Source organism: Uloborus diversus, unplaced genomic scaffold, assembly GCF_026930045.1.
Source record: "Uloborus diversus isolate 005 unplaced genomic scaffold, Udiv.v.3.1 scaffold_110, whole genome shotgun sequence".
In the NCBI taxonomy this organism is placed as follows: domain Eukaryota; kingdom Metazoa; phylum Arthropoda; class Arachnida; order Araneae; family Uloboridae; genus Uloborus; species Uloborus diversus.
Window position 1 is genome coordinate 204,562 of NW_026557766.1, and position 72,089 is coordinate 276,650.

At 33.5% G+C, this 72,089-nt stretch overlaps 1 protein-coding gene across 1 annotated transcript; it reads right to left on the bottom strand.

The window, feature by feature from the left end:
* Positions 1-21,929: 21,929 nt before the first annotated feature.
* On the bottom strand, positions 21,930-34,567 carry LOC129232226 (piggyBac transposable element-derived protein 4-like). The gene is made up of 2 exons (XM_054866440.1): positions 33,806-34,567; positions 21,930-22,139 (listed from the first exon to the last, which is right to left on the bottom strand). The coding sequence occupies exons 1-2, from the start codon at positions 34,565-34,567 to the stop codon at positions 21,930-21,932; spliced, it is 972 nt and encodes a 323-aa protein (XP_054722415.1).
* Positions 34,568-72,089: the final 37,522 nt, after the last annotated feature.

The following is a 72,089-nucleotide window of genomic DNA, read 5'->3' on the forward strand; positions in this document are numbered from 1 at the left end:
AAGCTTATAAAATACAAAAGAAATTAAGCGACTGTTTTTCATGCTACAGAATGTGCTAACACCATGCGCACCGATGGGAATCGAATACAGAACCTGCTTGACTGCGCTCAGGCAGCTGTAAGAGTAAGCGCTTTCTGTCGCTTGGCCCGTAACAAAGGACATTTCTGGCTGCAGGAATGGTAGATACATTTGATCGTATTCTATTCGATCGAATTTTGTCACTGTTGAATAAACTCCAAAATCTTCGCTAATTACGAAAGGTTCACTCGTAGTAACGTTGTGAAAAAAGAAAGGAAGAGATAAGGATCAAAAATTATAAAATTGTTATGGTTTAATCTGAAGGAGTTTCTTTAAAGAAATTTCCTTTAGCAGTTTAAGACTTCAGGCCCGATCAATTGCCCTCGTCTTAAACTCCCTAAATAACGGGTCAGTTTAGAAACACCCTGCTATCATAATGACAATTTAAAAATTCTATGACCTATCAGCAGCGAAAGCACCTTCTTGATTTTCAGTCCTTATGCTAATGAGCTCCCAGCATTGAAACCACTCAGCAACTGAATTGCGACGTTTCCAACTTAAGATTGTGGGAACGAATCCTCATTCCGCTTCCTAGAAGACGCTCTATTTGTTGCAAGTTTCGAAAGTGTTTTGCCGTTATCGAACTTTTGATTATCATTCAAGAATGGCTGTAAATATGGGTAAGCAAATCGGTTTCAACAGTTCCTATTTCTTATCGTATTGCTGCACAAAAGCGTTGCTATGAATTTTGTTTTTTAAATTGACATTCTTAAACTCGTTCTAAAGTATGCATGTCTCAAACGTGTAGAAAAGTTCAGTAAAGCTTTCTAATAATGGAAAGATAATTCTTGATATAAAGTGCCACATCTAAATAAATAGCGATGAAATTCATCAACAACCCTGCATACTCTTTGGAAACTGAACGATTGTTTAGAGTATGAAGGACATTTATAAGAACTAGCTAGAAATAAGTTTATTCCTTGTTAATGATGAAATGCTCATATTTTTGCAGTAAATCTTAAAAGTACCGAATTTAATCATTCACAATAATGTTAGGTGAATGTCAGCTATGAGGATTATTTTTCAGTATTAAATCCAGTTTTTATGGACTGTTTGTTTTGTATTTTTTTTTCATACTACATATTGTACTTATGTTGCAGAAAATATAATTCATGCATAGTTAATAAATTTTTGAATCGGTTTCTTGCTAAAGAAAAGAAATTCCATTTAAAAAATATTTTTTCCTCTGGTTGTTATGCAAAATAAGGTCGGTTCCAAACAAAATGAAATGATTGTTTTTTGCAATCCAGTTTAAAAATGCGGGAATTTAATTATAAATTTATTGTTAACAAATTTATTAAATCATTAATATCTTCAAGGTAGATCTAAAGAAAATTAAATGTTTATCCATCAAATAATCGGCTAAGTGGTCTATTTATCGGCACTGCTAATTAATAGGCGCATTCTTACTACAAATGTTCACTAATTTTAGTAACAGGTAGAACTTTTACGTTACGAGATATCAACTGTAAGGAAATTTAGTGTTCAAACTTCAAAAGGGTCAAGTCATGGTCATGTGGCAGACTTTTCGGCAATGCCAATAAATTGGTTCATTCTTACTACAAATTTTTAACTAATTTTAGTTTCAGGTTGTATTTTTGAGTTCGAGGATATCAACTGTAAGGAGATTTGGTGTTAAACCTCAATGTCAATTAAGTCATGGTCATTTACAAAACTGACCGTTTACCCTAATTAAGCTTATAATCAAAGTATCAAAAATAAAAAGTTTATTATACTGAATTTACACTCCATTTCAAGCACCACTGGAGGCATTATTTTCTCTCTTCAAGAACACTTGACTGACCTCTAGAGATTTGAATATCAAATTTTATCGCAGTTGACCTTTCGCATTTGGCAAAGTTATAAAATTTTTACAGTAGCTAATTGACTCAACAATTCTGTTTCTGCTCAAAATTTTCAAGTTTTGAAGTTGTACTTCTCACAGAAGATATTATTGGTCTTGATAAGTTTTTTAATCCGTAATGTCCATAAGGATTGGCCTTTTCTGGCGGGTATTACATTTTGCTAAAAAAACCCTCAAAACCAAGTCCCCTAATGCGTATCAAGGCATTTCAGAATTAGAGTACTGCTCCGTATTTGTGTTTGTATAAACGAAAATAATTCTAGTTTGTTTACTGAAGTTGCTGCAATTGCAGCAACCAATTCATGAAAAACTTCTTATTAATTCATATTTTCACACTGGTACAGTTGAATGTGGTTTTGGTTTACTTGAATCTTTTGTTTTAATTTTTTTCTGTTTAGAACACCTATAATTTCTATAGGTTAAGTTTCTGTCATTTAAAAAAAAAAGCTTTGTAACAAGTTGCAAAACCACTCCTTAAGTAGAATGGTGCGAAATTAGTCGAAAAACATTTTTATGCAGTCACGATTGCTTATTTATTTCACTTTGCGGTAGTTTTGCATTAATTTGATTCGTTTTATGATTGGTAATAACTAGTCGCATGCATTGTTGCCATTGAAAGGGAACAAATAGTTTCTGAAAATAAAATCCTTGAAGAAAAATAAAATCAACTTTTTAGTAAAAAAAAATATCTACGGCAAGTTACATTGCTCTTTTAAGTTATCTCGTTTTTCTATTCTAAAATTTTAATGGGATTGGACAGTTCTTGAATTGGTAATTTATTTAATCTGAAACTCTGAGATACTTTAATGGTGGAATATTCTTGAAATCCTTTCTATGTAACGAACTTCTTATAACAAAGACATTGAAATTAATTTATTTAGAATCTGTTTTTCATCTCAGTTTTGTCTAATTTAAAATCAAGTTTTTTAGAATTAAAAATTTTGTCTTTGTCATATATTGCGGGCATTTCTCTCTGCGTTGTTCATGTTTTTTTGATTACAGCGTGTGTTATGATCTTTTAAGATATGGAGATTTGTAGTGCAGTGGGCGCCAAAAGAGCAGTAACTGCAAATTTTAATTTGCAGTATTTTGCATTTTTGTCATGTATTGCACTTTAGTTTGATGTACTAGCATGCTTATTTGGTTGCCTTTACAGGAAAAAAAGGCCAATTATGTCATTTCCATGTTAGCACTAAATCCGAAACGCGTTTCTTCAAATGTCTCGAAAACTTATTTCTGCAGGTACTGCCGTTTACCTGCCCACGGGAGTATTATCAGTTTGCAAGCAAGAGGCAAATTACTCTTTTTTTTTTTTTTTTTTTGTCCTTTGAGGCTGTGAGAAGCAAAGGGTGTAAGTGGCAAAGTAAAAAATTTAGAGATAACCAGTAAACATGGAAGGTGAACCTCTCCTCTGTCTTGGGGCAAGAGATAGTACTAGTAGCCCTGGTAGTTGCTGCTGTACAGCATGATTTTGAAAAAAATCAATGAAAGCCTACCTAGAAAGTTTGTCTTTAAACGCGTTTTACTCAAAACTTCAAAATGTCCACTTACATTCCTTTGCTTCTCACTGTCTCATTTGTATGTAGAAATGTAAAAAACAGTTTTTGAGCAACGGGAATAACTACAGTAATTTTGAGGAATCAACCCAGAACTTTAGGGAATTTTGGGAGTAAATTTTAAGTGTTTCACGTTGATTCAAGGCTTAAAACAAGATTATGCAAGATTCTTTCGAAGATATCATTGCTAAAAAATTATTCTGTGTTCTAAGTATTGGACATGCTATTTAAAATTGAAATTAAAATTTTTGATTTATGTCCAAATGACTACAGCGCAATTCCGTGAAAAAGTGGACATGAGTGCTGAAATTTAAAATTTTTTATTGTTACAAGTAATAAATACATCAAATTAAAGCTAATAACATGAGGTTAATGGAATTATAAAGTGGATTTTGAGAAAAGTAACCTTATTAATTTTTTGAGAATAAAGTTAACGTAAGGTAACAAACTTGTATTTAGGAAAAACATAGTACTTTCATTTTCCCAAAATTACTATTTAAAGCAAGAGAATTTTTTTGTTTGTACATGTTACGGTAAATGTGATAAATTGATGCTTGTACATAATTACCTGTGGTTATTCACAATCACCAATAAACTTGGTAAATGTGATCAATTATTCAATATTTATCATACTTACCAGTTTATTTATACAATCCCCGACTCGTGTTGGGGATTGTAATACAATTGAATAATTCGGTAGGGTAACAAGGGTTTAATTCCAAAAAAATATTGTCAACGCTAAAAAATACTTTTACAATTAAAACAAGGTTTGATATCTATCAAAGCTCACAAAAATATTTAAATAAATATCATGAAACTGGTTTTGCTTCACTTTAATTAAGTATCTTAGAACAAACAAATTAGATTATATATCATAATGTAATCGGAAGCGTCACTACAGGAGGGGAAGGAGGGAGCTGTCTACTAAAGAGTACACCTTTCTGGGAGGGGAGGGGAGGTGAAACTCAAAATAGTCAGTTGATAAGAATATTCAAATATTGCAATTCTGATAAATTTCCCACAAAAAATCTTACATTGCTTAATTTATTGAATTTTAAAGAAAATTGATCACAATATTGCGTGGGGCAATTTTATAAAATGCGTTCATAATTTTACTGGTCTTTTAATGTGAGTTTTCAATTAACCACAAAAATAAAATTTATTTCTGACATTTGTATGAATTTCATGTTTGCATGAACTTTTTTTCCCGAGCGTTGAGGCAGGGGGGGGGACTACAAATTGCCGCCCCAGAAGACATAAAAAACCATTAAACCAAAAGTGTTAAAATTTACTGATTTTTTTTTCCCACAATTAGATTCGTTTTGGGAATATGATGAATTTTTCGAATAGGTTCTTAATTCCAAAGAAGGGAAAATTTTTAAACTTTTCTGAAAATGGGTAGTTAATTATAAAGACGTTGTGATGGCTGTTAAACATACAGTAATGTTTCAAACTAAATAAATGAGTAAAAATAACTTTTTCTTTATTTTCATTAGATATTTCATGAAACACTTTCTTGCGTACAATATGTATTGTAAATTACATTGAAAAATGTAAACCGCTTTGGTATTATTACTTATGTACCTCTTAAGGGCTCGTTTAATATTCTGTTTTTGCCACCATGGCCGACTGACCAATGTGTTTCAGGAATTACGGTAAACAGTTCTCCAAATTGCACGTAAATTTTAACATTGTAGCCGTCTTGTTTACGGGATAGATAACTCCTTAAACATTGTCAGAACTGTCGTTACGTATATTTTGTCTACCATACCCTTCGGAATTTTTTCCACTAATTTTGTTTTTACTAACTTTCACATTTATTAACGAATCGTCATAGTTTTCTTTCGTCAACAAAGACCTGTGTATTTTTTTTTCAGTACATGACAGTTACTAAAACTTGAAATTGAAACGCTGAAGCATATCGGCCATTATTAGAAACCCTATAAAAAGGAGAAAGCAAAGATCCCGTAAAAATGATTTTGCCAGCGCATCATAAATACAGTGAAACATCATTAATCTGTGCAAACAGGGGAGTCAGGTTGTGCAAATTAATGAAAGTACGGTTAAACAAAATAACCGAAAAATTGAGCCAATGTACATAAACGAACTACTGTACACAGTAAAAATTGTGTTTTGAATTCAAGAGAACAAAACAAAACGGAAAAGAATTTTAAAAATGCATACCAAAAATATTATGGCCTGCAAAGGTTCATTATTACGTTAAATTGCGTTTTATTTATAGTGTACATTTAAATGACTATCCGGATTAATCAAAATCCAGTTTAATAGGGTTTGTATTAGTGAGGGGTTAAATTATTGAATTGAAATTAAAATCCAGCTAACCCATGGTCGATAAATGCGCGAACAAGTGCATCCGACAAAAAGACCTCGTCGTGTAGAGATACTATACGCCATAAGAAAAAGCAAAGTAGCTGAGCAAATTGAAAAAAAAAGGCTGAGTATCAACTTTTATGTTCCCCATAACGTGTCGGGGATTGTATAAATTAGCCAGTAAATGTCATAAATATGGCCAAATATTCAATAATTTATCACATTTACCAATTTTAGTGGGGATTGTATAAAATCAACGGATTTGTCACATTTACCGTAACAAATATATTACCATTTGGGACATTTGTCGATCCTTTAGAACACTCAAAACAAATTATTTAACAGGATTTTTAGTATAAATTAAGGTCTCGCTGTCACACCCGTCACAAAAGATGCTTAAGTTACCATAGCAAATGTATTCATCCATGGAAAAACGTGAAACTTATGAAAGTTCTAATGTTTGCAGGTCTGAATAGGAGTATAATGTTCAAATATGATTAAATATTTATTCTGCGGGAAAACTTGGCGTGACGGGTGTGACAAAATCATTGGGATAGGTGTGACAGCATTTAAAATAGCTTTTAAAAACTTTCTAAATGAAATGGAAGATTAAAAAATTTTTATTTCTTAACAAATTCGCATTGTAGTTTAAGATTTTCAGATTTTTTTTAAAGCATGAGATTTGAATTAGGTTGCATTTCAATTTTTTGGTTATTGAGTTTTTTAATTCTTCAAACACTTCAAAGGACAGCTTTAAAGGAAGAAAAAATCAGTTGCACATTTCCATAACTATTCTGTTTTTTTGAAAATGCCTAAGTAATTTTTTTTCACGAGATAAAAAGTAATATCGGAGACACTGGAATTATACAACAAGTAAACTTTGGCCAACATTATGGCACTGGGTCTCAGAATGCAATATCAAGTCTCATTAACCAATTATCACATTTACAAGTTGTACATGATTAAAAGATAATACAATTTGCTCCCTTATGGAAGTAAGTTACTGCATCATGACGAATACGCTCCATGGGACATTTTAAAATGCTAGCATAACTGATCTGAAAACTGAATTGTCTTTAACATAAAAAGCGAAAAAATGTTCTGATTGCTGTAGAGCATAATTAAAAATGATGAATGTAACAATCAAACTAATGCTTTTTTCCAGGACAGGGGATTTTCAACTGCCATGAGATTAGCTTTTTTACTTTGTATAAAATGTGACAGTAGTCGTATTTGTGGGGGGGCTAAATGCAGTAAACATTGTCAAGTTGAGATAAATGAAACTGATTTTCATTTATTTTAATTGCGCAGTGAAGATGACAAGGATTGATTTGTATATTGAAGCAAACACTGAGTGAATATCGTCTGCAAGTTGGAATTAATAATGAAGTTCAGAGAAGTGACAACTTTTGGAAAAGCAGATCTGATGTTTAAGCTGAACAGACTGCAAAATTAACATTGTAAAGTATAGCTATCACATGGAACTCAAATGCTATATCATACTCCCAGTCAGATTATATTATCACCTGATGTAGCTTTTATTTTTCTTTTCACTAACCACCAAAGGCAATGTAGTACAATATACTACATTATTAGTGTTATGTTACTGTTTTACATGTTAACACTAAAAGAAAAATGAGTAAAGATATGCAAAATAATGTATTACCCTGTTAATTTTTCACCCGCAAAAGATATTTAGAAAAATAAATTGTTTGTGATTACCAAAAAAAGGTACACTTGACCTAATTTCGTTAACAGCCATTCAAGACACCCAGTACTAGTTTTTTTCCTTATGAAGTATAATTTACATTCATTGTTGTCAAGGTTGTCATATGTACTGATCACTATTTTAGAAATTGCTCAGCCAAGAAGCAGATTTGCACAATGTCACACCCGTCATCAATTTTGTCACACCCGTCACAGCACAAAAAATTCCTGTTTATTAAAAAAATTAAATTTATCACAAATATCATGTGTTAAGTTTCATTTGAATGTCTTTTAATGGAAAAAAATGCTATAGTCATGAAACATTAATTTATTCACAGGAATTTCTAGAAATATGAGTGCAGGTGAAAACTAGTCTCGCAAGCATCACACCCGTCACAAGATTAAAAAAAAAATCTTTGAAAAAAAAGAATAGTCCTACAGTTTTGCTTAAACTCAATCAAGCAAACGCATTGTTAAACATGATAAAAATACTTTGTTAGTATTTGGAAACCGATTTAGTTCTCAAAATGTTGGTTTAACCAGGAAAAATAATGTCTAAATGTCACACGTCACAATGGAATTGCCCTACAATAAACTTCCGATTATGTGCGGATTAGAGTGTCATGGTAACGACGGATAATCTAATTTGCGGATAGTCCGCAAAAGTAAAAAACAATACTAGTACCACAATAGCTTTAGGAAGTTTAATAACTCTCCCATCCATTTAAACAATAGCAAAAATGACAAAATTTCATAAAAATGTATTAAATGAGGAGTAACTTATCAAAAGGGAACATAGTATAAACATTTTAGATCAAATTATTTCTCTAAAGAAGTCTAAACGGAGACAATCCTGTTTTACTTCAGGGTAAAGTGTGGCTTTTTGATCAAAAGGTAACAAATCCGTTCGCTGCACGTTTTGTTTTGAACAAAAGGGCACATATCCTGAAAGAATTCATAGTACGAAGAGTTTTAGATTCAAAGAAACGTATGTCCAAAGTCCTCAAATTTTAATCCCCTACTTTTAGGGTCATTTACTTCGATAAGAGAATATTCGAAGGTGAAATATTATTTGGATTGGAATTTTCAACATTCAGGTTTTCGTTCAAAAAGGCACATATCCAAAATTAAGATGGCGATATCTCCTTGTTTTTTTTGCTCAGATATTTCTTACTTTGGGTCATGACTCGCTGTGCTTTCGTGCTCAATTCTGTACACAGAAGTTGATAAAGCTATTTTGCTATTACCCTAATTAGTTTTTCTCACCTTGATCATTTTTTGGAAAATTGATATGTTCCCTTTTGATAAATTAGTCCTCAAATGTTATAAAAATCTTTATTGCAAATGGATCACACATACGTAAAGGTTTGATGTCATGGGAAGGAAAGAAATTGGAATGTCTAGAAATTGATTTTGCACTTGTTTGATGAAAATGTGTGCACTTACCTAGATTCAGCTAATCATCGCCGAAAAAAGAATTGAACATGTGTTTCGCGGATAATCCGCCCGTTGATAATAGGGAGTTTACTGCACGTAAGCAAACCTTGCTGGCGCGATAGGTATTATAAATGATATGACTATCTCAGTGCTATTATTAAAGGGTGCTAAAGAAACAAATAATTATTTTAAATGTTTATTTACAGATTAGAAGTGTTTATAAACGTATTAAACATTGAAAGCAATCAGAATTGTTGAACATTGAAAAAAATCATCAGTAAAGTGTAGCCATAAGCAGTCTATTTGGCATAGTTTTGCTAGTAAAACGTTATTTAATCTACAGTATTAACAGTACAAATTTTAATTTTGAAATCTTGTATTAAAAGGGTTAACATATAAACAAAGTTTTCCTGTCTTTAAATTCTTGAATTCCCGGGAATTTATTAACTATTTTTCCCTAAAACAATAGTTTTCGTTTCATTTGCAACACTATTGTCAGTTTTTACGAGAAGGCACTTCGCCACGCCTCCTCGAACGCAGAATTCCATTTTACGCGTGGAAGGTCGGTAAATAATCCACGCGCTTCTAAAGGAGACAAAACCAGACATCCTTAACTTGAGCGTGCATTTTAATGTGTAAAAAATGTCTTAGTGTCCTGTACATCACTTGCTTCACTTGTCTATTGTCATTTTAGTTATTTTTACAATTTAAAAACTGCTGCTTTTACAACAAAATGCTGTAATATAAATATACCTTCTGCCGAAAACGGCGAAATAGGATCATCGGATGCCAAGTGACGAGGGAAGAGTCAAGTGTCTTCTCCTGAAAAACGGACAATAGTTGTACGTATTTATTGTACAAGCTTGCTTATTTAGCTTATTGCACGGTAGTGGGCCGAAAAAATCGAAATTATGCAAAGCACTTAGCCTTAGTGCGAACAATTCGCAAATCCCTAAAATTATTGTAAAAAATTTCGTGACTCTGAGTTGCATGAAAACATAGCGTAAAAATGAGGGCCGTGGTGTGTCTTCTGCCGTGGCAAAATACTTGAATTTGAGATTTTTAGAAAAATACCGTATAATGAGTATTTATAAAATATTTTAAATTCCTCTGAATTTTAAGCATTAGTGCGGTAATTTTATAACTTCCTACACAAGTTACAGCGTATAATTTAAAGCTTGCTATTTATTTATTTATTTTTATTTATTTATTTATTTTTTTTTTTTTTGATCTGGCAAGAGGCCTGAGTTTTGAAAATTTTACATAAAATTCCTTAAATACAAGTGACACATTACAAAGTGGCAACAAACGTAATACACTGCAATAGTTCGAATTTTTAACGAATGCATGTATGTGAGCTTTATGAATTTCATATGAGCTTTAGAACGGCTCATTTTTTTTCCTTGGAAGCACTTTAACCACTTAGGGCATGTACCCATGTTTGACACGGGCGTTCACATACCACATGATTTTATTTCTAATGCCCGTCTTATTTCCGTTCTGGTAAATAGACGGGCAAGATTGTTGTTGGACTTGCATATCATAGACAGGGAGACCCCGATGGGAGGTCACTCTGTACTTCCAAAAATATCTTTATTCGGCAAATTTTGTCTGACGATTCGGCCAACTTTTAACATTCGGCGATATTTTGGAGCTCCATTCGGCGAGACTATCATTCGGAAAAATTTTTAGTTCCATTCGTCAGGTTGAGAATTTCCGTTCTTCCAAACACTTAACTTCGGGGGCGTCCCTGGACCATGAATGGTACAGCTATGAAGGATTTCGCAGAGTAAATTACGTTATCAACTTTTGTTGCCAACTTTTGTTCTTAACAAATATTATGCTTGTTAAGTGTGTTCATTTGATTTTAACATCTTAATGGGACCGTGGACCTTCCAAATAGCTCAAATCGGTCAAAAATAAGATTTTTTTTATTCCGTGGAAGTAACAATATATGTAGTGTGCTGAATCGGATGAAAAAAAAACCTCTTGTTGATCTGATGTTTTATCGCGAAGTTACATGCGTTTAAAAAAAAGTAAACAGAGCGTGTTTTCGATTAAAATGGCTGTAAAACATGTAAACGAAGTCGAAAAACTATGTGTCAAACATGTAAACTAAGTTTCAACAAATTCTTACATTGGTGCTAATGTCAACTATTTAGTCATCGTGAAAATATCTTTCGGGAGGTATTAAAATACGAAGATCATGAAATGTAGGTGAAATTAGACTTTGACGTCATTTATCTCGGACTGGAAAATTCGATGCTGACACAAATTGAAAAAAGCTCCATGCGACTTAATGTATGTTCAATATGCTTCAAATTTCACAGTATGCTACTTTGGTAGTAATTTGATAAAACTGGCTGTGCATTAAGTTTCAAGAGAATGTTATGTTGCTTAAAAATATTAAAATTTTGATTCTATTGTAATATTCGCAACAAACTATTGCTTTACGCGAAAAAAAAAATACTGTGCAGTTGATAATGGACCAATCCTTAAATGGATACCCAAAGTTCTTGGCAGTGTTATGTTCTCTGATAAAATGCAAAATGTTTGAGAATAAAGCAAAAATTTTTATTTAAAATTTCAAAATTTTTAATTTTAATTAAATTTTTATTGTTGCATTTTTTTTGCTTGAAATTTTTCATGCTAATAAACTTACTAACTTTTATGCCCAGTTTCATAATTCAAAATTAATAAATAAAAGAAAAAGCTTTCAAGGTCCACCATCCCCTTAAAGTTCAGAATAGACATATAATGAAATCGTTTAAGTTTGTTTGTATGCACTTGGTAGGTAATACTCTCTTCACCCCCAAATAATCCCCTTCTCACAACTGGAAGCGTAAAAAAATTTACACTACCTAAGCATTTTTTTTTGTCGAAGAAAATTCGATCATTTTTCCTGTTTTTCCCCAAAAAAACTTTTAAGGAGTTCAACTCGTTTATTGTATTTAGAGTCGACAATTGTTTGAATAATTTTTTGCTTTTACTGAAACGTTGCCCTTGGTGTTTTTTAAGTGTTCATTCACCCAATGTCTTTAAAAATGTTTTTTAAAGACATTTTTTTTTAAATCTTAAGCGTTTATATTTCAATTTGTTAAAATGTTTACTCACATGTTCTCCATTTTAATGAGTCCTGTTTCCCCCTTTCCACAGCTGATTACGTGAAGAAGCAATATTTGGGCGAATGTTTGGAGATTGTAAATAGAGAATTCACTGATAAAATAAACAGTTTAGGTGAGTCATTTTCAAAATACTAATAATACATATGTCCCACGATTTTTCCTGTATCTTAAATACGGAAAATGAAAAGTTATTTTAGTTAACCTGTATGGCAACACCGTGTAGACTAGCCTCTATAATATTTTATCTTGTAGAAGAGTTGTCTAAAAAAATTCAAGTACCAAAACATAAACTAAATATTTTTGCCGAGAGCAATTCCATTCTGACAAACGAGCCAAAAATTTAGGTTTAAGTATTTTTTAAAGTACAACACCGACACCATTTAAGAAGTTAGTGTTTACGCACATTATGTCAAAGTGTATTGCTTGAACAAATTCAGTGTGAATTCAGTGACATTGCATTCTTTCAGTAAAATATGTGTAGCATTAGTTGCCCTCTCTGAAGCTCTAGCAGTCAGTTTTATGCTCCTTGTTAAAATAATACAACACCCAGACAAGGGTTCTGAGTTTCGTTTTTTTTTTTCTTTTTTTTAACTTAATTGTACACCTAATATCAATTGAATGTCTGGTAACTGACTTGAAAAATTGACCCACAATTTTTGATATTATTTCATAGAAAGTGCAATAAAAGAAAGTGCTTAATTGATAATACTTTCGAATATTAATAACATATTACATGAGCAGTTATTTTACTTTTAGTAGTATATTTAAAATAAGAAATCATTCCTGTGTTCCGATGTTTGTTTCTTGAAAATACCCCAGGAGCCCGTATTGTTGATCTAGAGGCCGACAAAAAGGAAAAGGATGGACGTTTGATGAACCTCGAAGGGGAAAACTTGGCCCTTCGAAATGAGAATAAAGAAATCAAGAGGGACATGAAGGAGGTAAAAAGGAGGAACACTGTCCTGGAGAAAAAAGTGAAGAAGTCGGACCAAAGTACTACTTCTAAAAGCTATTTCATTTTTTTTATTGCATTTAATTGTATACTATATTTTATGCTTTAAGTAAAATAGTGTTTATTAATATTAAGAAAACGATGCAAAATTTTTGCTACTTTTCCAAAGAGTACTATCAGTTCATACAAAATGCGGCAGAAATGTTGTTCTCTTTTCGCCAAAAAGTTATAACAAATGAGAAATTTTCGTCTATGGCGATATATTTTGTAAGAAAAAGCTGAGATTTATTTAAATGAACAATTTTATAGCTCATCTAAAGCTTTCGGAGCTTTGCCTACTTTTAGCAAGTTGGTAATTATTCTCCGTGCTGACGTTTACGTCGATTTGTTTTCCAAACTTTTCACAGGACCTCTGATGCTCAGAGATTTACAAATTGTAGTTTTAGTTTCTTCATGTGGGAGGAAGAGACATAGGTGGGCTGAGACACAATTTTTACAAATTCCCTTATCTGGAGGTAGAGTACTTGCATATTTAGCACTAGCCGTCTGCGGCGACTAGCTGGTCCGCCTTTTTACGCAATTCGCCTTTTTGCGCCAGGGTTGCCGCCTTCGGCGGCTGATTAGACAATTTAGCGACGGTATTAATGTTTTTCTCTATATATCAATATTATCATTCGTCTTTTTACGCCAACGTTGACTTCTTCGGCTGCTGCTTAAATAAATTTTGTGTTGAATAAAGTATTTTCTAGATCTATCTCCCGTTATGTCCTTTGTAATATTTTTAAAGGGGGGAGGAAGGCACAAAGGGACTCTTCATGCGAAATTTGTCGGAAAATAACGAAAAGCACTTTCACTTTTATGTGAAAGCATTGTTTTTTCAAAGTCATGGTGTGGGTTTGTGTGTGTGGGGGGGGGGGGGGTCATTGATCCCCCGTTGAAATTCCTCTATTTCTTACTGTCCATCTACTGTAACCACCTCTATAATTGTCCACATATAGTCCCTCTTTCTCTCTATCTATACGATCCATTCATATCTACCTCTGATAGTAATTAACAATCCTTTTCTATGTAAAAAATAAAAAAAACATTTTTTGCTCACTTAATATCATCTCTCTATCTACCAAACCTAACCACCAATCCCTACAAAAATCATGCAAAATATCGCGGGCTTTATTTACTTAAAATTGCACGCAAAAAATGACTCTAAGTACCCATAAATATAGCAAAACGTCCAGAAAAAAAAAAAAAGTTGGGAAAATAAAAATATGAAATCTTTGAACGTTGGAAAAAAAGTGAAGAGAAAGCAACCGATTTCAGTTAGGTCACGTGATTAGGAAGTGCGGAACTCAGCCGGCAATGCTTACAGGTCGCGTCGTGTTCTGCATTAAAAATATTGTAAAAAAAAACTTTTGCGTATTTTTAAAAACTTTTTTCTTCAAAAGGGGGCGGAATGTTTTTACTATTACCAACTAAAATTTTGGAATTGAGGGCTCAATACTTCTTGCATTATGGGTTTCGAAAAAAACTAAACCCAGAAAGAAATGTGAATTAAAGGTTTTTTCAAAAATTCATAAAAAATACAAAAATTGCTCTATCTTCAAAATTTTTTCATTCATCCTATTTAAAATTACATTTCCTACACTATAGTACAAAAAATATTTGTGTGGTGTGATTGGTTCGGGGTCTGTGGGGTAAAAAGTGCAAAAAAAAAACGCATAAAACATTAAATAACTTTTTCTAATTAAGATATCAAAAATCGAAGCCCGAGGTGCACAACTTCAGCAAAAACTACACCTGTATACCAAATTTCATCTTTCTAGGCCTTACCGTTTTCCCGGGATGCGCGCCACACACACACACACACATCTTATTTTATTATATGTGTAGATTACCAGAGGCATTGAGATGCAAAGGGATGCAAGTGCCAAAATAAAAAATGGAGATAACCAATCGGAAATGGTAGATGAACCTCTCTTGGGGCAAGAGATAGTACTAGTGATCCTGACAGGTGTTGCTATACAGCCTGATTTAGAAAAAAAAATCAATGAAAACATACCTTGAATCCCGTAGCTTTTAATGCGTTTTACTCAAAACTTGAAAATGTCCACTTACGCCCCTTTGCTTCTCACTGCCTCATATGATCATCGGAAGCGCTAATTTTTCTGTTGAAGATGGCATCTGTTCGAAATTTCTAAGTTGAAAAAATCCTTATAAATAAAATAGAGAATAATATGTGTATGCTTCCTATATAAATCCAGTTTACGTCGGATCTCGACCAAATTCAACAGGAAGGCACACTGTTATAACCAGGGGTTCCAGACGAGTGAAAATATTCCCTCTAATGTGAAAGCATAGTGCCTGAAGGTGCAATGCAGGCTAGAAAATAGAGCAGAGGATCCGAAACAACATCGCAAAAAGACTCACTGCGCATGCGCTTTTGCCTCAGACATACATTCAAAAACCACCTCCATATGGCGGACAAATGATGATTGCGTTCGTGTGTCTTTCACATTGAATGAAGTACACTATTGGATTAAAACACAACTTTTCCAGGATTAATCATCCGAAATTACAAGTCAGTACAGCTTTTGATCACTTTGTAGCTTTTAGGGCTTTCAAACATTGTTAAGTGTTTAAAAGTGCATTTATTGCTTTTCAGTTATCGTTACCGTCTTTTAGTTAGTTAACCTTTACTATCATGAAATTTCTATCATTCAAAACGCTACTCAAAATATCTGTCATTATTTTCTTGAGTACTCGATATGCAGCTTTTATTAATAACCAAAAAAAACACACCTACTATAAAATCAATAATCAACAAGTGAGAATCTTAATGAAAATGATTCTTGTGCTTCGTAGATTATAACAGAAAGCTAGCGAAAAAAAAAATTTCAGTCTAGCTGTTTTTTTCTTTTGCTTTTTCATTCAAGTGTTAGAATCATTTCCTGTTAGCGGTTAATGTCTCGATAGCGTTAGAAATTTCTTTTGGTTTTTTAACTGTCGAAAAACTTCATGTGCATTTTATTTTGTTACTCTTGATTAACGTTTATGAAACGAATTTGTTTTTCCGTAATTGTGATATCCCTTAATATTTTTGGCTCTTCATATAAGTAATCAATAAGTACAGATATACTTCATTTTCGGAATGCGTCATGTTTCAGTAAATGTATAATTCTCACGTTATTTAAATAATTACTCGTCTTTAAATTATAACGATTTGTGACAGATCATTGATACTAAGTAAAGGGGTAGATATTTATTGTTTTAATAATTCTTAACATTACTTTTTGTAAAGAAAAAACTCATCAGAACTCTGAATTTTTCACATGTTTTTAACGGCCCCAGAGTTATTAATATTAATTTTATGAATTTTTAAGAAAACGATAAAGATTTCAATGGTCCGCGAAGTTTTTTTCATTTGTTTTTACCGCGCCCGTGGGTCAAAAGAGGTTCAGAGACACTGAGTTAGACAATAAGCACTTCTTAACTATGTTGAAAACTCTGAAATATGATCAAATGCTGTGATTACATGTTTTAATCATCTCCAGTATCGAGTTCAATGTGAAAAATGTCCAAAACGTAGAATATCATCAACCAAAACAAAACTTAAAAAAAAAAAAACACACACACACACACAACTGTATTCAAAAACGCCCAAAATACGGGGGAGGGGGGAAGGATCTATAGTAAGGGTGCCATTTCTCTCTCCGAAGGTTCCTTTCTTTCACTCCGGCTGTCTATTTTTTAAAAGGTTCCTGTTTTTCACCATATTTAGAGGTGCGATTTCGGCTCCGTATTGGGTGTCGCTGGTGAACAAGCGTTTCTCCCTTGAAAGGTGCCGAATGCATCCTGTAGTTTTAAGTGTACGTGAGCACCCGAGAAGGAACGTAGGTGGTTTTCAAACAACAAAAAAGAACCGAATTGTTAGAATTTTAATTTTAAGGCCCGAAAATGGCATTAAATGACTCTTTCTACCCGAAATGATTATCCGATCAGTTCAATTGTGACGCCATTCGAAAGCTCGCGAGAAATACCCATAGCGTTCCTTAATTTCCTTCGAAACAAAATCTGTAAAATCACCGGGAAATTCAAAAGCACTTTTAAACATAATGGAACTCTATTTTCATATCGGGAAAACTATCGTGCGCGATCTCATTTTAAATTAGCTTTCAGAAGGTTGCCACATTTATTTCTCGGCTGTGACAAATTAAAATTTTGTTTTTGTTTTGAGGTAAAAATTTCACCTTTTGTTTAGCGGGGGGGGGGATGTTTCTTTTTTTTTTAGGATTTTATTTGTATTTATGGAGGGCTGCGTTTCATTTGTTCGGACTGATTACTTTCGTGGTAAATGATTTTTTCTCATTGAAGCATGATTGGTCAACATGCGTAAATTGACGCAACTTTTATTTTCGAGGTAGACCGTGCAAAGCCGAGCGATGCAGCTAGTAAATTACGAATTATAAGCTGTTTAGTTCCTTGTTTAAAGGCTTTTATCAACCCATTTCACTATTTAGTGTATCATCTCAACTCCCTGTCGATGGCTAAAATTGCGTAGGGCATTTTTGCTTTTCGTCTGACTGTCAAGTGGCGTCTCCAGCCAAATCTTAAAGTAAAATTTTCTCCACTTCATAAGTGCTTTTAAAAATGTTTTGTGCTTTAAACGGTATAATAGCTTATTCCTATTTGCAAGTACATTAATATTTCCTAAGCGACCTTTTTTGTTCACTCTTTTTTAAAAACAAGTTTTGTGCGGCAGGCAAAGAATTTTTATAGAATATTTTTATCTCTGCTTTATTTCCGCAAGTTTGGTAAATGTTTCAGAGCTACGGTAACGTAGACGCTCGAGAAGTTTTGCAAATAATATATGGATTTGGGTCTTGAATGCAATGGAATTTTAAATGTCTAACTTTTTTTAATGGAACTTTAATGCAATTTAATAGCTTTGGACAATTATTATCCAATCGACCAGAAATCTCGTCAAATGTTTGGCAAAAATATTTTAATGGCTGAAGCCCTTCAGTTTTTTTCCATCTGTCTGTTTATGAAGCAAAGGACTGCAAAAAATAGTTTCTCGGCTTTCACGGTCAGAACTTACATTGACTGGTCATTTTGCACAATTTCAAACATTCTCCAAATTTTTACTACTTACCTCGGAAACATTTCGGAGGAAAACTTTTAGCATCATTTTATAGCCACCAAAAGTATCTTAGCATTTGGAGACAATCTCTTATTCAAAAATTAGTGACAGACTATTTTTCAAAGGGACGGGGAGCATTATCCGAGATATCCCAAAACGATTATCACTAACTTGGTAACATTTGAAATCACAGCAAGAAGTCACAAATAAGTGTCTGAATATAAATAACGCAAGTATAAAATGATTACGGGGCGGCTGCCTTTTTTTGGCTAGTTTGTAGTTAAATAGCCATACAGAGGTTTTAGACGTTATATTCAAAAGAAAAGTTCGAAGCTTTTTTAAACAAGTGTAACATTAGTAAGGGAAGTTGATATTTTCTTTCGCTCATGTTTACAAAATTCATTCATTTGATTCTATGAGATGTGGCATTAATAAGCACTCGCGTAACGCTGAGTAGTAAGTGAAATATATCTGGCGGCAGGTCGTTAATAAAATTTGAACCAATTACAGTGACGATTTTTTAAACACAGTTCACGTTTATTACAGTAACGATTTAAATTACAAACACGTAAGCTGCTTCACACTGTTTGGGACACCTTTTTCGCCGCATGTGCATATGACGGGTTGAAAAAATATAATTAGCAATATAATTAGCATACCTTTGCTTACTTATTGCCTCTTCACAATAAGTCACTTAAACTTTCACTCCCACGTAGTAATCCTCTGAATTCTTACAGTACTAACCAGAGAGCTACACGATTAATGTAAGAATGAAAAAAGTTTAAATAGGTAGCAATTGAAAATGCATATTCATAGATACATTTTTCGATGCAAAAATTACTTGCTCTTGGGCTCCCATTACCGAGGGAAAAAGTCTTGAATATCCTCCGAACTGCTAAAAAAGCGACAAATTTAAAGAATTGGGCGATAAATTGAAAGTACCAGACTTCACCGTCTGCATGTGGCAGAACATCCATCTGCAAAACGCGTAAAGGATGTCTTTTAATGCTCATCGAAACTCGCTCAATTTGGAAGCTTTTCTTAAACTTTCGACAGCCTTTGAATTCATGTTTCAACTACGGGGACTCGCGGGAAAAAAATTCATCCGTCCAGAAACATGTTTTACATGCTTTTAATTGTTTCTTAGTTATTTGTTTTCATCATTGCACTATCGTATGATTTCCTGGTAAACACATCTCCGAAACCAGCTTCCTTTGGTTGATGACAATGTGACGTAGAAAGTTTATGCAGTTGCTGTAAACAGTTCCATGACTGTGCACTGTACTGATTTGGCACGCCCGCGATCAAAGGAAGACATTATTGTTTGTATGCAATTGTCTTCTCCACCATGGTACACCAAAACCTAATATTTAGTTGAGAGTAATTTTCTGCTATGTCAAAACATGGTGCTGTTTATTTTCAGGCTATAATATGACTTTTACAAGGAAAAAATTGAAACTAGCTGCAATAAAATTTTTTATATGGTTTCACCCTGATTGTAACTGAGGAACAGCATAAATATTTTAAATCTTCCTCTGTGTTTACGGATAACTTTCCAATACATTTCATTTCGTAATTAGTGGACAGAAAACTGACTACTACTTACAAAAGCGTTTGTAAGATACATTATAAATTGCATGCGAAGAGAGTATTTTTTATTCAAGCATTTCTGATTTTTTTTCGCATCCCGTGCATAGAATTGACAGTCGTTAATATTTTTTCAAACTTACCTTAGGTACAGAGATAGAGAACGGGTATTGCTTTTGCCTAAAAAGCGAGTAAAATGTAAGTACGAGTATTGATCTTAGCACTATTACTTTTAGCGTAACTAAAACATAGTAACTAGTGAAATCGAGAAACAATTTAAATTACAGCTGGTACACAATTGCACTGAGTTGTATACAAGGGGAATGGAGAGGGTTCTTGGGATTCAACCTCACCCCCCCTGCTGCAAATTTCGGTTCGACATTAAAATGTTCATTTATATTTAAAAATTTCCAAAGAATATTGTTCCAAAACTCAAATGTCTTTCATATGTATATTAATTGCATAAAACGCTTTCATAATAGATATCCCGACGACTTGAACATCTGCACAAATAGCGCAAAGCTCCGCATGAAAGTTTTTCGACCCTCCTCGAAATTATTTTCTGGTTACGGCCCTGCAATGGCATCTTTATTTTATGTTTTATGACTAAAACTTCTTGGAAGAAAAAGGGTTGTAATTTGAAAATCTGCTTCTTAAAACTTCGAATTTATAGTTCCAACTTATCTCACTACCCTGGAGAAGAAACATAATCTTGCAGTGGTAAGAGTAATTATTCGATACATCTGTTAAATGTTTACACAAATAGTTCTCATTTTGAATAATTATCAAGGAAAGTTCAAAATATAGATAAAACTATGACTTTATATTTAAGTACATTTTTCTTATTCCAGCTATTGAGTCCCTTAAAGCTCTGTGGACTGCAAAATTCGGCGCAAGTAAGTAACGTCCTTGTTTATAGCATTCATATTATAACTTGTCAAAAATTACAAAATAGTGTAGAGGGTTTTTATCATAACTTTAACTTTGCTAGTGAGTAGAATGGCAGAAAATAAGTTCCTAGAATATCATATGTTTTCAAAAATAAGTGTCAAAATTAAAAATTGTCATGAGCTAGGGTGGAGGTGCAAACTACTATTTCTCTACTTAAGGTTAAAAAAAGCGAACTGAAATTGGTGTTTGAAATTGGATGATTTTTCAAAGCTCCGTTAGTCTTTTGTATACAGGCACCCTGCATTTATTTGGGAGATTATTTTGTACTTTGAATCTTTTAATTTACTTTAATTTAGTTGACGGAAATTTTTCAAATTTTAATGGAATTTAAAATCTTGTATGATGGCATTTTAAAAAACTTAGCTGTGTATTAGATGGACTATTTTTAAGGGGAGTCTGTTTCTGGGGAATACACTAAATTGAAAATCAAGATCCTTGCTGCCCTTTTACGCACATCATTTTTTGATACATGACGTTTTTTCGTTGATTGCCTTACTTTAACAATTCTAACAAATAAGTAAAGAAATAAAAAATAAATTGAAAGATATATATATAAAAATATCTACTTTTGGGTAAGATTTTTCTCGTATGAACTACTTCATGCGAAAAGATGGTGAAACACACCGAATATCCAAAGAAACTCTATTTTTGACCGAAACTAGTGGCATATTTAAAGTGGAAATTAACATTTAATTATATTTTTTAAATTGCCGAATAAAAATTAAAGCTTATATATTTGGGCATAATGTTTTGAAAAAAAAGTGAAAAATGATCAAGAATATTTCGAGTTGTAGCAATTTAAGACTTTATCGATTAAATAGATTGTGAATCAGTGCAAAAGATTTAAATTTCTTTACTATTTAATAACATTTTTTTTTTCAAAATGTGTCACGTAACCTCTTTGAATGAGTTATTTTTACCAGTTTGTATACAAATGCTCCATAGAAAGAGATTTATAGGGGATAGCAAAGTAAATGTTAGTGGAAAATGAAGAGATTGTCAATCTTGCGCATCTTTAGCGAATAATATCGTCAAATATTTAAGAAAGTTCGCCATCAACAAATTCACGCAAAAGATTGGGATTTTTTTCATCGTTTCATTTATTAGACCATGCACCAAGTGGCAATCTTCGACATAAGTTAAGTGCGCTCAAAGTTTTGACACGATATTTTATTTACCACAAAAGTCATAATGTAGTTCCAACTTACTTTTTCAGTTGCTGATGGCAAAGACAACCAGTCTCCTGTTCCATCGAGCTCCCAATCATCAGCCCAGCTCCCACCTGTGGCTTCTCCTGTGGCGTCTCCTGCCAACCCACAGGACCCACTGCAAGTTCAAGGGCAGTCACCGAGAAGATCTCCCCGATCACGCCAAGCGCCCTCCCGATTAAGCTACGACTCGTCCGACTCGAGCACTAAAAAAAAGAGGAAAAGTCCTAGCAAGAAATTTTGGAACCAATACAAGAAATTAATTGCAAAAGGGGAAAAGGTGTCCGCTCAGTGCATCAAAATCGGGAATGAACTGGGAGCAGAAACAGAGAAAGCAAAGCGATATTACAACGCAAAAGTGAGACGCGCTCATTCTATTTCATCTTCAGGAAGCAGTTCATCTTCCTCTCCATCTACGTCAAGAAGGCCACCAACATCTTCTCCTCGTCAAACTCCTTCTCCAAAATCTCCCCGGTCAACTTCTTCACCCAAGTCCACCAGGCGCGTCTCACCAAAAGATCCGGCCCGCCGAAAAAAACCCTCCTCCACAAGCTCATCGTTCCAAAATTTTTCATCATTTCAAGCATCCCCGATTAATGACGATGTATCTGCTCAAGGTTCTCCTCCACAAAGCCCCATCGTCTCTCCTGCACAATCATCCTTTTTGTTGCCCGGTGCTGCACGTGCTGTGCCTGGTACAGGTCCAAGGTGGTCATCTGTTCAAAGGAGGCTATCTTTCTCCAACACGGATGCTGCCGCTGCCCGTAAGTCGGGTCGCTTTTCTTGGTTTTATCATTTTTAAGCCATTATTTTGAAGTTCAGACAAGGTGTGGCAGTGACCATTTTTGATTTTTATAAGTTTTTTATATGTCAAAGTAGGTCATGAGAAGTGAACATTCTGAAATTTTTAGCCTTCCAAAAAATTTTTTTTCGCTCGTTAAAAATTCCCAAAGTTTGACGTTTTGCAGCGCTTTTTAGAAAAATTCTAAAAGTCGCGTTTCAGTGCGCTTTAGCTCTTTACAGAAACACCACCCCACGGTAATGTTTATATTTATTGGTTGAACTGTATCTAGTGATGATGACTTCATAGTTATTTTGGTTGGGGGTTGTTGCTTTCTTCAGATAAGGGGTCGCAAAGTATGGATTTTATCCGTTTTCGCGCAAGTTGAACCTGCGTTATTTCCCCAAAAAAGCCACCCCCCGAAAAAAATGTAACATATACTGAAAGTTTATACTATGAAGAGAGTAAATGGCACAAAATTTGTTTCAGGTTTATTTTTTTTAGGAGAAAAATACCCTGATATTTTTCAAATTATCAAAAATTGTGCTTTTTTGATCGCAATTAACTCAAAACAGCATCACTAGGAAAGAAGACCTTTTATATATTATGGTACCTGGCTATGTGTAAAACATCATGAAAAAGAAAGCAGCATGGGATCTCTTCTTGTTTTCCAGAAAATAATATTTTTTGTAGCTCATTTTATGCGTTTTCTCGTACGTAAAACATGTGTCCAGTATGCAGATTAGATCTTCTAAAACTTTAAGGATGTAGTAAGAATGTATATATGTGTGTATAGAGAAAGAAAAAGACTTGTAATACTTTATTTTTCTGATTTTTACAAATTGATGGTATTTTAATTGCAGGTAATTCAGAAAACGATAAATCCATATCATATATATATATATATATATATATATATATATATATATATATATATATATATATATATATATATATATATATATATATATATATATCATGAACAATATCTGCTTCACTTTCCTCTAAATGTCTATTTTCTATGTTATCTTCAAATACCTCTAAAAGGCTGTCAGTTCTTGATAAATCAGTATTATTCGCGTTTTCTTGCTTGGGATATCAGCTAAAAACAGTTTGAATTTGACTTTTAGTCAGATTCGTTCGGTTGGGATATTTTTATGTCTTCAATCATCTCTGTTCTCATTGCATGTTCTACTTGGTCGGACGTCTGTTTTCTGCCGGTTTTTTACCATAAAGGAACTTTTCATAAAGAAATTGTATTTGTTTCAATGAAAATTGTGTACTTTTACGAGTTGGGAGAGCCCACCCTTCACATGAGATTTCCAAAATGTTTTCTTCCTTGTTTTCTCTTTTGTTGCAGAACATGCAATGAGAATAAAGATGATTGAAGACATAAAAATATTCCAACCGAACGAATATCTGACAAAAAGTCAAATTGAAGCTGCTTTTAACCGATGTACAAAGGAAAAAAAAAGCGGATAATACTGATTTATCAAGAACCGACAGCCTTTTAGAGGTATTTGAAGATGACATAGAAAAAGGGCATGTAGAGGAAAGTGAAACAGATATTGTTCATGATATTTCTTCCATTGCTACGGACATAAATAAGAAAAAATTATTTTTGGATTGATACGATATATATATATATATATATATATATATATATATATATATATATATATATATATATATATATATATATATATATATATATATATATTATAACGATTTATCGTTTTTCTGAATTACCTGCAATTAAAATAACATCAATTTGTAAAAATCAGAAAAATAAAGTATTACTAGTCTTTTTCTTTCTCTATACACACATATATACATTCTTACTACATCCTTAAAGTTTTAGAAGATCTAATCTGCATACTGGACACATGTTTTACGTACGAGAAAACGCATAAAATGAGCTACAAAAAAAATTATTTTCTGGAAAACAAGAGATCCCATGCTGCTTTCTTTTTCATGATGTTTTACACATAGCCAGGTACCATAATATATAAAAGGGTTTTTTCCCTAGTGATGATGTTTTGAGTTAATTGCGATCAAAAAAGCACAATTTTTGATAATTTGAAAAATATCAGGGCATTTTTCTCCTAAAAAAAATTAAACCTCAAACAAATTTTGTGTTATTTACTCTCTTCATAGTATAAACTTTCAGTATATGTTACATTTTTTTCGGGGGGTATCTTTTTGGGAGAAATAACGCAGGTTCAACTTGCGCGAAAACGGATAAAATCCATACTTTGCGACCCCATATCTGAAGAAAGCAACAACCCCCAACCAAAATAACTATGAAGTCGTCATCACTAGATACCAGTACAACCAATAAATATAAACATAACCGTGGGGTGGTGTTTCTGTAAAGAGCTAAAGCGCACTGAAATGCGACTTTTAGAATTTTTCTAAAAAGCGCTGCAAAACGTCAAACTTTGGGAATTTTTAACGAGCGAAAAAATTTTTTTGGAAAGCTAAAAATTTCAGAATGTTTACTTCTTATGGCCTACTTTGAGATGTAAAAAAATTAGGAAAATCAAAAATGGTCACTGCCAAAATTTCCGTTTTTTGTCTGAATTTCAAAATAATGCCTCTTAACAAGTAAAGTGTAAATGTTCAAAATGTTTTTTGCACAGTTTTGGGAACATATTTAAGAAATTGAGTGAGGTTGTCAATCAGTGTTTTAATACCATAATATTTGATTCAATTCATTATATTTCAATCGAGGTAATATTTTTTTTTTACAAAAAATGCGTTTCACAAGTAAAATAACAGGAAAGAAATTACAAACAGAAGTATATTTCACCCTGTCTGATTGAAAATTCCTGATTGAGTAGATGGGAGTGAAGGCTATAACAATAGCCTGACTAGTTCCCACCACTCAGAAAAGAACTTAATAAAATTGATTTGATTAAAGTTCAAACACATAGATGTCTTAAATTCGGAAGAAATATAGGGAAACGAGCATGCAACGCTTTTTCTCCCGAAAGACAACGCTTATCTTCCGTAATGGACTCTTTAATCGGTATGGGCGCTGTAATCAGATGAGCGCTTTCTGCTGCTTCCCTTAAGGCGCACAATGAAGCTAGAGTTGATTACGACTTTTGCCACCACGGAATTTTCAGCTGTTGTTAGCCTTTCTCGATTGCTTGTAGAACAGCCATATCAGAACACCACACGGTAGTATAATAAAGAAAAAGAAGTAGGAAGTGGAAGCGCTTCGAGGGCATCGGAACCAGTCGGGATAGATAAGTGCAGTGGGCGTTGTCATGAATGTAGGGATGAGTTCGGGCTCGTTTTAGAAGCCCGAACCCAAAAAGTTTGAACGAAGTCCCCCGAGCCCCGGTGATATTTCTTGTGCCAAAAATTCGAGCCGAATAAAAGTTTCTTGAAACAGAAACCAAACCCAATCGAGTTCGACATCATTGAATGAAATTATTTTACATCAACTAAATGTGGGTACTTACATTGCAGATGCCAATTGGTTCATTTTTTAAATTATTTCTATTAAACAGTTTAGTTCTTTTTCAAAATGAACTACATTAAATGCAGTATTATGTGCTATAATGTAATAGCAATTGGACGAAGATTATTATAAATAACTGTAGATTTATTGTTTTATTACTTTTTATTTTTCACGTGAGGCAGTGGCAGAGCAAAGGGGGGTGGATTCAGGGTGAAAACATCCTTCAGAGGTCATAGGTGAAGAAATTTTGCTATCCCAATACAGTAGTTAATACACATTTAAGAACCGTTTCGATAAAAATAATAATAATAATAACAGGCGTTTCTGATTGCGTTAAAGATGCGAGGCAAGTATCAAATGTAACATTTTGTTTATAAAGTCATTTAAAGAGGCTATTTTCACATTCTTCATATGACAACTGATTTAATTTTTTTTTCCAAAACATGTCAGTTTACTTAGTATTTGCATGCAGATTACGAATTGAATATTTTACTAAGAGTCGTACCCTAAATCCTATGTTAAGTTCAACCTCTCGTCTCCTGTCAAATGAGTAGCCCTAAGTGATTCTTATGGAAAAGAATTGGTGCTTAAATTGATTGCCTACTAAGCAGTTATCTCTTGCTCTATTCGATCAAACACAATGCTGTTAGGTCAGTAATCGATTAATAAAGTTCCTTGTGCTATAGGTCGAGTCGACTTCGTTTTTACAGAGCAGGTCTTTAAAATGGTCTGCGAGGGCCTCTATTTTGGTGATTAAAAAAAAAAAATCTGGATGTCATTAGGAAGAATGTTATTTTAATGCAGATGAATATGGTCTCAGTTTTAAAATACAGTCATAGTTTGAAATATTTAAGTTAATTTGGGTTTGAAATTGCATGTTTGTCTTAAGATAGTCGTTATTTTAGAAAAGATTGAGCTCAATTTTTCTCACCTCCCGCATAAAGAAATAATTGGTCAGAAATGGTTTATTTTGCTATCAAAGCTTAACGGTGTAACATCAAGATATATTTATACAAAATGTTTGAATCATTTCATGTTGAATACAATGTTAATCAATTTTTACTTAATTTGCCTAAATGATTTAATATAAAAACTACTTTAGCTAATATTTTCAGAATTGCAAAGAGTGCAAGAATTCGTACGGGCACGTGTGTCAATGCGTAACAGCGCACGGACCCGAGGACCTATTGACCGTGGGGCTACTCCGCCCCTTATTAAAGAGCTAACGTGCTGGGCATGGAAATGAAATGCAATTAAAATTAATAGCTATTTGGGTTGAAATTAATCACTTAACTCTTTTTGTATTAAGTCCAACACTACAATAGCGCCATGAGGTCAATCTTTCAATTTTGGCGGTATATAATGAGATGCACAATTTGTCCACTGTAGGGTTATAAGCATGGGCTTCTTTATCTGCAAATAACTCCTTCTCATTTAGTTCCGAGCATTCATAAAGGGAAATAACTACTTTCATGTTAGATATATTTTACTTACAAACACTTAATGTATCTTCTGGTTCTCATTACAGTGGATTCTAGTGACGTGTAGGCGTCAAACAGATCGCCAGGCCCTGAAATCCTTGATGATCGTGGCTTTTTCACTTCATCTGATTAAGTAGGTAACAATGATTGTTATTCTCATTTTTATAAATGTAGTAAATGTATTTTTACTCGGATTCTAATAAAATTAATGCGTAAATGAGGCAGGTAGAAGCAAAGGGATCTAACTGTACATTTTTTAAGTTTTGAGTACAATTAGTTTAAAGTTGCGCTCCTAAAGAGGTTTGCATTAAAAATCTTTTTTAAATATCTTGCTGCGTAGCAGTACCTACCAGGACTACTAGTACTCTCTTGTCTCAAAACAAATGTTTAACTACTCTTTTGTACCGGATGTCTCCATTTTTAATGTTGGCACTTGCATTCCTTTGCTTCTGACTGCCTGAAATAGTACTTTGCGTAATTGAAAGAAAACGCATTTTGGATGAACACAAATATTCCCAAAGGAGTTGAATGTAGTGTTTTCACTTTTTCTTTAATTACTCGGTGATATTAGGTACGAAAGGAACATTTTAAGCAAGAATTCATTGAAGTGAATGTAAAATCGCCAATTCCAAAACTCCAGTTATGAAGCATTATTAATTTATACTCGACATCGCCATAAAAATGACAAAAAAAAAAACGGATTTAAAAGATTTCGTTCACTTTAATGTTAAATTGTATCTGTATAATTGGTTTACTTCCTGAAGTAACTAATTGTTTAAGTCTACCAAGTTGCAGTGTTTTATCAAATCTCTTTTCTTTGAACTTATTGACTTTTGCTAAAAAATAGACAAATGTTATGTAAGAAAAATTAATAAGGTACAAATAAAGCACAATAAGAAGTATACCAGTTATTTATCTGAAAATAAGCAATCTTCGAGTTGAAGGGAATGTAAGTGGTTGTATAAGTGTGAAACAGCTGCTTTTTTTTTTTTTTTTTTGAACATTGCATTTTTTAGAACTTAAACAGATTTTGTTTGTAGTTTTACGCTCTCTAAAAAAACATGCGATTTATACCACCTCTGATCTAAATATCAATCATTTATTTTGACGAGGGGGGTCCCCGATGAAAGGTTTCGGTTGATCACTGTCCTTCAAGCAATTCTTTATTCGGCAAGTTTTGTCCGACGAGTTGGAAAAATGATCATCATTCTGTAAAATTTGAAGTTCTATTCGGCGAAGTTTCGTGTTTTGCTCAAGAAAATTTCCAATTCCATTCGATAAATTGAGAACGTTCGCCATCCCAAAAATTCTAGTTAGGGACCTGACACCAACAACATTCCATTTGTGACCCTTAGGTCACTTGCTACCAGCTGAATCCTCTAAGTATAATCGAAATTCATTTAAGAAAAGTCTTTAAAGCAAATTCATCATGCCCTGAATCTACGTAAAATACAAGCATATGTAACTGACATCGAGGTTTGAAGTTCAAAAAGAATATGAGTATAAATACTATAAAGTTTCCATATACCTCGGATTACAGCATTTATAAGGTAACTAGTATCCTCAACTGCGCATTATTTCTGAAAAGGTGAAATTTATAAAGATATATATTTAATAACAATCCCCGTGACAAGCAAATCTGGTCGAAACGAGTTTCTCATTTGTAGACCTGCTGGAAAATGAGATCAAAAAATTTAAAGTTGTTTCAAGTCGTTATGACGACTCATGCGCAATTGTTAGGAAACGCGTGGAATCTTCTGTGTTACCTAAACTTCACTCTCTATCATTTTACTTTTAAAAACAACCCCGAGTAAAGTAATAGTTTGTTTACACTTACTGGAATATATATGTGTAGAATGGAATATAACTGGAAGATATATATGTGTGGATTTTTATAGTATGGTAATAGTTGTTACCACAAGTTTTCTTAAGGAGGTTCGGGACATATTTTGAAAAACAAAATGTTAAACAGTTTAGATTTTTGAAATATTTTGCACTGATTCTTCATCGATTTAATAAGCAAAATCATGAAATAACTATTAAATTTTTTTTAAATTTAAGTCTAATTTTTTTAATGGGATCGCTTTAAATTGCTAAAACTCTAAATACTCTAGGTCAATTTTCAATATTTTTTCAAAAATTATGCAAAAATATCTAAGTTTTTATTCTGAGATTTAAAAAACATTAATTCAATGAAAAATTGAGTATTTGAAGAAAAAATTCGAAGATATATATTTTAAAATCATTTTTTGCTGCAAACTTTTGTTTTCAGAAAATTGCCGATTAGAAATTCAACTCTTTGAAAAAGATAGGCTCCACGTTTCATCACTTTATCTTTATCAGTTCTTGACTTATGACATTGAATGCAAAAAGTGAGGAAAAATTGCATCATAGGGTAAAACGTTTAAAATTTTCGAGTTAAAAATATTAGTTATATGCACGCAACAAAAAAATATTTTTCGTCCTAATTAAGATATAAACAAGATTCAAACGTCCATTGAAGTGGAAAAAAAAAAAGATTCTTAAATGGTAAAAAAAAGCTGAAAATTTGAAGATTCTTGTGTCCCGGAGCTCTTAAAAGATACCTATTTGCTGATAATTCTTGTTGTCTCTAATGTCCAAGAGGAAGCCAATTGACGGTCTTTTAGCAGTATGAGCTGTGTAAATCGCAAGGACAGATGGTAATTTACAGCGTAGAAGTTCGCACGTTCCCGACTTTTTCTTTTGGGCTGACTGCACACTCGACGCAGAAGACAGTTCTAGTTTATATTCTGCTTGCTTGTGCATAACGCTTTTGTACGTAACTGATCGATCATTTCTTGCAGGACTCATTTACACTTTCATATTATGTTTTTTTTTTTTTTATAAACTTAAAAATGTTAAACATTGCCTTATACTAACTGGGTCAAATGTATAGGATGGGGAAAAATATTTAATCATAGGAGTTACTTGAAGACTTTGTTTTAGGTTCTAAAATAAAATTACGTATAACTATACAAGGTGTCGGAGATAGATCTTTACCATTTTTAATTTAATAACAATACTAACCTTTAGGCTACGGCAACTATAGAATTATCTTTTCCCTCTCCCTACGGCTCAAAGTTTTCTTAGTTCCTTCCCCCCCGAATAGGATAGCATAAAGGGGGCGATGTCCACTTCTACCGCTTAGCTCTCCGCAATACAGGGTTACCATAGTGGGACACTATACTTGGCTAGTCATCACTTATTCAATGGTTTGAAAATAATTTTTTTCCCTCCTTGTTCCTTATGGGGTTCTCTAAAAAAACACTGCTGTAAACACGTTTTTCAAAAGCATGTCGACATACTTAAAACGTAACTAGTACAATAAAATATCAGAAAATATTAACTAACTTACATTCAATATGATCAGCAGTTAATAGTTTTATCACAATAATGTTTCAACCATATTAGTTGATAAAATACATGATCATATTCCCTTTTTAATTACGCGAATAACGAGATATACAGGTTTTCAGGAAATTTCATTCGAGACAAACATGGGGGAAAACATTGAATTAATACTTTATGTGCAGGGAAAATGAAAACTTTGACATAGAGAGGTTTTCGAGATAAACAGTTTCGACTGTATTAGTGAATATGCTAAAATATGCTTAAAGGCAGTCTTACTCATTACAAATAAGCCCGTCTAATGGAATTTTCCATTAAGCTAGAGATTCTTTTATCCGAGATCACAGAAGCAATTTTCAATGGTTTAAAACATTAAAATATTATTACATAAAAAGGGTTCAACTGTAATTCATCAATAATGTTGTATATGTACACTGGAAAAAAATTAAAACATTTTAAGTTTATTGTGCAGACTTACTAAGTTATTCTGTGTAATCTCTCTTTTCTCATTTTTTTATATAATATTATTGACATTAATAGTATGAATTTTTTAAGTTGAGATACAAGTAAAAGTGTTTCTACTGTATGTGCTCCTCTCACATAAAATTGAGCCTGTGAAAAATCAACCACAAAAATGCGTTTATTTTTTGACACATATGTATGCTTAAGACAGAGAGAGAAAGAAATATATTTCTATAAATTACACATTTTATTAACGTTCAATTCTAATACAGGAAATTATTACAGCTTAAGGCGATACGGGGGTTTCAATTTTTTTTAAAGTAATTTTCAATGAATTTCTTTAAAATTTTCAGCATAGTTACATGATGCTAATACCAGCTCAAATATGAAATTTCATTGAATTATTTTAAAATTTAATTTATTTTTAAATTTAAATTTAGATTTTATAACGCTTTTGTCATATTACTCCTTGCAAACGAAAATTCATCAAATTTATAAAATACTAGCTAAATACGATATGTAAAACAACCGAAATTGGGATGTTGGAATTACTTTTTCAAAATTTTGTAATAAAGATAAATAATGAAAAAAAACCCCAAAAACTAGACGTTTTCGATAAAATATGTTCATATTTCAATAAAATATAGCAAATAAACTCCACAAAACTAATTAAACAGAAAAATCTTTCACAACAAAATGTTAACAAACCACTTAAATACTTGGCATAAAATTTTCAGCAGATTTAAATAATAATTCGTTTAAAAGGAGCAGTTTGAGTTTTGTAATTATGTCGAAAATTAGGTTTTGAGGAAATCAGCATTTTCTGTTTTACTATTGCAAATTTCGTTATTGAATAAATAATTTAGTTTTTAATACTAATTCACCACAAATAAGTGCTTATGATTCATTAGAAATGGTATTAGTATTAAAAATTTAAATATTATATGCTTTTTTTTTACTCATGCATTTTATATCCATTTCTTATATGCATTTTGTATGCATTTTTTAGTAAAAAAAGGGGGCGTGGCTCCCACAAAAAGTGTCACAACTTCGCGAGTTTTCCACCGATTCAGTTTTTTTTTTTTTTTAAACGGTTCAGCTAAAGGTGTCGTTTTTAGAAATATGATGAATGAAAATACGTTTGTTTGACCAATTTTTACTCATCTGAAAGCCCCCTTATCGCCTTAACAGAATTTAAAGAGCACTAAGTTCGTATTCAGGTACAAACGAATAAACATAAACATAAACACAAATATTCATACACACATATATATTATAGCCCCCCCCCCCGTTCCGTTTTTTTTCCCCCAACTCGAAATTTGACCTGGTGGACGCATCTGCAAAGCTCTGCATAACTTCCTAAGCGTCCGTTGAATTTTCGTGAAAAATTTCAAAACAATTAATATCAACGCATAGAGCAACATTGCATTTTTTGCATATGATGGTTGAGCGCCTTTGCACATTTTTTTTAGAACAGACAATGCATCTTCGTCGATTTTTAATTGCTTGTGGCCAATGTCCTTCGTTAGAATTTCTTATACAAATATTTTTTCTATGTGGTGATTGAATGGATATATTACTGGTTGAAGGGCTTGTTGTAATGCTTGTTGAGATAGTTAGAAGTTGTCTGATGAGGTTCTTGCGAAATGTTTTGTGGGTGCTTTTCGGAAATTTTAATTTAAACAAATAATGACAGTTAAGTACTGTTAGATCAAGGAGATGGAAAAATAACTTCTTAGTCCACTTCATTGTTCTTCTCCCAAAGGTATACGAATTGGCCATCCTATCACTTACATCCACATATCCCATGTGCTGATTATAATCTTCTACAATTTCTGGTTTTTTATTATCTTTGCTAGTTTTCAAATCCGGACAATGTATGTTACTGAGCATATAAACATCGCGTTTATCTTTCCAGCGTAATGCTGTAAGCCCTGTTGCATTATATTTTAATTTTACTTCCCCCTGCTGCAGTTTACATTTAGTTTTTGACAATTCTTTTGGGTAATATTTTCGATTTGATCGTATGGTTCCACAACTGTTAATTTTATAGTTGAAGAAAAGATCTGAGAAGAGCAATGGGGAAGAAAAGAAGTTGTCCATGTAAAGCTTGTGCCCTTTGTTCTTGAAATGTTCACACATTTTTACTACCACATTGTGCGATGATAAATTAGTGCTACTTCCTTGTGAGTTATCTTTACCAAGATAAACTTGCATATGACAAGTATAACCAGTTTTATCACAAATTTTAAAAATTTTTATACCCCATCGCTTGTGTTTTTTTGGAATATATTGTTTGAAAATAACACGACCTTTGAATTTCACAATAACTTCATCAATGGACAGTTCTTCTGTGGGATCATACAGGCTTCTAAAATATAAATTTATATGATCAAATACTTCTCTAATTTTCCACAGTCTGTCGTAATTTGGATCGTTTCGGTCTGGCGAGTTTTCGTTGTTGGCAAAGTGTAAAAATTTAAGGATCTGTAAATACCTGTCTCGGGACATGCTTTTTCCGAAAATAGGCGTTTCAATCAGTTCGTCTTTCGACCAATATTCACAAATATCATCTTTATCAATATGACCCATTAAAAGGGTCAAAGCAATAAAACGTTTTAGTTCTTCAGTGGTGCAAGGCTTCCATTCTAAAACATGTTTCCTTTTTCCTAAATGTACTGGCTGCAAAGTCTGAGAAGCATACCTGTTCGTCTCTTTACATAAAAATTCAACAAAGTCATTGGTAAAAATGAGATTGAAATAGTCTTTCTCTTCTTGTAGTTCCTCCACACTTACTTTCACGCCAACATGCGAAGTGAATTGGAATTTCATTGGAGAATCAGATACTTTTGGGTTATCCCACTTTTCTAAGGCTCCAACTTCAAAAGAACTTTCTGGAAATTCCGGTGCGACGATAATATTTTCTTCATTTCCGTCGATTAGCTCAGATTGCATAAACGATTCATCCTCCTCCTCGCAATCTGACTCACTATCAGCATAGTTTTCATCGTCTAGTTCTTGCATCAACTTTTGTATTTCTTCATCTGTGAGTCCTTTCCGACGATACATTTTTAATTGCAATAAATTTAGTAATTACATTAGAGGTTTAGATTTTCTGTAAGTATATTTGGTTCAGTTTTAAAATTGAAATCACTGAAAAAACACTTCTCATCTAGCCTAAGGCTAACGACAACAAAATAATAAATATCAAACTCTATTTGTTAGGTAGACCACTGGATTCAATAAATGCCAGATGTCCTTATATATGCGCTAAAATGCGGAGGTAAATAGCGTTCAACTGAGACCAAAGCCATTGTAAATACAATGTAGAATACCTTAGATTCAAGGGAGGCAACTTTGCTTTTCAGCTTGGCTATTCAGAAAAATGATGACACTAATACGTGTGTCCAAGATAGAATCTACAATAATAGCAAACAATTCCTTGCTTTGCTTTTCTGAGCAGGTGCATGCGGAATATGCTTGAACACCGTATTCATTTACATAAAGAACGTATAGCGCTTATCTATCTTTTAGAGCATGCAAGGCACCCTTTTTTGTATATGAAGCTGTTAGAGGCGTTTCAAAGTCAATCACTGTCGAGTGAGATAATATGGAGAGACAGCCTACAAATCCCCTGATATCCCCATTCACTCTTTCTTCTAATTGTGGTTGAAATACCTCTAGTAATTGTTGAAGGATTAAGTTCCGCTCCCTTCACAATGCACAAGAAAAATATCTGGGCAAATTTGTTTTAGATTCCAAGTCTTTCCTCTTTTCAACATTTCCTATTTATGTACTATCTTTATAATACATTTTCACTACCCAGTACGTTGTTATTTGTGAGTAAGAGAAGATAAGTAAAAAAAAATACGCATGAGTAAACAGAAAACCAACCTCTTTCTTCCATTTTTTACTGGCATAAACAGTTCCAAATGTAAGAATTAATTAACAGAAAAAAAAATAAACAGACATTAGACCCTCATTGAAAACTGAGTAAGATATATCAGGTGCTCTTATAAATCTTTTCACTTAACCTCTTTTTTTTGCGCAAGAAAGAAAGAGGAGCAACCGACTTTGACTTAAAAATTAACATTTTAAGCCCTTTAAATACAAACAGGGGGAAAACTGAATGCACAAATTTATACTTTATCAACTGCTTTATAAGGCCATAACGTTTAAGAATTCCTAAGTTGAACCATAAAATTAAAAAATTCAGCGAAAAAAAAATCCTCGTAAACGTGCCCCGGTGTACCATACTTATTTTGTTTCACTCAGCATATCCTTAGTCCTTTTAACTTTCTACTGAAATAATATTCACTATAGACAAAATATCAAGGAAATACATTTATATTTTCTAAAATATCAAAATTAGGTTTTTATGCTTTTCACTCAATAAGTGATCAATTATCACAGAAGATTTTGAGGCATAGCGAAGGGGGGGGGGTTAAAAACACCCCTCAGAGCCCTTGATTTTAACATTTTTGCCATCCCTAATGCAATAACTTTTACATATGAAAAGGTTCGTTTTGAACAGAAAGCCCCCTCCAGAAGATAATTCTGGCTGTGCTAGTGACTCTTTTTATAAAAAACAAAAAACAAAAAAACAAAAAAAAAGAGCATTTAGTCTAACTTTTAATTTTTAAACCAAAAGATTCACGTCACAGATTCCTAATTGAACCTCTCTTTCAAATTTATTGATTTTAGAATGTTTTCCATGTTTTGTTGAAACGGTATTACAAATAATTTTCAGTTAAAAAGTAAATAAATAAATAAATGAAACGTAGCAAATCGCAAATTGATAAGTTGTTTCCTATTCAGCATGATATTCATTTTCGAAAAGTTAACAAAATAAGATATGCTTTTCAAGTGTTTAATTATTTTTATAAAACCATAACAAAAGAAATATTTTGGAGAATGATGTTTATTGCCTCTGCTCCCTAAATATCTACACTGCTTAAACTAAATAGGTGTTTTGTACTCAGTAAAATATGCTGTTATTAATTATAGGACGCCTTACTATTGGGTTATTAAACAGAAAAAGGCTATCAAAAATTTTTCTTTCCTTCAAGTATTTTACTTCTTTTCTTTCTCCCCTCTTTTTCGAAACTTCGCCACACATTCCTTCACTGAGAACAAAACTATGCCAAACGCCTCTGATTGACAGACCCCAAAAGGGGTGTAGTGCGTTTCATTCATTTTCTCCCTGTGTAGGCGTGTGTGAAAGGATTATCAGCTGCGGGAAGTAACTGGAGGGGGAAGGGAAGCACTGGTACAGACGTTGTACCACAGCCGTAGGAAGAGAGCACTTTTTGTCGGTACAGCATATGTACCGCCGTTGGCTAAAGGCTAACAGGTGCAATACATTTCAGTTTCTGCATGCAGAATTTTTTTTCTGGTGTTAATTGCTTCAAGTAGCCAATTGAGCTAAATAAAAAACCACCCTTTCATAGGAGAAAGCCAAAGGTTTGCTGTGGTTCGCTGAATTAGAATCACAGATTACTAAGCATGTATTTTGACCAAAAATGTTCTCCCAGCGTGACGCAGTAATTTCTTTGTAGGATTATCAGTTAATGTTTTGGCTAATTTTTTTTATATAATACCTTCAGGCTTTTTCCTTTACCATCAGCATTTATTTTCATTGCTCAGTTGGCTAGCAACTAACACCCTCTACCTGAGGCAATTAATACCAGATATGTTTTCTGAACTTTTTCATCTTTTGCAGAAAAATGAGATTAGTTTCACCTGTTAGTGTATTTGTTATTGTACAATTTCATGAAAATTTCGACTTTTACGAAGATAACTGTTTAATAATTTTATTGGGATTTATAAATTTAACTTATTACACTTTATTTAGTAAACAAAAGATAGTTACATATTCATTTCTTTCTGTCAAATATGCATAAAAGGAGCATATTTTCATCTTAAGGATATTCTTTTCTGCAAAGTAATTGCTACAGTGTAAAATGCTTACTTTCATATTTTGTATAGTTGCAAAAACTTTGGTTCGAAATGATGGGCAACCTTTTGAAGATGGAAGGTCTGTTGAAGCATCAGATTCAAGTATCCTTGCTTATGTGCACCCATCCGTGCTGTGAGTTCACACTTTAGCATCTTTAAATCTTTTTAAAAACATTTTTTTCTCTTTAAATCTTTGAAGTTACAGTTGAAAAGTTTCTCATTGCGAAACTCATTATCACGACACCCTAGGAACTGTCCAAAGAGTGTTGTCATAGTTGGAGCTATGTCTTAAAAGAAATAGTTCAAAATATATAGTTAAGCAACTTTAGTAATAAAATTGCTCACTAATAACAAATATAGTCATTCCACGTCAACTGAACTATTTTTTTTTTTTAAATCATCCCCGCTCGACCATCCTCAATAAAATTTTTTATAGGTACTGGCGAACCCGACATAAGTTCTTCTGTTCAAAATTTGAAAACTGAAATTATTAAATATAATAAACTATAAAGTTTTTGGGAAAATATGTAAATAGGAAATGCCCTTAAGATACTTAGTGTCACAACACGTTCATTTATTACAGCTTGATTTATCTAATGCGGGTAGCTCATTTAATGCCTACTGAGCAGTTTTATCAACTATATGACCACACATACTTAAAAGACCTTCATATATTGCATGGTTTTTTCCTTAACCACACTCAAAGGATAAAAATCATCCTCTGATATTTAGTGTAAAAACTAACCAGTACATCCAGAACAAATGGAACATCCAGCTCCCCCGTATGAAAAAATTTAAGTGTCGAAAAGTTATCGTTTGTAAAACAAGAATAAAAGTAAAAAAAAAAACTAAATAAACGAAAATCCCTCATACACTCTCCCCTGGTGTAAAATAAGCATAATCTTCAACAAGGTGATTAAAAATTACGAGATCGTATATAATTAAGAAGTTAAGTAATTTATCGTATAGTTATTAAAATCTTCATATTATAATTGAGTGTTAAGTTCGATTAATTTTGAACTGAAATTGTAAAATAAGTTTTGAGTTATAGGTTTGGGTAGGAAATAGTGTTTCAACGTTACCAATTATTTTTACTTCCTTTTGCAAAAGAGGATGCATTGTATTCGCAAAAAAAAAATTCACTCAAAAATAGACCTCAATTTCTATTTTGCTCACCCCCGAATGAATGCTAATTTTCTTTTTTTCGATCCGACCACACGTGCATATATACCTAAGAACGCCGGAAATATCCATTTTTACTTCCCGAGTTAGTTACAACGAATTTTCTCGTGACGTCTGTATGTGCGTATGTATGTCGCATAACTCAAGAACGGTATGTCCTTGAAAGTTGTTACATAGACTCCAAGTAGGGGTCTAGTTGTGCACCTCCCTTTTTGGTTGCGTTCCGGTGTTTTTAAGGGATCTTTTGCACCTTTATGGTGGGAAATCATTGTTAATATCGATGAAAGCTCAAGTGGTGTTATAATTTGGCAGATACTTGGCGATATATATCATCCGTGTTTTTAGTTGCCAATTTTGTCACCAACTTGGCGTCAAATTTGGTGATTTTTTTTAAAATCTTTAATTTGATCATTGTTAGGGACATTTAGAGTTAACTATTAAGTCACATTGAAAATGCCAATAATCGAGAAATAACCTTAAATTGGTGTACAAGAAAGTCATGGGCTGCAATCATCGGCTCGTTTGCTTTTTAGTTCCTGAGTGTTTTTGCAGGCGGGGTTTTTTTATTAAAAAATATTTCATTAAATGCGTATTGATAACACGGGCAAACAAAGGTTTTGTTATATGAAACATTTATAGTGTTCCTAAAGGTAGTTTTTGACGCTAATTTCAAATATCTATTTAGATTTTTTCTATCGCCCACATTTTTTTCGAAATCATAGGTTTTATGCTATTTATTCCCCCCCCCCATGTTTTCCTATAATACGCAATGAAAAAACTAATAGACTGGCATAAAGACTTAGTTAAATGAAACATTTATGTGTTTTCTAGGGTGATTTTTGACGCTGATTTTAAATATTTAATTAGACTTTTCACATCATCCGCAGTTTTTGTTTAACAATAGGTTTAAGTGATTTATTTTTCCCGGTGTTTTCCAATGTCACGTAATGATAAAAACTCATAATTAACAACTAAAATTTTGTCATAAAGACAAGAAAAATGTAGGTAGTCAGGTTTGCTGGTACTGTAGTGGTAATATGGTAATCAGTCTTAATGGCACCCCTTTTTTGTGGTATATGCTACCGTAATTGAATCATTCTCTGTTTTTAAATTTGAATGCAAATATAAAGAATTAATTGATTTCACTCGAAGTAACAGGATTCAGTATACTGAAATAGTACCGACACTGCAATGGATATGTTTGTATTTTAATACCAAACATATGAGAACTCTATCCATACTAGTTTAAAAGTTATGCTATTGCGTGATTAAAACGCGTTGCCTTGGGTATCACTAGCATATTTAATCGAAGTGAAAGGAACATATGGAGATTTGCAAGTCATTTTTAGATAAATTTTAGCACAACACATTTCATGGTAATTCTTGCCTAAAATTAAACAAATTTTATTAACTGCTAAAATTTATTAATACTATGCTGTTTACTCCATCGCGAATAGGATTGCAATATCAATAAGAATTTTAAAAAAAGATTGAACCTGTTATTCTACTGGCCTTTCATATTAAACAAGGTCTTTTTAAAACTTGGTTGAGACTTTGTAACACGAGTGCTGAATTTGAATACCTTAAGCCAGAATTTCTGCGTATTAAACTAAAGCTAAAAAATCTCATGTTTGGAAAAGCCCACATTCTCAAAGCGAATAAATCCTTCCTTATCAATGCTGAACACTTAAGAGGGGCCCAGATGCCAATACAGAAAGAAAAGAACAATAGCTAAGTTTTTATCCTTATTTTAGTGTTAGTTTTGCATGTGACTTTGCGCATTTCTTTCAAACTTCTGTCTAGTGTTACAAAAAATCTGTGGGGGGGTGAGCAAAATGGAAATAAAGGCCGATTTTTGAGTGAAATTTCTTTCGCGAATACAATACTTCCTTTTTTGTAAAAGGAAGTAAAAACGAATTCGAAGTGTTCATATCAGTTTGTGGCGGCAGAACACTTGGGTCAAGATTCAAATTTAAAAGCTTATGCAGTACTTCTAGTTGACTGGCATTGAAAAATGACTGAGTTCGTGATCTGTTGACGCATCAACAAGGAATTTTCTTAAAAATCAAGAGAAAGATTTATATAACTCAGAAGCAGCCGCTCCTTAAAACTAGGTGCCTTTGGAAGCATATTGGCTGTTAATAAACAACGTAAAAAAAAATCTCTGCTTATGTTGTACATGACCTGGTTCTGTTAATATTTTAAAGATGGCATGAGATTCTTGGCATTGACGCTTTTCAAAAACAAAAAAATTTCATGTCTAGATCCTCAAATTAAAAAACTTCGTGTAGCTCTTCCCATCATAAAGCTGAATCAAGGGCCACTTTACCTTAACATGACTGAGACACTTGTGCTTGCCTTAAGTGATAGTTTTGAACTTTCTGGCCGTAATGAGCATTAAAATTCTTGATAAACTTTTATTCAATTTCTGAAGAAACTGAAATATTAAAAAAATGTTTAAAATATTTATATTGTATACATATGGAAATTGCGTTTTTCTCCCTTGCCGTCATTAGCGAATGATGAAAGCGTTGTTTATATTGACGTATGAAATTTAGTTCAGCGTACCGCAAGGATTAAGCAAACTATCCAAGTGTGACGCGTATTAAAAAAGGTTGAGAAACACAGGTTTAGAGGATCATCAGGCATCTGACTTGTAGATTTTGTGACTTTAAATAAGTGTACAGGTCCATATCTCTAGTTATTTTCTTGAATTTTCGAACCGGAGGTGCATAATTTTTAAAGACATAATTTACAAGTGTCCTTATTCCATTAGTATTTCAGTTTGAAAAATATACAGACCCAGTACTCCAAACGCACGTTTTAACGAATGCTAATGCCGGAAAGGTCTTAGTTTTGGGCGATCGAGATCAATATCACATTTTCATTTCTGTATTGCATTGACATTATTCATTAAATATACTTTTAATTGAAATACACCGCCAGCTCAATCATTTCCAGCCGAGGACTGCAGTTTCGTGCTTATTAGCACTCATCAGCCCAGCATAGGAAATTGTCTGAGCTGAAGATGGAAAACCTCTTAAGGAAACCAAGAGTGCCAAACCAACTGTTAGCTAATATAGAATTAGCACAGACCAGACGAGTGACCGAAGCAATGGTTCGGTTCAACTCGAAGATTGAAGGCAAGGTATGGTATATTCGGTAAATTACCGGCCCATTAGCCAGGGCTGAAGCAGAAATACATGTATTTCTGCTGAGTTGGCGGTGTATGTCATGTATTTCTGCTTTAGCCCTGGCTAATGGGCGGTAATTTACTAAATATACCATGCCTTGCGTTCAATCTTCGAGTTGAACCGAACCATTGCTTCGGTCACTCGTCTGGTCTGTGCTAATTCTATATTAGCTAACAGTTGGTTTGGCACTCTTGGCTTCCTTAAGATGTTTACCATTTCAAGCTCAGTCACTTTCCTATATCGGGCTCATGAGTGCTAATAAGCACGAAACTGCAGTCCTCGACTGGAATTGATTGAGCTGGCGGTGTATTTCAATTATTTATGTTTTAGCCCTGGCTAATGGACGATAATTTACTGAATAAATATATTTTTGTTCGCTTTTTAAGTCAGTTTTTAAAACTTCGATTTCATCCGACCGAGTTCTATTTAAGTTGACAAAAAGTTTACAAAAACAGTTGAAGCTTCACCCGTTATTCAGTTAATGTTCCTCTTTTACACTCCGGCTGTTGAAAGGGTTATTAAACTGGTTATTGAGTCGATAGGTTTGGCATTTTTGGATGAGACATGATATTGATTAATGGGAAAAATTTATACTCGTGATCATCAATGCAAAAATTGAGTCACAAATCCAATTTCAAACCTTGATCCAAACTAAAACTTTTTTAAAATTCAGTTGTGAATGTAATTTTTTAAAAAAATGTATAAATTCTGTTAACTAGTCTTCATGGAAACTACAGGCCTGAAATACAAAGTAGAACCACCTACTTGTGTTTGGTTCTGGGTTGATAATACAATAAAATATAATTGTATTTCCAACAAAGAGTAGTATATATTGAACATTTGTTTAGAAAAAAAATCTAACTGGAATCTACAACAAGAAATACTGCAATGTGCAAAATAAGCTAAAAACGTCGATTTGTGATTTATTTCACGGAACTTTGCGGCTTATGTGCGAACTAAAACCTGTAAAGAAATGCAAATATATATATATATATATATATATATATATATATATATATATATATATATATATATATATATATATATATATATATATATATATATATATATATATATATATTTGCATGAAGAAAGTATTAAAAGGAAGCTTGTAAACGATATTCGAACAAATTTCAAACATTTAGATTCAAAAAATGTTTTTTTTTTTTTTGAAAATTGGTCATTTTACCTTTTGAAAACTTTGTTGCCAATGCGCGATCTGAAGACATAAATGTTAATTTTATTTTTCCCATGTTTAGGATGGCAATACACAACTTTTTTTTTTTTTTGCTATTAGAAGTTGCTCCTGTTTTCGGCCCACCATAAGGTCTAAATTGCCCATACATATCAAGAAGAATGTTGTATTAAGTAGGACAACCACCACTGCTTGTCAACAAAACCATTCTTTCCTTCCAACGCAACATGAGACATGTTAAAGATACAATAACGGAAAATTACTAACATGAGAAGTTGTCTCTGCTTGTCTGTAATATTTTAAGGGGGAAATTTGTACTATTTAAAAGATAAGTCTCTCCCTTCTGCATTTGTTTCGGTGAAGATCTCAGCACATGGCAAAAAAGCTGAAGCTGTTCTGTCAAAATCTTCATTTGTCAAAACAATTCGTAAATAGCTCATGATGTCAAACATACAACGGGGATTTTTTGTCAGATTTGAAGGTGTCATCGTATTCACTAGTGCTGCTGTGAGATGCTTCTACTTCAGTGCAGTTTTTTGTGGTTTTAACCTTAACCTTTAATCATCAAACGATGAGCAGCTTTCAGATAGTAACAAAAAAAAGAAGAGGTCTTGCATATCATATGAACGAGTTAGAGCTATTTGTAAGTATGATGCTACAAGATTAACTGTTAGATTTATTTTTAGTATATTTTCCTGTGGTGTGTTTTGTTGCGATGAAACAATGGATATGGGGAGTATTTAAGATTTTACTGAATTTTCCCTGTATTGTGGAGTGTTACAGCGGTGCATATCCGAAATGGCGGTTTTTGATTGCCGCACAGCATGAATTTTGCATTTGGTTCTGAGCCACATCCTCCCGTTTTGGTGGTAAACGAAACTGTAGTCTTTGCAAATCAAACTAGGTATAGTCGGCAGACTAACTTTTTTTAATTATAATTATTGGACTTTGGATCTAAAGATACATTTTTTCTCAGTACGATGATTAATGTAAATGATGCGTCAGAGGAAAGAGTTTTGATCAATTCATTTATTTACAAGAAATACTATTTTATTATATTGTACACAACTATTCTTCCTAGTTACTTTTTTGATTACGTAACATTTTGTTTTTCCCAATACGTTTTTGTAACTTTGTATTTTTCGTTTAGTTTTGCAGTTAAAATGGAAGAAAGAAGCAGAAGACCCCAGAGTATGTGATAAATTTTGGAAATATGGAGTAGAAACTTGATGTACTTGCTTCCCCAGAACTGGAAAAGGATTATTAGACATTTGAAGGGACTAGACGTAGAGGACGACCATCTACACGATGGTTTTAAGATGTCAAAAAATATCAAGTTAATGTGAGTCAATGGGGTGACTAATATAGTCAGCTGAAAGAGGATCGGCAAGTCAGCCTTGCCTTGCAGAAGTCAGTGCTTCTGAAGTATGTGAAAAATTTGTTACTTTGTAAAATTTATTTTAATTCTTAGTCAAAACAGCATGCATTATGATACCCTGTTTCTTTATTGTAACTTTGATATGAAGATTGAGGAATCAAAATAGCAAAAAACCAAAATTGGCTAAAAAAAAAAATACTTTGAACATTGAAACGGCGTCATAATTTCGAATATGGTAGTATAGAAAGTTTCAACAAAATTTAGATTTGTGTGCAGCTGCAGGGGGCCAAGAGCTTAAGGTATCATACCAAAATGTTCACTGTAAGCAGGTTAATTTGTGCAGCTAAATCTAGGCATTAGTATAGTAATTTAAGTATCGGGCCAACTTTTGTGCTACCCCAAAATATGGTGGAAAACTACCATTTAAAGTAAATATTTTATTAATAAATGAATTAAATTTAATAGATTTAAAATATTTACAAATGCATTGTTGAAACATGGTCCAATTTAATTCTTATAGGCCCTGACAATTGCTGAAATTTATGGCAACAAAGAGGGCGCTACAGGGAACCCCTGTTTCTATTACATTGCCGTTGATTGGTGGATGCAGGAACTCCTATCATCCCCTCTCGGGGGACAATGGGTGACTTCCTATCAAAAATAAACTTGTAAACGTTGACCTTGCCTGGTGACTGCATGAGCGGTTCGTAGTTGCAACGGTTATATACAGAAATATCAAATTGTCAAGGCCCGTTAAGCGTCAGTGTAACTTTAGTGGGGCCAAGGTTGGAATTATTTCGACAGTAAAATTACTTGATGGTAAATTCAGGAATCGACTCCATCCTTAAGTATCAAATTAGCAAATATAACAACAAAAACTAGAGTAGCAAAAATATCAAACAACTTCCAAATTTCGTATGCACAGTTGACTCCATTATACAATAAAATAAATCGCAACTTTTTAAACATACGACATAACACTAAGAAATTGTCGCTCAACTGAATAAAAAATTTATAGCACAGATTCCCTCGTGGGTCTTTTCAACCGAGAGGTGTGCTATTCGACTGTTTGTGCCAAAATGGAACAGATGAAAAAGTTTAACAATAGAAATACATTAGAAAGGTGGGTGAGAGAGCATTATATATTACTTCAGAAGGCATTACAGAAAATTGTATATATTACTTGAACATACCCCCTTTCCAATAAATGATAATGTTGATGAAAGTCATGTATTCATCTCTACGACATTTGTTCATATATCTTTGGAAAGGGAGAGGGTTCGTCCATATTCCGTCTTATGAGGTATTTCTTCATCTTGTTAACAAATGTATTTTGTGGGTGGGTTAAATTCGTCATTGTCAGATGATAGAAATGCTGGTTTTAGCCTGTCAAATTATATAAATATATTTTGCTTATCTCTTTGAGCACCTTAGCACTGCAGTAGATGACTGCATAAGGTCCGTTGCATGGTGGCTGATGACCTCTTCCTGTTACATAATTTCTGATGGAAACTTGGGTGCAAAATTGCAAGTCTTGTGATACGAAAGTGTCAAATTTGTCAGTGCTGGAGCAAAATCATGACATATGACTTCGTTTCTGTATCATAGCTTCAGAAAGTTTTATAACTGAATGTTCATCGAAAAAATATTGAGATTCAAAGTGCAGTTTCATAAATAGGGTCGGCTGGTGAAATAGACATATACGTTGTAATTCTTTACGGGGTTAAAAGGAGTAGGGTGGAAAGCACATCTGTCCATTTTTCAATTCGTTGAGCAATTTATGCACATTTCAATTGTCTATGCGTGTTATCTATAAGACTATATGATAAAAGATGTTATGGTAAAGTTCATATCTTTTTGGCCCCAATGAATCGAGTTGACGAAATAACTCTCTTAAATTGACGACCTAGCTCTGAAGTAAATTATCTCAAGAACCAAATTTTGAAATCCATTCAGACATCAACGTCTTAGTAAATGTTGATGCTTTCATATCACAAATAAGAGATCCTTTTGGACATCACGTTACCTTATTTATTTCCGTTAAGCAAAACTTCTTTCCTTAATATTCAGATGGCGGTCCATGAATGCTATCAAAACAAATGTGAGAAAATTTTGTTATATAAATATCAAGCTTTTCTAGTTCAGCTTTGGTGTTTCTAAAAACCCTTGTTTTAGGTAGTTTCAACACTTTTTTATCCCCATTTTTATATCTGTAGCTACTCAAGGCCAAAAAAGCTTAGTTGAAACTTTCATTCCTGTGTGAATTAAAATATGTGTGTTTGAAAAAGTTTGTTTACGAAACCTTTTTGTCGGAAAAGGTCGTGCGTTTCGTGTAGAATATCACAAAATACGTCAGTTTTTGTATCTGGCATAGAAAGCGACTTTAATACTAAATTAGAATCCTGGTTTTCTAAAGCAGATTTAAGTTCAACTTTGATCTTTGCTAAGCACTTAACTTTGCATTATTTAGTGAAGTAGGAAACTTGTTCGAGAAAGATTATCGGCTGCGTCTTTTTAGCTACCTTGAATAAATTAAATGTCAGTCGCAAACTCAAAAATAAAGGATTACAATCTGCTTTGCCTCTCTGTATGTATCTCTGCTCTTTTTAATTGCTTAAGTGACTGTACAATACACACTGATCGGAAGCCATTCTATCGTCTCGAAATGTCCAAAATATTTTACCGATTCCTAAATGGCTACTAATTCTGTACTAGAGAAGGTATCTCAACTGAACCGCATTCAGTTTTTTCTGAAAAATACTATTTGTCTAATCTTTTTTCAGTTTGAAGACTTAAGGTTAAAACAATGGAGATATCACTTGTATCAGTGTGCAATGCCAACTTTCCTAAGTGGGATAGACGAATGACGTGCGCATTAAACTTTGTTTAGACTTCAAAACTGGAGACCATTCTATAAGAGGGTTGAAATTCTTTTTAGCTCTTCTTATTTGATCTGTTAAAGGGGTAAGCGGACTTGCTGCGTTTTTGACAAATCTTGAAATAATTTAGTAATCCAGTGAATCTTCGAAGCTCTGACATTGTTTTTAGATTAGGATAATTTCGAATGTGTTTAACCCTTGATATTAGAGGTTTAATTCCTTTAAAAGAAATGTCCTCAAAATGATATTTTAGTTTGAGAGAAAACATTTTTTGAAATATTCACGTTAAAACCATACTTAGCGAGGCGACCTAATACCATTGAGTTCTAAGTGCAATGTTTTATTTTCGGAAAAAGTCTAGTATGTCGTCTAATAAAGCAACAGCCACGTCTAAATTTAAAAATGTTTAGCGTTTAAATAGTGGAAAAATTTGCTATACATTTTAAACGAAATGTCAAATATAAGAAATATAACGAAAATGTATCATAACTAACTTAGAGGAAAAAAAATGCCATTGTAAAATGCTCGTTTCATAGTGTATGTGTGGTAGATTGTAACGATCAGGCACAGTGACCGAATTTATCCTACGAAAATCAACACAAATGCGGTAGGATTCAAGTAATGTGGATACCTTTGACATCATGCTGTTAATGATCGAGTATTTTGAGTCAACATACAGTATGACATTTTTAAGTTACCTTAAGTTTACCAAAAGTGAAAAACCTCATACATTATTTCTAGGCAAAACTTTCTGCTTTAACAGTGAAGGTATTTTTTCGCAGCATTGTCTCCTCTTTTAACTACCACATACACTTTAACACTGTACCATGTATAAAAAATGAAATATTTCAAATGAATGTACTATCACTTCAAGAGATTTATAAAATTTCAACAACTTCAAATAGACATTTCAAAAGTGTCCAGATAATAACTTTATATTTGTCGTACTTCAGAATTAGTTGTGTACAGTTCTGTAAATATATTTTTCCTAAAAAAAAATTGGAAAGCCGCTTTTGTAAGATCGCCTTCAGAGTTACAGCACAGAGCCACAAACCATTTAAATAGGATACAAATTGATGTTTTTTATGTGTGAAACCACATTTTTATCCTAAAATACAAAACTTGTTACACTAATGAGTTTTGATAATTCATTCAATCTATGTTCAGCAGCAATCGCCAGTGGATAGCTTACCTTCTCTGCGTTACCCCTTTCCAGATATTGATACTTTTGATAATTTCAAATTTTATACCTCATTTATAGTGTCGTAAGTTCAGTATTATTCCGGTTGATTCAATATTTACTCCGTAAAAGAGAAAATAAAACAGTAAACTAAAGTCTTTCCTTAACATATCATAATCACATTTGGTTTATAAATATCCTTAAACCCGTGCAGACAAAAAGAATATCAGGTAATGGATTATAAACCCATATGTTAGCAACGCAGTTTATACTTCAATAACCAGTAATCAATAGTACCTAACCGTAACTATACAAACTAGCTACCGGAGAATAAGCGAATTTGTAAATTGAGGGACATATTAGCTCCCATGGAAAAAACTGCATAAAACCAGAAAATTTTCCGAATCATAACTGCTTTCATTGCTTCCTCGATTTCGCGTTTCTGCTTGAAGAGTCAAAGTAGCTACTGGTTATGTATCGATGCATGTCTAAATGTTTCTAAAAATCAGTCAATTCTCGTGCTTACTCCAAAAAAGCAAGGAAGCTCTTAACTTCCGTAGAGGTCATTTTCCACATTAAAGTTTACATAAAAAAAGTACTTTAATGAGTTTTTTACATATAAGCGGTCTCCACTTATTAAAGTTTCCACCTCCATTGGTGTTTGAAAGTGCTTTAAGGTACTTAACATTATTGATTTGATACAAAAGTATCTTATATTTTTGTATAGTGCTTTATCATTACTTTTTTCTTTAATTTCTTTGAAAAAAATAATCACTAATTCCCCCCCCCCCTCGGATTTTTTGTCTTACCTTTGAACGAAACCTTTTCCTCAAATGTGAAGTTTCTAATTATTGATATTGATTAAATATTGTGAATTGTCTTGAATTGGTCATAGTTTTAGATTTTTCTGCAAAACTGACAATATAATTATTTTGATAGGATTTCACTTAATTGCTAAGGAAACGTTCGAATTTTTGAAAAGGCTGGAATTTATTTCACGATTTTGATAACTTTACACCAGAACAACTATTTTGCTTGGCTCTAAATTTACACACTAATTTCATTAAAACAAATACATTGTATTAAAAAAATACTTTTTTGTCCCGTTGCCAAAAAATAATTTAAAAAATATAGTAAATGAATTTTCATAAACGAATAAAAAGCACTGATGTGTCAACTTAAACCGATTTATCAAAAAAACAAAGTTCTCCTCTTAGCTTTATTTTAAAACACAAGACTCAAAATTCACTTCATTAGCCGCCGTCAAAAACAGTACATGAATTAAAATTGAAATAAAAATAGAAACTAATCATGTCAACAAGAGTTATTTCATAGTTAAAACCAGGCTGTAGAATCGGAGTCGAGGGTTTAAAGTTAAAAAATTTGAAATCTTAGTCTGTCCTTTCCCCTCAGTCTATAAGTGGGTGAATGTTTGGAGTCCGGCTTATTCTGAGATAAAGAATTTGGAGTCGAAGGACCGGAAATTCTAGTAGTCGAGAGTTGCTCATCTACAGTTAATTCTAACAAAGTTTGTTTGAAACAAATTAACCTTTAGGTTTGGGGTCTATATTGAATTTTAGTTTCTCCGTACGTTCTAATGTTTAAATAGTTAAACTGTTCAAAATTTAAGAGAAAATTGTTCAAATCCAAAATATAATTTTGTTCATTTTCTACACGAACGTCTTTTTTTTTTTCAAAAATGTTTGTCTGAACAAAACTTACTTTTTAGTTTGGGATTTATGTTTGCCTTGAGTTTTTCCGCAGATGCTAGGGTCAAGTTTTTTGAAGTGTTCAAAATTGGGCGAAAATTCGTTCTCATCAAAAATGAAATAAAATGAAGCAAATTCATAGAGAAGGTCCTCCAAAAGTTAAATCAAATAAAATCATTATATTCAGTTTTTTATTAGTTGGGGCATTATTTTGCAGTCGATATCGGAGTTTAAAGATGGATAATCTACAATCGTCGAGTGTCGGAAACTATCTAATGAGAACTGAAAGGGGATCAAGTTTGTAGTAATGCCGGGTAATGGAAAATGCGAGTAACGGGTTTATAAGCAGCGTTTTCTCGTCTTGTCAAATTGTGGTCTTTTGAGGACGAAGTTCGGTTTTAGTGTGCATAGTTTGAGGCAGCTGCGGTAATACTTATGAAATAATATCTACTTTTGTGCTAAAATTCTGGGAAATGAGTAATGCTTTAAAATAGATAAAAGTATTACTTGGAAATGACAATTTGCGCATAAGACTTCAGCATAAGTCAGCAGCTCGAGTACTTACTGAGTACAATTCGTTGGTCAGTTTCCCCTAAAATTGGTAGTTGCTCGGAGATAACGACGAAACGGTAAGATAACACATTTCCAAATTATGATCCCCTTCCCCTTTGCCGAGTTCAAAAATATCCTTACCATGATTAGTTTAAATTTATCTGAAGCAATAAACTCCATTAAGTAAGAAAGTAATAGTTTTAGTTTATTGTTGAAAAAATGGATCTCTTAGTAAAATTAAATATTGTCCAAGCTGTATTGTTCATTCTCGCTAGAAGCTGGGAGGTTTGTAGCCTTTTTCTTGTTATTTAGCGGTACGTTACCGTAACCGCTGGCGTGATGGAGCGATCTGCTGGGACGACCAGTTTCCTCTACTTCTGCTCCACGAAACTACGGACTCACAGGTACGTGGATGAGTTGTTGAAGCTCGGTTATAAACTCGCGTTTATTAGCATGACAAAGCTCGGCCTTTGCAGCAACAATTGAAGGATATTTCAAAAACGATGTGTTACATTTGGACCGAAATTATAGCGATGCAGGGGGAGACAGAAAAGTGAAGCAAACGTATGCGCAGACAGGTCGAAAATTTGGGATATTCTTTTTGAGAAAATGTTCCGAAATGAGAAACTATGGACACTGGGTCACAGGGAATCAATGTGCGCTGCTGTGCGTGCGTCAGACATTTAAACAAGTGCCTTTCACCCTTCGGTTGTGTCACGTTACCACCAGAGTGGCCAGATTGAAACCACTGCTGAGTAATTTTACCCTCTGTTTGCAAAGCACCCTTTTATAAACAAATTGGGGGGCTCCGTCCCTATTTGCCGCCAATGTTGCCCTAAGGCCGTCTCTTACGGGTGACAATCGATGAGTTTCATACTTTCACCCCTTGAAGTACTCAAAAAACCATGGATGATATTCGCCACTTAGAGGTAACAGTACAGAATTCCTCCGTCCTGTATCCAACGATACCAGTATAGACCTGGCAGACTTCGACAGTCCGGAGGAGATAGGGTTACTGACACATGCGTAACTCATACATGTTTTGATAAACTAATTAAACAACACTGAGTGCCAATCTTAGAAATTTAATGGTATGCCAGTTCAAAGTATACGAATCTTCCCTAATACACCCTGTATGAGGGCACTATCGTCCAGGACGATTAGATTAGCCGCCTTCGGCGTTGGGCTCTTTGAAAACAACCTATTGTGGTTTAGTGCACACCACCTTAGAGGTGTACTTCGTAGGCTTCGCTGTCTTCTTGCCGCCGCCTACTGCACAGCTTCTGCCTTGTCGCGTACGGCGCCTCGCTGAACCCTCCTGCAGCAGGATTTTGCAGTACCACATTTCCTAAAAGTACCGCAAGGGTTCTTTTTGCGTCATCCGTACTTGCCCCCTTGAGACAGCTCAAGGTCGGGAAATTACATAAATTGACGTTTTTGGGACTTAAATTACATCCTTTTAAAAGAAAAAATAATGGCATCAAAAATCGTGTTTTGAGCCATTTTATACCTTTTTTTTTCGCATCGAAAAACGCGCATCTCTTACGACTCTCGGAAAACATTGGCTTTTCCCTGCGCGTTTCTCTTTTTCAGTCACTTGCTAGCAGCTCCGATGGATAAACCAACCGTAAGGGGAAAACGGCGTTATAAGGGACTTGATAGTGGTTTTTAACTTCAGTACGCGCAAGTAAAGTATGGGTTCGTATCTTATCCAAGCGCGACTACCCCCCTCTTTCCTTCAAGACTATTCAAGATCTAAAGCTACTACCCCCCTCCCCAGAAAAATAAAAAATATGGTGACAAATTCTTGGCCGTGTGGTCCCCTGGTAAAGAGGAAATGCTAGGAGGTGAGGTGGGAAAAAATATGAATAGACTTTATATAATAGAATTTATATTTTACCTAAGCGGAGCTTTTCAATTTGCTATTAACTTTATCAATCAAAGGTTGTTGTTAATGAGAAGTTCATCGGGGATCGGGACGGGGCATTCCCTCTTGTGATACAACGTAATGCTTATCGCTAAGAGGTGGGGGAAAGGAGGATGGGAGATGGAACAGAGCATATTAACGAGATTTCTTCCGTAACACTTCACTCATTCTTCCATTGGATGGACTTCAAACTGAACTGGCGCCCAGTGCTGGACCTTCTCCGACACGATGCATCACGTCCAGAGATCAGTGTTGGCCTCCGAACCCACTCATATGGGAGTCTTTCCCACGTAACTCTCGTACGGTACATCTTAAGAATATAAGTTAAGAGGTGGAGGAAAACATTAATGGAGACTTAGTTTACTTTTATTCAATCCGGACTTTTTAATTAGCCGCTAACTTTACTAAAATGTTATCAATGTGAATTTGGAGGGACTGGCGTAGTTATTCAAATGGGGACACAAAGTATTAAACTTGTTCAAAACGGAATTTTTCGAAAGTATTGTTCCAATTCTGATGGAGTTTAAAAGGGGTTATGCGTGTTATTTTAAAAATTTATCTTCTGAAAAGCGGTTTTGGAACAATTTTCCTGATTCAGATCGATATTTTTAGGAAGTTTGCCGTTATTTGAGAAGTGTAACCTTTATTTTAAATGAGATTCTCTTCAACGGACGTCCTTATCCTAATGGTTTAAGTTCAGGAACGATTTCGTTTTTCTAACAGAGAACTTTTGAGACTCTTGTACTCATTTTAAGGGACTATTTAGGGACTTTGTACTTTACTCTTGTATAGACTTTTAAAAAGCGTTGTTTCATTTAAATAATATTTTGGAGACGAATGTCCGGATTCTACTGGTGTTTCTTGGCTACTGTGTTCCTTATTCTAATGCGGTTTTATACAGCTCGTTGATGCTATTGTGGGACTCTTGCCTTTCTACCAATGGCACTTTTATTTTCCTTTTTTATTCAGGAGAAAAATGACTTGCCTCAAGGCTCACGTACCCGTAATTTTCTTTTTCGGAAGAAATCAATGCAGCAATGTAGGTAGCTCACGCAACACCAGACGCAATTTGGTGAAATTTGGGAATTTTAGGGTAGTGTCAATTTCTTTTAAAAAATTTCCTTATTGAACCGGAGTTTTTAGAGACTAGTTTTCAATATGAATTTTTAGGGGACGGTTTTATTCTGACGGAAAAATTTCCCTTTTCTCTCTTTATTTAAACTAGGTTGTTGAACATGCGTTTCTTGACGCTACTTTTATTTTCGAGGTAGACTGTGTATCGCGGAGCGACGCTGCTAGTTCTGAATAAAGAAAAACTAAAAAGCATTGTCTGATTCGACGTGCTGAAAAATCTACGGCGAATAATCTTAGATTTTATGATTGCTTTTAGTTTTACCATACATAGTTTAATTTTTACTTTGAGCATGCTCTTAGACTTGTATATAGTTTGTAGATATTGCCGTGCTTTCTTCAGCATCTCATTTCAGGCAAGTTCCAAATCATTTTCAAGTTTTAATGCCTTTTACGAAATTTGCATTTATACAGGGAAAAAGATAGCATTCGCATTTAAATGAGTTTTGCAACGTTCTTGTTGTAGTTGTATAACTTTTACTTACTAACTTAACATTTTTTTAAAATAACTAATAACCTCTACTTCAGGAATGGAGCAAACTTTTCAAAATGTTTATCTTTTAAATTGTAAAATATTTGATCCGACGTTGCTCAGTCTGTTTTGAAAATAAAAGTTACGTAAAGTAAAACATGTTACACAAGAAGGCTTGAATAAAATGAAAGTGCAATTCAGAAAAATGAAAACATACCATAAAAAACCATATTGAAATTCGGAAATTTCTCCTAAAAACTCCAGTTTGAATAAGAAAATTTTGTTAATAAAGTTGTCCTCACCCAAAAAATCCAGTCTCATCCAATTGAATCTGGCGTTGCGTGAGCTATCTCGATTGTTGGATCGAGAAAAAAAAATTGCCCGTCCCTCGCCGGAAGTCAGCGGAGCTTAGTTTACCCTTTGATCAGTAAGTCTGATATATGTATGAAATGAGCCCTGCCGATAGTACATTAATGTATCGTGATAGCAAGAAGAGGATTACTTTCAATTCCCTGTTAGTAGAAAAAACAAAGAAAAACAAGAATTTTTCATTTTCAAGGAAAAAAAAAACAAGCAGAAAGTAACAAATGTATTTTCGGCTACATCCTAATGATTTTCCCTCCACCTCGCTTCACCTTTTAGCGTGTAACCCTAGGTGATTCCACATTAGGGGTCCGTGATGGAAGCTTGGCTGGGTTCGGAAGTAGACATTGGTCTGCTGACGTTGTACATTGCGCCGGGCAAAGGTGCCGCACTTTGTTCCAGTCCCGTTTTGAACTCATTCCTTAATGTCTGAACATGACGCGCAGCGAAGTATGCAACGAACCACAGCTCGTTGGTGCGCGGTGGTTCCCTCTCCGTTAAAGCGAAATGTTTTCAAACCGTAGGAGAAAATTCCCCTATAAAAGTCCCATTGAGAAGCTAATTGAAAAAAAAAAACTAACCTAAACGCTATGATAAATATTTCGAGCAGCGAGAGCCATTTTGTGATATTTTTGGGTCCTAAAATTAAAATTTGAACCTTTCGTTTTTTAAGCTTTGAAAGCGTCCCTGATGCCAAAGTACCTACGAGTTAAATGCGACTAAGATTTGACGTTAACTGTGGATTATTACAGCGAATAAAAATAGAACTTGACGTTTTTAGCAGGCAGGTAATATATAACTCCCGTCATAACTTGTTTACAGAACTGCTGCAAAGTATGGTATGCCGAAATGGCTGTTCTTTTGAATATGTATATAAGTAGTATAGTCTGTGTGTCCGTAACCCAATCTCCTCCGGGCTGCCAATGTACCAGGTCCATCCCACTACTGCTTTATATAGGACAATCAGGGAAAGCTATTTTACCAAGCTCATCCCTCGAAATATTAACTGTCCAGAGACAAATTGATAAAGATTACATTAAAATCTTTGTTACCCACCGCAAGCGGCAGTGCTTTGGTTTTCCTTCAAGCCACCGCAAGTAGCGGTAATTGGCGAGCGAAGATAGCAGGAGGTGGTGACCATTAGTATATTTTTAATATGTGCGAGCAATTTTTCACCTCCATAATAAGGCATGTATGTGAAAATGGCACTACAACAATCTACACAAGTTTTATTACTGTAATTGGTAGAGTAGCGGGTTATTAATGGGCATTAAGTCCTATCGAAATTAGTAGCGAATGCCATTGAATGTGTTGTTCAACATTGTCTTGCTGATAATTAAAGTTGATGTATCGGGGGATTCGGACTTCCCCCCCCCCATGCAGGCAACCAATAATTGCGCAGAAACATGAGGAAAGTAGGTAAATATCCTGCGAGGAGAGTCAGAACAATAAAACACCTTTGAAGTTCTTTCGTACCTGCCTAAGTAGCATGTGTTCTAAAACCATCAAAAATTTACCGGAAGCAAATGTCTACTGGTAAAAAGCAGCATTTTATTCTTAGCAGATACTGGAGAAATGAAATTAGAACCAGCCATTCCTTTGCTGGTGACGCCTGAGGGACAGCACGGATGGTCGGTGTCTTTAGCACTTGCTGCGAGTTTTTTACTGAACTTTATATCTGATTGTGCAACTTCTTTTTTTCTAACTCTCAGAGTGGTACCAGAAACTATGTAATTTTGCGAAGGGTCACCGAGAGACAAGACGAGCACATTTTTAGTTCGGCCACTACGCCCCCTCCCGGTTCCATTAGAAACTAGCCCCCCCCCCCCCCCCCCCTTTCGGACTAGGATGACATTGCCTCTCGTCCGTCCTAAATTTACCGCTCAGTAACGAGTTATGAAAGTCATTGCCAGATTTCTAAAAGTTTCAGCTTCCTTGCTAAAAGAAAAATACAATTTGCCACAGAACGCTACATTCTTCCTCTGAGCTCCACTAAAATTTCAAATATGCCTGGAGTTTTTTTAAAAATCTTTCAGTATTTCTAATAGGTAACTCGAGATTTTCAGAGAAGGTTAGCTTAAGAAACTCGTGTTAAACAGTTCATCTTTTAACTGACTTTTGTATATACAAGAGAAAGATCCTGGTCGAAAGCCATTAAACAGTTGATGAGAGAACAGGACAAATAAGCTTTTCTCATTATCATGTAGCTAGCTGAAAGACTTCGCTTCTTTCACGAAAAGAAAAAAAACAGTGCTATGTTTTAATCACAAGGGAACATTGCAAGAATAAAGTTGGGAATAATAACACTCCCTAGTAAGACACAAAGCTTTAATTGTTTCTTATTGTTTTAAAATTATTCATACAAAAGCAGGAATTTTTAATTATGCAATAGGTGCTTAAAAATGCGTGCTCTGACCTTGGCCCATCCATGTCAAGGAAAAAAAACAATAACTCAAAGAGAAGTAAAAAGCAAGTACTGTTATTAAAAACGAGTATATATTTCAAATCTATTACTTAAATCATAACTACAGGTTTGAAAATTGTCATGGAAACTAATTTCCATTTGTTGATCAAATAAGACTTGTTTTCCCGACCAATCCAAGAATAAAAAAGAAACGAAACTGAATGTAGCTCAATGCAGTTTTCCCCATAAGTCCTTTGGTAAACTCTGTACCGTCACTTAAATACATAACTGATCAAAAGGTATGGATCGTAAAGCTGCGTAAGTAAAACACATCCAAAACATCAATTTGTATCATTGATTTAAATCAAAAGTTTGTCTGGTTTCTGTGGAGTTAAAGTGCGATTGATTTCCCTTTTTTGTTCGACAGAGAAAAATATGCGACCCTTATTTTACTTAATTGACGATAAACAATACACGGCTCTGTATCCTTTTCTCCGATTTTCAACAGTATAATCGGATGTATCTCATTCACAGATTTCAAGCATTAGAAAAAGAATTTAAAACGAATTTTTAACAATTGATTTAATTGAGTAACTTGAGAATCTAAGAGGTTCTTATTTAATTCGTTTGTTTAAATTGTTTCCTTGAAGTCGTAGTTTCATGGTTTTTACTTATAAATGTGGTAAACTTGCGATTGTTCCTCCCCCCTCCCAGGGATTTCTATTGGATAATTCGTTTTTCATATGTTGCTGCGAAAAACGCCGGAGTCAACCCATTGAGCGGATCATTCTTTCGGTCTGTTCGTAGCCAAAACAAGAACCTGGTCTCCAATTTTTAATTCGCTTTTTACAGCGTTTTTATCGTGCAACGGCTTTAGCTTGATCTGCAATGCTTCCAGGCTAGCTGCTGCCACCACTTTATATCGGTTTAAACGATTGATTAAATTGAACATTCGCTCGGTTGACTGCTTTCTACCTTTGGCTCTACCCAATGTTCTACCAAGTGCGTGTGGCCATAAGGTATCGGTTCTCGTTTTCAGTGCTTGATAGACGTAAGCAACAATTATTACTTTACATGGTAAAAACCTCATAAAGAACAGGCACTAGCTTTAAATGGGACCTTTTCAATCGTTAGGATGCCTTGTCTTCTGAAATTCGTCAAAAGTTTGAACAAATTCATCCATTTATTTAAAAAGTTCGGCCGATAAAAATACCGGCTTAATTTATCTTCAGATTTAGTACTACTCATATGCGTTGTAGTCTATTCATGGCACAGGGTTTTGATATTTTCACATAACCGTTTCGGTATTACTAGCAATTCAATGGAGCTCCCTGACGATCTTTTAGCTCTGAAAAACATCCCCGAAATCAAATCGCAAAACGTGTTCATTTACTTATCTTTTGAATCTTAATGCAAATATAATAACAATATACGGTTATACATACATTGTGAGTGGAAACAGCACGGTTTTCAATACTAAGTAGAAAAATAAGTTGCTTGTTAAGAAAGAAAATGATGAAAGATATTAAATTTTCCTCTTGTGCACAGTAAAATCTTGAAATAGAAACCAAAAGTTCTCTCACAACATTTTGTGCATTTCATTTTCATTGGTAACCTTCTTCTGTATGTTTATCTTTGAAAGTAATTAAATTGCTCATCCCTCACCATGGCAAATTTAGAAGTGAAAAAATCGAAGTGAGCATGCAAGCAAATTATCTTAAAGGACAGTTTGCACCTTATTGTTTAACTTTTTGCAATAATTTCGCTAAAAACTCCGCTTTATTTATGTGACTGCCTACAAACCTTCGAATTACCTCCATTAGCGACAGTCAAGCCGCCAGTTATTTTTGCGCGAGATTTTCATCCAAGTATTTATTCTTCAAATGTTTCTTATTTGTGGGGCAACGATTCCTTCTTTTAGTTTAGAATCATTCAATTTGGGAAAAATATTTTCAATTAAAAAATCCTTCACATTTTTATCCGTAACTTTACAAAATATTTCATCAAACGAAGTTTTATATCTAAGGGCAAAATCACATTTTCTTGCGGAATAACGGGTTTACATTGAACATTTGATTTACCTCAAATAAAATCAGTTCTTGGCCGTTATTTAACTTTGTAGTGGATCTTCATGTCTCTACTGTCTTATAAGGATAGAAAACAAGGATTTGTGAACCCAGCTTGCAGTTTGACAGTGTAGAAACAATTTTTAAATCTGCACAAGTTTTCCCAATAGTATTGTTTGACTAAGATTAGTTGAATATTTTCACATATTTCTTTTAGAATGACCGAGTGTGCTATAGGTATAGAAAGGGACTGGCTATTGTTATGAAGTGAGCTTTAACTAGTTAGCCCTTTAAGCTAGTTTTTGAACCATTAATGAAAATCGTCCAATGGTCTTGCTCGTAAGGAATTCCATTAATTTACTAATAATGTTGCAGAAGGAAAATGGCTCAGCATTGGTGAAAAAATTGGACTTTCTTTTCCTCCGCATTCATACTTTTGTGCTGGAAGCTTAACAAATGGCATTCTTTCAATCTAGGTGTCAATACTAAACTTCCCTTGTGGGCAAATCTAAAAAACGAATCATAGTTCAATTCGTGCGTCCCAATTAAATGGGATCGCTGCAGGGAGCTATTGGAAGTTGTCTAAAACGATGTTTGTCTATTTAAATTACAATATCATTCGTCATTGCTTGAAATATCAAATTGTTCAAGAGCAGTTTCTATTGCTAAAGGAACTGGATACTTCTCACTGTGATTAATTAGCTGTTATACTGATGCTACAATTGGATATTCGATTTTAATTTTATTATTTATTGGTAATTCTTTTTTTTCAATTCCTCTGGTACTAGTCAAGAAAAGATAGCATACTTTGCCAATTCCCACCAAATGATTAGTATAACAATTGACATAGAAACAGGTTTTCCATTAAGCCAGTCATTTAATAGAACATAGCATGAAATGCAAAAAAGTTTCATGGGTCCATTTCTTGTCTTGCACTACAGAATGTCTAAACGTGAATTCGCTTTGTTCACTCATAGTATACTTTCCACAAAAATAGTACAATATATTTGGCTTGTTTAAGCATTTATAACGCACACTTTTCTCCACGTACTCTAGGAAAATGTCAGCATTTTTCCGAATTAACTCAGATACTAAAAATACCAAAGGATTTACAATCGCACATCTAAACACAATAATATGAAAATCGCATAACTGAAGCAAATTAGATTTTCTTTTTAATTCAAACCAACAAATAAACGATTATTTCTTATAAATTAAACATCGTATAAGTTCAAGCAGCAAACGATGAATTAAAAAAAAGTGTTACCACTTCAGGAATTTTCAGCAATTCAAATTGAAACAAAATATTCTATTAAAAGCTACTGTTACAGATGGTAATTTTCAGAGTATACTAATAGACTATTTAATGCATCTAATTAATGAAATGTGGAATTTAATTATGTTTATAAAAGAGTGCATACCGAGGCAGTATTTAAGAAATGTGATATGTTAGGCCCATATGTCCATTAGTAATTATGGTTACTGTTAAGCAAGTAACTAACAAAACGTGATATTTTTGTGTTAGAAAAATTGTGTCATTGTCATAAATAATTTACAAATGCTTTTAATAATGACAATACAAAGTAGGAGTTTGATGGTTTCATGCTAAAAAATAAAATTTTGAAGTTCTCATGAACCCTTTAAAATTGCTTAAAGGATGTAAACAATTCGAATGACAACATTTTAGAAAAATGGCAGGGCTGCCACTGGCGACTAAAAAGATACTATTTTGATGAATTGGCAACCATGACGACTAGTTTAACCTAAAGTGCGACAAAAACGACTATTGTGTAAAAAAACTGCTACTATTTCAACCTAACAGCGATTGAAATGAAAAAATAAGACTGTAAAAGAAATGGAAATGTAAAAAGAAAAAAGCTTCAGCTTTAAGTATTATTGGCGGAACTTACATAATTTCACATTATTCCGATTTGCATTGCCAATCAAAGTAATGTCGGGAAAGTGAATGTTTTGGTTTGGTGGACAATAGCAGCCTTGGTACCTTCTTCCTAGTACATAAGAGTATATTAAATTTCCCAACAAATGCTGTTATTTTTATTTCAAAAATACTGATTTAATTAAAAGCAAAATTAAAAAAAGAGCAATGACAACTTTTTTAGGTACTTTAGGTTACTCCCGTTTATTCACTTCTAGTAACCCTGCCAGTTTGTTCTGCATGGCGTTCTCTGCAGCTGCACTATTCTGACGATGTGATTTAATGAACATAGATAATTTAGCCATTTTAACTATTTTAATTTTGCTGTAAATAAAAGTAAAACCTAATTGTATGAGTACAAAAAAAAGGTAACAACTGCTGTAACTTCAAAAGTTTCATAAAGAAAAAAAAAGTATAAAGCTTTTTGCGATATAAAAAGCCTGATATACCATATAAAATACTATAGTGTGTTATCAACACTTTCTTATGTAATATCCTACTTGATTTCAAATTTGAAAGTACATTCGTTATGAAAAGTTATGGTAACTGACTTAAATGTAATCAACCACATGCCTACTTACAACCATTACAATTGTATATGTGCTAATATTGCCTTGTTATTTAATGTTAACATACAGCACTTTATTTTCTTCAATTTTTCTCTAAATGCAAATAATACTGTAATGTCTTGATGTACATTTCAGCTATTTATTTTATTGTGAATTGGATAACATTATTTAGTTAATAAGAAATTAGTTAGTAAAGTTTCATTTCAAGTGGTTGCCCTGAAATTGAAAATATATTTTAAAATGGGGGTCACAAAACTCAAACCCTAAAGAGTTAATGTACCCTTTTACAGTACTATGCTATATACTAAAGCGACATATGTTTACCATTTTTAACAAGATATAATGTTGTATTATTTTTTACACCTTAAAGTGTTAAAAGAGGCTCTTGGCGTAAATTATGATTGAGTCACAATCTCAGCTGTTGTAAATTGCTATGTTAATTTCTGTTTTCTGTATAATTGCAGTCTCACGATATTATTGGTTAATTTTGCTTTTTCAATATAACTATATTTCAATTTCTTCTTATACAAAAAACATTGTTTTAAATTTATTGTTTAATACTTTTAGAAGTTTCATAAAGGTCGAAAAAAAAAAGAAACTTCAGCTTGAGAGTATTATTTTGTGTTAAGTCTGGAGATTTGTGTCGTCTATTTTTAACCATTTCTTTTTAATGTTCCATCACATTTATGTTTGCTAACATAGTTTATAAAACATGTTAGTTACAGAGAGATGGGCACGTTTGTACGCTTTTTACGTTTCATTTTTTTGTAATTGAAAATTACTTAGTTCAATTTTCTGCAAAAAGTGGCCCTAAACATTACGAAAACAATTTGTTATACTTTTAGTGATAAATATTATCCAAGACTATTTTTAAACAGCAAAATAATTTTTGAAGATTAATGAAAACATTAATGCAGATTAAGTTGAGAAATAGATGTTAAATAATATCTAGGAAAAAAGTGCTACTTCCTCAGCAGGCACTGGGTCTTTGAGGAATGAGTCATGTGTCACTTATGCAGTTACATCAATAGTTGCTGGGGTAAATAAGCTCTTTCATTCCATGAAACAATTTCAAAAAAATAAAATAAATAAATAAATCTCGTTAAATTAAAAAGTACACTGCTTGACAAATGCTAAAGAACAATTACGTTATTCGGAATAATCAAAAATAGACAATGATTGAAGAAACTTAAAATTAGAGTACATGTTTAGTAGGGACGGTCTACATTTATCACTAAATAGTAAAAAATGGTACAAATATCGTCATATTTGAAGAATTGAAAATTTAAAAAAAAAAAGATGCTCCTTAGTTACTTTCTAAACACTCACATTAATAATAAAAAAAAAATCTTCTGGTCAAAATGATGCTGATATGAGTATTTTAATGACGACTGACACTAATGCATATATTTCAAGTCATATCCACTAAACTATTGAAAAGTCTCTAGAAGATTGAAACACGTCAAGAGCATTCTAGGCATGTTCAATAGGATTTAAGTCGGGAGAGTAGGCAGGTCATTGTATATGGAGAAGATTTTCCTTTTGCAGAGTCCGATGCATCAACGCGTGGCGACGCTTTACCGTCAATAAACAAATTTTGGAGTAGCACCCCTAAAAGGATGAGCATGATCCAGAAGAATTTCACTGCAATAACGTGGCGATGTCACGCTTTCTCAAAGATGTGAAGAGGTTCTCAGACAGTTTGCATGATGCCTTCCCACACCATCACGCCTGGGCGTAGAGATCACGATCAAAATTTTATGAATGACGTGCTCCATGCTCTCTTCACAGTAATTGGTGGCCAGATTCACTTGTCACACTTTGTAAAACGATTCTTCGAAGAACGTTCTAGATCAATTTCGGTGCTTCTAACCCACATGTTCCTTACACCGGCCTAATCTATATCAAGTAAGTGACCCTATTCTACTACCCCAGGGGAGTTCTTGATGACATGGACAAAGTGAGATGCAACGAACAGACATTTGTCTAACAAATCAACTTGGTTCAATCGTGATGAGATGGTTCTTGCAGAAACATGCGTACCGGAAGCGTTTGCAAGGTTTGCAGATATCAGTACAAGAGTGAAATTTCTGTTTTTTTACCATGAGGGCTACATAGCAATCCTCTTAAGGTATTGTGTTTCTACGACTACCTCCGGCGCGCTTTCGCAAAGCATTTCTTCCTTCAGTAGACGAGATGACACTCTTTGAACGCGTTGCGCCAACTTCAGTGATGACTCCTTGACCAGCATTCAGTACTCAAACTGCTCATCCACTATCATAAGTACTCAAATGATGTTTTGATGACATTTTGCTCTTAATGCATCCGAGCAGAATTTCAGATATACAAAAGACTTTTTATAACATTCAGCAATATTTTCGTCATAATAGAGCTTACATGTTTGTATGAATCAAGAGCTTGTATGCACTGTTTTATACAGGTAACGAATCCTGGTTTGCCACGTCTTATGAAATTGAATTTACTTTTTTGGTCAGCTGTCTGGGACGCAATTTAGAATAAATCACTTGTTCTTTAGCAATTGTCAAGCAACGTACAAAAAAGTTGACATTTTAAAGTTAGAATGCTTTGGTGTTAAATCTAAACATAAAAAATGAACTTAAATGAATCTTAAGATAAAAAACTTAGCGTTTTTCTTTCAACCATTTGTTTTATTTTGTTTCCGTGTAGAATGCTTGTTTGGCAACAATTTGCGTTCAATAGAGGAACTTGAACAGAGCATGCAGTATGTATTTTGGTTCTTGGAGAACAACTGTCTGTGAAAATTTAAAAGAAAATATAAATAGTAAAAAACTACAGACATGAAATAAATCTTTAGATAAAATTAATTTAGTGCAATATTTGTTATATAAATACGAAAAATACCTTCAATTTTTTTTCCTTTAGCTTTTATTATTTTCAAACATGGGTGTATAACATGAAATGTTTTCATAATGCATAAACACTTAGAAAGTTATAATTATTGAAATTAAAAAAATAAATTACTTGGTAGGTTGGTCCTTTCCTATGTTCCCCACGTTCTTGATCTGAAAACACGATATCAGAAATTGAAACTTGCAAATATTTGAACTTAACAAGCTAGCTTTAAAAAAGGTCTTTTTTTTTTTTTTTTTTTGCAATCTTCATGAAATCCATCAAAAGTTGCAATTTTCCGACGATTACTCAGCACTACTGAAATAACGCTTTATGGAATAAAAATTGTTTAATATAACTCAGGGTTCCCACGACCCTTAAAATGCCTTATAAACTCGTTATCTTTATTTTTAAGATAAGGGCCCTTAAAGTATTTCTTACTCATTGTCCTAAAAAAACTGAAGTTGTTCGAATGGAAAGTCGTACAAACACAATTGCTGTCATAAAATATTTAAATTTTTCTTGATGATGTGAAGTTAGGGTGGGTGCTCTTTCTAGAAAACATTCCGAAAATGAAGCGTTAAAAACGCAAATGTAAGTTATCTTTAAGTGAATTTTCCGGGAAAATTTACACTATCTTTGGTGAACTCTGGGGTGATTGCGAGGGGGCTTTCGTTTGAAAATATTTCGTAGCCAAAATGTTACACACCATTTTAGGCCTTTGTTAAATGATTTAAGGCTGGAGTGGACAGTCTTGAAAGTTCAGTTTTAATTTATTCCTTGTGAAGTTGGGAGAAGAGGTAACGGTAGAGGAGGTTCTTAAATGGTTTTCAAAAACTGTCTAAAAAACTGTTGGCACTCTTTGGATGTGTATAGGGTGTGTAGTAAACTCATTTTAAATGGAAAAACACATCCTTTTTGTTAATGAAATGTTTTCAGTGTTGTTGAATAAAATAAACCAACCTGCAGTTTAAGGTTATTATATTACAAATAAGCTGTCTCGACACATTTCATATGGCGAGCCTTTAGAGGATGAACAATCGACCACAAAATATGGGAATACTTTAGTTGGACGGAGAAAAATCGGGGGGGGGGGGGATTTTTCCTTTAACCACCGTGCTGAAATCAAGGACTAAAATGCAATTCCTTTTGTATTCAGCTACTGAAACATTTGTTTGAAATGTTATCTTTATTTACAAACTTATCCATATCGTTAACGAAAAATCCTTTTTCACTGAAGATAAATTTTTCCTGGGATTCTCCTTCCCAAACTATTTTCATGGAGAGGATTTGAGAAACTTCTGAGTGTGTCATTGCTGCCTTGAATTTTAGCCCTTGCATATGTAATTTCGAATACCTAGTGATTAGTTACCTTCTGTGAACATAAACTTTTGCTTTAATCATGCTAAAAACTAAACTACTCTAGTAAGTAGTACTATTAAACTAGTCCTCTTTGTCATGTAGGAAAATCTGTTTAAACATGTTTTTGAAAGATTAAACATTGAGCTTTTATTTCTTACATTTACGTCCTGTGTAATTTATATATACCATACTTGAGGGATTGCACGTTTTTCATCGGGAAGTTAAATTAAATTCTGGTACATCTTGCACTAAGAGCTAATATAAAAAATTTAGTGCTAAATGTTTGAAATTTTCATTTTTAGTTCAGGCTTTGTAATCTAATTGTGAATGCTTTCAAGTTTTTACTGAGTAAAAATGCTTCAACTATGGCATGTTAAAATAGTATTAAATATACATGTATTTTGAGTATAAGTAAAGTTCATATCTTGTTTTTTGATACGAGTAGGAATCCTGTGATTGCACCGTGTGATTTTATTATTGGGTTTAAAGAAACATAGGTGTTATTTGTTAGTCATAAATTTAAATAAAAATGGTCATAGTATTAAAGTAATTTAGACGTACAGCGTGCCCTTTCTCCCCTCAAAAGACACAGCACTTGGTATTGGGGTACTTTCTTAATGATATTATGTAATTGTTTTATGAATTTATCCAGAACATGTAATTTGTATGTATTACAAGATGTAAGTTTTAGTCTTTGCAAGCTGAATTCTTTAGTTCAAGCAAAAATGTCATTCTTGAATCACTAATTTCTGTATGTTCATGTGCAAAAAATATTTTGGAATAATATCCTTGAAAATGTTTGAACTATTCTCTAAAATTTCTGATTTTTATGCTTTTATATCTATGTAATATGCTTATTATAAGCAAAAGAAAAATTTGCTTTAGTGAGAAAATTCCTTACGTATATCTACAGTGAACTCTCGTTTATGCGCCGGCCCAAGGGACCAGCAGAAAAAGACGCGTAAGTGGTAAAAGTCCGTTCGAATTTCTGAAACACAATGTATAAGTTCTAGTGAGAGCATGAATGAAAGTGTTTCTAAAGAAAATAGGTTGATATAATTAGTGATTGGGAAAATTATGTAACTATAATAAATAGGAAGAAAGTAGCATGCCTAAACATCGTTTACTTCCTTTAAAAATAATTCGTAATTGATGTTTGGTTTTCGCTTTTTTTCCGCTAAATTTCAAAAACAGGTTTTTAGTTTGTATAAATGAACAAAAGGAGCGTCAGAAATACGTTCCATATAGTCCTGAAGAGGATCTAAAGGGTCTAATACTTTCAAACGATATGGAGATCCTTTTGTTTCATCTTCATTGTCATCACCTAAATTTCCATCCATATTACCAAAGGCCATTTCTGTAGCGCTGTCTTATATATTTCTTGACTCTGAAGTTGTTAAGTTGCGCCCTTTGTTTACAAATACAAAGAAACAAGTCTAGCAAATAAATTTGCCATGAGTCATCACTGAAATCTATTTCCAATCTTCATTTTCGTCACTTCGGTCAGTACATTCAAATTCGTTGGGAAAAAAATACAGCCTTTTTTAAAGCAATTATTATGGTATTATCATTGATACTTCTTCATGCAGCACATAATATATTCGTGGCATCAACAATAGGAATTTTTAAATCAGCTGCAGGTGAATGTCTTGTCTCTAATTCAGCAAGGTATCGACAACTCGGTTTATTTGAAGATGTCTTCTGCTCAAATCCAATGTTCGTAGTTTACTCGTTCAGTTTGCGGGAAAAAAAAAAAAAAACACTTTTACATGATCAAAATGCGACAGATATCGTCGGTGAACGGAGCTTTGATCCGTAAAGAGGAGAATTTTACTTTTTTTTATTTTCCATTTTTTTATCGAATGGAGAAAATATAGAAAAATCTTCGACGTCATCCATGCTGCACGATAGTTCAAGTACTGAAATGGTAGCTGCTTAATGGTTTTAAAACATCGAAGCTTTTTCATTTTTAAATGATAAAAAGGTTTTTCCGAACCATCAGTATTGCAACATAGCAAAATAGTTAAATTGTCTTTACTATTTTTACCACAATGACATGCTTTCCACTTCAATGCTAACATTGTTTAGCCATCATCTTAAGAAAAAACAAACAAACCAGTGTTTCGTAACAATTTAAAATGTCTTTAGTAATGTCTTTGTATCCTTTTAATAAAGATAAGTCCTTTTTTAGCTCTACAGTTTTTGATCAACACTTGCACTATCTCCAGGTAGGGTGCAAATTTCTAAGCCGTGCCACATCCTAAATTTCTCGACCCTACCATGTGCCGCCGAAAAGTTTTTAATTTTCGAAGTCTGTGCTAGGTGAACAACTTTCTGTCTTATTAGCTCAAAGTTAACTGTTATGTTAAAAGCACGAGATGCTTTAAACCATTCCAACAACGCTCTTTCTAATTTTGGAAACTTACCACTATGAATTCGGCATTTCTTTTTAGTTGAGCAAAACTTGCTTTGAACAACGCAACAAGACTTTGCATTCTTCTTGAGTTGTTGTAATTGCTTTCTTTTTTCAAAATTCCAATCAATGTCGACTGCGGAATTTTGAAATAATCAGCTAAATATTTTTTGATCGTTGATGTGTTCTTTTCATATTGTTCGTAGTTTACTCGTTCAGTTTGCGGGAAAAAAACACATTTTTACGTGATCAAAATGCGACATCTCGTGGGTGAACGGGGCTTTGATCCGTAAAGAGGAACTTTACTTTTTTTATTTTCCATTTTTTTTTTCGAATGGAGAAAATCTAGAAAAATCTTCGACGTCGTCCATGTTGCACGATAGTTCAAGTACTCACACGGTATCTGCTTAATGTTTTTAAAACATCGAGGCTTTTTCATTTTTAAATGATAAAACATGATGATGAGATCTGGAGTCGACTGGTTCAGTGGTGGTTCCGATGTGGAGGTCAGCAAGATTCAGCAGGAAGGTTTCTGGTAGAGATGCTGGGTGGTCTTTTATTCAATAAGTTTTATGGTCACTTAAGGAGGGTCCTTGATCCTTGGTCTTAGTTTGTTTTCCGGGCATACAGAGGCGATTGCAGGTTTGTCGTCTCCAAAAAGCTTGCAGCAGACTGGCTCGTCCTTTCTCTTCATGCATTTAAAAGATCTATACTTTTGAGCACATTTGAGGCATCTTGGTTTTCTGAGGCATTTGACTGCAGATTATCCATGACTTTGGCAGTTAAAGCACTGTATTGGGGTCAGCTTAGGTCGAAACAACTACATTGAGATTCTTATGTAACATATACTTGAAGGGTTGAAAATCTCAACAGAAGATTCGTTCTTTTAAAAAATCACTAACTATAGGATGATCTCCTTCTCACGCAGGGCTTTGATGACTTCAAATTCATTGTCTGTGTGAACTTTTTAAATCTTCTCGGGGGTCAACGTCACGGGTAATCCACAGGAAACAACTTTCAAGGGACTTTTGTCTTAGGTGGAGTTGACTGTGGAGTTTTGAATTGAAGTTGGATTCCAACTGATTGACGGAAGGAAGAAAAAGGGAAGATGAGAAGGTATTTCCCGAAAATTTTTCATCCCATTTTGCCAGCATGATGTGGGCGATAGCTTCAAGTACTTTAATAGGATTGGGGACATCAGCCACTGAGATGGGTGGAGGTGGTCCCTTCCTTGTGCTGGCACTAGCAGTTGTACTAGGACAACTGTTATTCCTGTCCTATTCGGTGGTTTTAGTTGCTTTTGCATTGTCTTCAGTAAGAACTTCTAATTCATTCTGTGCACGGATATTTGGAAAGCACACCTGTCTTGCTTCTCCGTAGAGGGAGAATCTTTTTTCATCGTTTTCGTCGGACATTTTCTAATCTTTCTCGTCAGTATCATTTCAAAAGCTTCAGGGTGGTCTCGGCAGAGAAATTTTCTTTTGTCCGGGATTTTCGTTGGTCTGGTGGACAGTTTCTTCAAGAAAAAAACTTGATTTGGTTATTGACAAAAAAAGTCGCATCGCATAAATGAAATATTCATTTCTAGAGTAATGTAGAAACGAAGGATAATTTATCCTTATTTTCCTATATAATGAGCTGGGACTTTTGAAAATTGTCCTATAAGTGAAGGAGGCGCATAAACGACTGTATAAGTGAGTTCACTGTGAATGATTTTTTCAATTAACTCAAACTTGTTAAGATAGCCAAGCGTTAGAGTAAGATTAGCTTAATGTGATCACTATGCAGCTAATATTTGAATTTTTTTTTCATATTTCGACAAATTTTGTTTTATTTTTCCTATTATTTATCTGTTGAAAACTGTGTTTATCTCAGTTGAACAGAAAACTTACCAAAGTGAACTTGTGAGTTTCTCAACTGTATAAAGTTCATTTTGCCTTTTATTCAAATTGTCATTGCATAATGTTTTTATACTACTGGATAGTTCAATTTAGAAAACATTACAACTGTTTTTGACCAATGTTCAACTTTAAAATCTGTTTACGAAACTCTTTTTGAACTAAAACCTATTTTCGCACTCAATTCTCGAAATGATTCAGTTTAATTGAAAAAGAAAAAAAAGTCACAATGTAAACCTTTTGAAATGTTTCCACCTTCAAATTTGTTTCAACGTATTGTTAATCATTTAGTTCGTAATCTTTATCAGTTTTATTTTAAACTGCTTTTCCCGAACACTTAAAATGCAGTCACTGCTTTTTTTTTTCTCTCAAATTGGATATTTTCTGCCGACGTATTTAAGTTCTACAAAGTGCACAGAAAATGTCTGTCAAAGTTTGGCACATTGCAATAAATGCAAGCTATGACGCATCTGTTAGTTTGAATGAAAATCACTGAGGGCAGAAAATTGTTTTCCCAGAGAGACTAAAATCTTTTGACATTGATTTCCGAAACGTTTCATTTATGCCTCTTTAAGAGTTCCAAAAATTTTGCATTACTCTAGTAAGATTTTTTCACAAACGTAAAAACTCTTTGCAACCAACTTAATGCATTTTGTTTGGTTTATTTTGAATGATATTTAAGGATTTCAATTTTCGGGAATAAATTTTGTACAAAAATTCCGACCTGTCTTGTTTCAATAACTTTACTTTCTAATAGTGATTTTACTTTACTGATGATATTTCAAATAAGGTTTTCAAAAGTAATCAAAACGAATAGCACGCTTTCGGAGTACTTTTCAGAACACAAACTGTTCTAAAATATAAATTTGGGTGTAGATGCGCTATCATTAGAAACTCGAAATTGTATATTGCTGATAACAAATGCTATCAAATGAATGTATCGGTTATTAGATAAATTCTTCTTCATAGATGTTTCAAACATATATCCAAATTTATAGGGTTTAATCAAACGTTAAAGATTGCTTTCGAGCTATTCAAAGTCTAAAGAAAAAGCTAAGGTTATCTGAAAGGTGTTGGCCGCTCCTTTTAGATAACCTAAGTTGTGGAATGGAGAGAATCTGGCCAATTCTCTCTGTTTCGCATTTTCTTTAGGACGAAGTCTGTAAACACGCAAAATCTAAAACATTTCATTTTGCTTGTAAAGTATCCTCGTTTGCTAAATTTGCATTCGCGTTGCTTCGTGCCTCAATATCATTTCAAAGTTTATGTAATTCATTGGAAAAAAAAGGGGGGGGGGGTTCTTGTATCAGTTGTACAAATTAAATAACGTAACAAAATGTCATAGGTTTGTTGCATTGGTGTTTTACGTTTATGAAATGTCATCCGTTGATATGAAAAGCTTGAAGTACTCTGTAATACAAAAACCTAACTCACTGCATTTCAAGTTTATTTCCTTTGAGCACGTTTTTACGTCTGCTGCAATATACTTTATTTTATCTGCATAATATGGCGGATCAGAAGGTTTACGAATCAAAGTTACTAGCGTACTGAACACTATATTTCATTAATTGCCTTTATTTTTAATGGTTCAAGATCTTTATTTTAATTTGATCACATTAAGCTTATTAGTCAACATTAACAGAGCTGCATATTTTCAACAAAAAAAAATCTTTGAAGTTAGTTTGGGGAAAAATTATAACCCGAAATATTGCATTTATTCTGGAAAAACTCATAAATAAATGTTAGCATTAAACTTTGCATTGACTCTGTCTACGGAACTAAATAGCTGCTTTTGCAAAAAGATAGCAGAAATTGTAATATCACCAGTTGTATTTTGATCAATCACTATAAATAGTTGGTAGTTGAAAATGGCTTCATTAATCAAAAGGTTCATTTAGTTTCAATGCGAATACCATGACCACCAATTATCATGAAACTTTCTCTACAAATTA

What these genes read in the sequence shown, in the direction of transcription:
- LOC129232226 (XM_054866440.1), bottom strand. Translation starts at nt 34,567, where the DNA reads ATGTATCGTCGGAAAGGACTCACAGATGAAGAAATACAAAAGTTGATG. An exon ending in TTGTGAAATTCAAAGGTCGT is followed by an intron (nt 22,140 to 33,805) that starts GTTATTTTCAAA and finishes TCTTTTTTTTAG; the next exon opens with TGCTCGAGTCGGACGAGTCG.